General features: G+C 41.1%; 1 long non-coding RNA gene and 1 other non-coding gene across 2 annotated transcripts; both read right to left on the bottom strand.

Moving 5' to 3' along the window:
* Nucleotides 1–16,262: 16,262 nt before the first annotated feature.
* LOC140734080 (uncharacterized) lies at nt 16,263–54,556 on the bottom strand. Its single transcript, XR_012100467.1, has 3 exons — nt 54,248–54,556; nt 31,996–32,092; nt 16,263–16,398 (listed from the first exon to the last, which is right to left on the bottom strand). It is a non-coding gene; the product is annotated as an uncharacterized lncRNA (long non-coding RNA).
* LOC140735054 (U6atac minor spliceosomal RNA) lies at nt 46,506–46,631 on the bottom strand. Its single transcript, XR_012100674.1, has one exon. It is a non-coding gene; the product is annotated as a U6atac minor spliceosomal RNA (small nuclear RNA).
* Nucleotides 54,557–72,089: the final 17,533 nt, after the last annotated feature.

Here is a 72,089-nt window from a genome sequence, read left to right as displayed (position 1 = left end):
GGGACATTGCTTTGTGGACCCAGAACTGATTTGCCCACATAAGGCAAAGAGTGGTTGTAGATGAGTCATATTCTGCATGGAGGTTGGTGATCAGTGGTGTGCCTCAGGGATCTGTTCTGGGACCCCTTCTCTTTGTGATTTTTATAAATGACTTGAATGAGGAAGTGGAGGGATGAGTTAGTAAATTTGCTAATGACACAAAAGTTGAGGATGTTGTGGATAGTGTGGAGGGCTGTCAGAGGTTACAGTGGGACATCGTTAGTATGCAAAACTGGGCTGAGAAGTGGCAGATGGAGTTCAACCCAGATAAGTATGAAGTGGTTCATTTTGGTAGGTCAAATATGATGGCAGAATATAGTATTAATGGTAAGACTCTAGTCAGTATGGAGGATCAGAGGGATCTTGGGGTCCAAGTCCATCGGACACTCAAAGCTGCTGCACAGGTTGACTCTGTGGTTAAGAAGGCATATGGTGCATTGGCCTTCATCAATCGTGGGATTGAGTTTAAGAGCTGAGTGGTAATGCTGAAGCTATATAGGACCCTGGTCAGACCCCACTTGGAGTATTGTGCTCAGTTCTGGTCGCCTCACTACAGGTAGGATGTGGAAACCATAGAAAGGGTGCCAAGGAGATTTTCAAAGATGTTGCCTGGATTGGAGAGCAGGCCTTATGAGAATAGGTTGAGTGAACTTGACCTTTTCTCCTTGGAGCAATGGAGGATGAGAGGGGACCTGATAGAGTTGTAGAAGATGATGCAAGGTATTGATCGTCTGGATAGTTGGAGGCTTTTTCCCAGGGCTGAAATGGCTGACACGAGAGGGCACAGATTTAAGCTGCTTGCAAGTAGGTACAGAGGAGATATCAGGGCTATGTTTTTTACGCAGGGAGTTGTGAGTGTGTGGAATGGGCTGCCGGCGACGGTGGTGGACGCAGATATGATAGGATTTTTTAAGAGACTCCTGGACACGTACATGGAGCTTAGAAAAATAGAGGGCTATGGGTAACCCTAAGTAATTTCTAAGGTATGAGCATGTTCGGCACAGTTTAGTGGGCCAAAGGGCCTGTATTGTGCTGTAGGTTTTCTATGTTTCTATATAGCAAAACCATATTCCATCAGGCTTCTTCACAACCTCTTTTGGACATGCGCAATGATTCCCACTTTGGAGACATTACATCAAGTTCACACCCCTATTAGACTTGTGTAGGCCAGTGGGTTGCTTAGTTATCCAAGTTCCCTCATGGTATTTTCTGGCATTGTGTGATTGTCACCATGTTGGGGAATGTGGAGGAATGCTGCAACATACAGTAGGCTCATCTCATTTTCGCTGCCTCCCAGGACATGGTTAGTCAGAGTGAGGTCTCAAGTGTGTCCCACAGGGGCACCTTCACCCATCTATTCTATTAGCTGGTTGTTTGTCATCTTGTCCGGGATTCTGTGGGCTTCTAACTGCAGAATGCTTGTCCAGACTACAGACAAAAGCCAGCAGCATTTGTGGTATGGACTGCATTTTTGTCACAGGGTGGATGTCATTGTTCATTCTATCAATAATCTCATTAGTTATATCCTTTAATGGCTGCAGGATCTGGATAGCTTCCAGTTCCATTTCTGTCCCCTGATTCCCTATTCTAGCTTGCCCCAAGTCACCATAATTTTGTTTCCAATGCCCTTCAACTTCCGTCAGAGAAACTGATTAACATATTTATTTCTGCCATACCTAAATTAAGACGGTGGAGACCCTCGCTGAATATCCTGCTCCTTACAACTGTATCAGATCTCTTTCCCTTCTCTGCCTTTCTGTCCTAAACTCACTAGGAATAACTTCCCTATGGAGTAAATGCTGAAAAGGCAGTTTGGACATTCACTCAAAAAAAAACTCGGGAGTCTTAAAGCAGTCAGGTTAAAGACTATGTGCACATGTCTGTAGTCTGCTACTAGAGTAACCCTTTCACCCATATCTTCCAGTACTAACCCTATATCTCCCACCACCCATGTCTCTCAGGCCCTCGCTACACTGCAGTGCTTTTGTGGTAACAGAGGCTCACAGTGACTGATTCCAGAATGGAGCAGCCCTGTTGTGTCGTTACCATACAAGTTTCATTACCACACTTAAGTACCAAGAGCTCATTAGTCCAGTGCCTCAGGATGACAAATATAAAAGTGGGATCCCTTTCCCATGCATTCCCCCTCCCCACCAGATATCCACTGAGCACTGTGCAGTTTTCAAATGTCCAGTTCACAGCACCACATGTCATCGCATCCCCCATGCCAAATTGCATACCATTGGTACACCCCACAGCTGCATGCTCTACACTATTCTCTCAGCTTACAGTCTGCATTTTGCCTGCTCTCAAGAGATAGCTTAAAAGAATGGCACATTCAATTATCCAAAATCTTCTGAGCGTAGTCTATTGGGTGCCATGTTTACCGTTCTTGTGGAAATATGATTGTATGGTTAAATTATTCCTACCCAAGGTATCTTTTCAGGTGGGATCACTTTGGTCCTTCCTTAGTTTCCACTAGGGCACATGTTACTTCAGTCAAGATTATGATAAATAGTCTCTTCCATCTGGGTTATAGTCCCAGTTTTGCTGTTATAAATTTAACCAGTCCATTACCTCCTGCTGGTAGGTCCCCCTTCACTTCGACATTCTCGTGCTCCCAGTCCTGCACTCTCTGTCTATCAATGACTTTCCCTGCAAACGAGGGCTAACACTCATACAAACTGGGCAATCCTGTCCTTACCATTGCAACTCTCCGGTCCACCTGTGATCACATCCTTTGGTAGTTGCATAGCCCATCCTGTCACTAATTCAAAAGAAGAAAATCCTGCCCCACAAGCAGGGCTCACCTGCAGTTTCATCAGACTGCTAGTAAGACCCTGGACCAATTTTCCCCACCCTCCAGTAGGTCCTCCATACAAGGGTGTGGTTCATTCTCTCAGCCATGCCAGAGGTCTGAGATCAATATGGAACGTAAAACCTCTGTTTGACGCCCAGCACCATGCAACCTGTCTTGACTACATTCCTAGCAAAGTGGGTCCACTGATCTGAATCAAGTCTGGCCAGTAATCCTCAACTGGGTACTTCGTCCTCAGCTAACACAGGGGCTACCGTCTTGGTGGAGTACCTCCACCCAGCTGGTGAAGCTATCAGCGATCACTAAACAATGCTGTTTACCTCTAGACTAGTACAATGGCCCTGTGAAACCCATCTGAAGTTGCTCCCTCAGAGCTTTAAGCTGTGGCCAGTGTCCTAGTCGGAACTAAACTGCTTTCCCTGTATCACACTGGGCTCATGTTTATCCTGCTGGCAGAATTTAACAATACCTCTCCCCTTCCCCGACCACTGCCAGCATCCTGTTAGCTGGGTCCTGATCTTATCCCACCATATGTGACCTAAACCATGATAGGTTTTTAGCAATGTAAATTTGTTGTACCCTGGGGTTACCACACAACCACCTTCTCACCACATCCCATCTTCTTTTTGTACTGCTCTTACCTGTTCCCAAATTTGCTTTCCCCTCTGAAGCCATCCCCTCTTATATCACTTTAAATCTTCCTCCTTAACCTCACTAATTGACACTATCTTTACTGGGACTGGACTAGATTCCTCCACAATGGCCTTAGTTGTCTGACAAGTGAAAGTATTTCCTTTTCCTCAGGAGTGTCCATCCTTCTGTGCATCTTAATCCTTATGATACCACTGCAGCTTCCTGGGGCAGTTTAGCAGTTTCAACTAACTCCTTCACCCTTTCTTCATGATGTATATCCTGATGAGGTCACATGCCATCTCCCTGCCCAGGCTGCCATGTAATTAAATTCCAAGTGTGTATATGTTGTCTGTGAAAGTGTTGACCTCTGTCCCTCACCAAATTTAAGGGCCTCTGTTAGTCCTACTGCATCTGCTGACCTGTGGTCTGAGAATTTTCCTCTTGCTATTAAGTTCTCTCCTTTATCTACAACAGCTCATCCTGTTTGTAGACTACTGTCATGGTAGTTGTTTGACCCATCTACAAAAAAGGTCAACACTTCACTCCTCTCTAAGAGTATTTCTCCTCCAATTGACTTGTCAGGTCATTGCAACAGCTCATAGGCTCATGAGGGAGATCCGTTCTCCCGCCATTGAAGTGTCTGGGTTAATGAATCTATCCCTCATTATCTGTACCTGTTTGTCAGCACATAACAATACAGCCTCCCATTTCGCTCGCCTGCTGTTATATATTGCCCATAGTTTCCTGCCTCTACGAGAGTGAGTTGTGTTCCAGACTATCTGACCCATCAGAGTAATAGATTGCGACACTTCAACAGCCCGAGTCACACAGTTTATTGCTTACGTACACCGGTAGATTCCTGCCTCAGGATCCCATGACAGAATAATATGCTGCAGGCCATAACTTGTCATATGTTCTTGACCTGCAATAGTTGTATAAAACTCCCTCTGGTTGTCACAAAAAAGATGGTGTGTTCATGTCCAGTGCTGCAGCTAGGGTTTGCTTTGCGAAAAGGCCTGATCTGACTCTGGTGTCCATTCCACCTGTTCTTTACCCTGTTTTCCTCCTCTACTGAGAACTTGTAGAGGTTCTGCGAACTCAGAATAATTTTCCACAAAACTGTGGCATTAATTTCGGAGTCCTAAACTCTGGCAGATTCCTTTCACTGTGTATGGGCAGGGGAGTTTAAGAATTGCTTCTTTACATTCCTCTGGCATTACTTTCTCACCCTTTCTAATTTTGTGTCCCAATTACACCACTTCATACTGTCCACATTGTACCTGGGGTGGGGGGTTGCCTTCAGTCCCTCATTTTCAATCACCTGTAAAGCCCTCAAAACCACCTAAGTATGCTTTTTCTCTCCCAGAGGTGCAATTAGAATGCCATCCACAAATTGCAGAATACCGTTACTGGCATCTGCCCAGGGAATAGGGGTGATTATTTTAGCCACACATCGATGGAAAGTGATGGGACTATTATGGAAACCCAGAGGCAGCCTTGTCCAAGTATACTGCTGTCCTTGGAGGATAAAAGCTAACTTCTCCTGTCTATTGGGTTGTGCTGGAATTGCCCAAAAAACATTCACAATATCGACGACAGTAAAAATATCCTATTCCAGCCTCAGCCCATTCGATTTGACAGAGGGTTCACTACTATCAGATATTCTCGAGTGGTGTATTTTTTCAGATAGGAATAATCAATGGTTATCCGGTCGGACTCATCTGGCTCCTGTACCAGCCGTAACGGGGAATTCATATAGAAAATGGTTTCTCAGATCACTCCTTGTTCCTGTAGTTCTGCGATTATCTTTACCACTGCAGCCTCTGCTTTGAGTTTAATGGGGTCTTGTCTGTCATGTGGGTGTGATGGGCCTTATATCTGAACAGGTATCACCTCAACAAGGCCACAGTCTTGTTTGTGAGTGGCCCACACCCAGGGATATGTTTTTGCAATAATACTGTTACCATCAAGGTTGGCCATTAAGGTCCTGACTCATGGTATATACAAATCATCACCGTTTCCCTTCTGCCACCAAGGGTGAGTCTTGACTCCTTCTGTCACATATGTCGCTTGATTTCATTTTGCATTCAAGCCCTCCCACAGCTGTCAAGCATCCTTGAGTGATTCAGCCTTGATCTGGAATTGCCACATTGCATGTGAGATGGCTTTCCAGAGGTCGTACCTCTTCTATTTTACTTGGTCACAAGACTTGAACGCCACTAATCTGGCCCTCAGCAAATTATGAATCTCTCGGTTCATCCAGGGTTTCTGGTTGGGGAAGACTCTGAATGATTTTGTGGGGACACACTTGTCTACAACTGTTTTTATAAAGTTTGTGACAACCATGGCATATCATTCAGCACTCCCACAGCTGCTCCTCTACTTCCCCTGACCACCCCTCTGTTGTCCTTGTCTTTGGAGCCATGCTCTTTAGCATCTGCCTGGAGGTAGGAGGTCAGCCAGATGATCAGATTTTGCAGTATATAGTCTGGGGATTGAAGGTTAGGCATTCCTAATCCTAGTGGTGGAGTGTGTTGGGATCCCTGGTGCTGCAGGTGATACCCTAAAAGCTGATCTGCGCAGGAACTAAGGGCTTGTCCGGGGAGACCATCCAGAGTAGATGCTTTCTGTGGGTCTGCTCAATATGAGGTTGGACTAGGACAGGCCCCTGTTGACGTTTACCATCACAAACCAGAAGCTGTTAACCATCTTGACCTCAGCTACTGTAGACAAGAGTGTGAGTACTGCCTTGCTTCCTGAAGTAGATGACCAGCGATCAGCAATGAGCAGCTTTTTTATTTCAATTATATTGAGGGAATTGTTTTTGTCATGACACCATACAACCCAAATGCTTCTCAATTCAATGGATGGACATCATGGTGTTCACAGACATTGAAGTCATTATTATGTTGGTGGGCTGTGGCAATTGGAGCAATACAGTGATTGTCCTTGAGATCCCAGTTTTTCACAATTAAATTTTAATAATTTGGTTGAGCAGGGAAGTGTAGTGTATAATGATGTAGTGGTGGGTGTCTGTGTGGGTTGTAAGGAGAATGTAGAGAGGCCCCAGGGCAATAAAGGCAGCTGAGTGAATGGGTAAGGATGTGGTAGATCGCATACAAATGTGGAAAAATATGAACTCATGTACAATGGCAGGGGAAAAAACAAACAGAAAAATAGTTTTTAATTTGTGAAATACTTTGGTGTTCAGGTGAACTAGGATATTGTATAAGAAATCTTGGAATTTAACCTGCAGCAAGCAATCATCAGGTTAACCAATATAGTATGCTGGTCTTTATAGAGTCATAGAGCACAGCACAGAAACAGGCCCTTTGGCCCATCTAATTCATGCCAAAACTATATCAACTGCCTAGTCCCATTGACCTCCATACACCCACCATCCATGTACCTATCCAAACTTCACTGAAATGTTGAAATCGAGGTTACATGCATCACGTGTGCTGGAAGCTCATTCCACACTCTCATGACCCTCTGAGTGAAGAGGTTTCTCCTCATGTTCACCTTAAACTTTTCACCTTTCACCCTTACCCCTTGACCTCTAGTTGTAGTCCCACCCAACCTCAGGGTAAATGCAAGCTGGCTTTTTCATTATCTCCAGCCCTCATAATTTTGTATACCTCTGCCAAATCTCCCCTCAATCCTGTACATTCTAAGGAATTAAATCTTAACCTATCCAATCTTTCCTTATAACTTAGGTTCTCCAGTAGGCTGATCCAGATCCCTCTACAAGCCATAACAACCTTCCTTGCTGTCCACTACGCCTGCAATCTTGGAGTCATCTGCAAATTTGCTGATCCAGTTAACCACATTATCAGCCTGATCGCTGATATTGATGACAAACAATAATGGACCCTGCACCAATCCCTGTGGCACTCCACTAGTCACAGGCCTCCAGTTAGAGAGGCCTACTCTACTACCACTCTCTGGCTTTGCCCACAAAGCCAATATCTAATCCAATTTACTACCTCATCTTGAATGCCAAGTGACTGAACCTTCTTGAACAACATCCTATGCCTTGCTGAAGTCCATCTAGACAACATCCACTGCCTTGCCTTCATCTACTTTCCTGGTATCTTACTTGAAAAACTATAAGATTGGTTAAACGTGACCTATCACACACAAAGCTATGCTGAATATCTTTAACTAGTCCATGTCTATCCAAATGTTTATATATCTCTCCCCTTAGAATACCTTCCAATAGCGATCCCACAACTGATGTCAGAATCACTGGCCTTTAACTTCCTGGTTATGTTTAGAGCCTTTCTTAAGCAATGGGACAACATTAGCTATCCTCCAATCCTCTGGTACCTTTCCTGTTGCTAAGGATGCTTTTAATATCTGTACTAGGGTGCCACCAATTTCTACACTTGCCTCCCATAGGGTCTGAGTGAACACTTTGTCAGCCCTGGGGATTTATCCACCTTGATTTGCTTCAGGAGAGCAAACACTTCTTACTCTGTAATCTGTACAGGATTCATGAAGTTGATGCTGCTTTGTTTCACTTCTGTAGATACTGTATTCTCCTCCAGAGTAAATACAGATGCAAAAAATATATATATTTAAGATCTGCTCCATCTGTTTTGTCTCCATACATGGACTACCATTCCAGTCTCCCTGAGGATCAATTTTGTCCGTTCCAATCCTTTTGTTCTTAACACACCTGTAGAATTCCTTAGGATTCTCCTTCACATTGCCTACTAGGGAATTCCATGCCTTCTTTCAGCCCTCCTGATTTATTTCTTGTAGTCTCTTGCATTTCTTATACTCCACAAGCACCTCATTTGTTCCTACTTGCCTATAACTGCTCTGCAATTCCTTTTTCCTTAAATTTGGCCTCAATATCCCTTGAAAACCAAGGTTCCTTATGCTTGTTTACCTTTTATTTTGAAAGACCTATACAAGCTTTGCACTCTTAAAATATCACTTTTGAAGGCCTCCCACTTACCAAGTACCGTAGATTCCGTACTACAGAGCGCACCTGATTAAAAGCCGCTGGCTCTAATTTTAGAAAGAAAATCAATTTTGTACTTGTACAAGCCGCACCGGATTTTAAGCCGCAGGTATCCCACGTTGTAATATGAGATATTTACACAGAAAGATATTACACGTGAGGATTTTTTAACTTTTAATTAAATCCGTATGGTAACATAAACAAATACATATTGCAAATGCTTTTTTTCGAACCGTGCCTGTAACACGGCTACTTTTAAATATACATACGTATCGGTAACACACAAATTACGTTGCGTATACTTTTTTACTGAACAGTGCACGAACAACATTCCAATATCTCCTAACGACTGGTAAAAAAAATATACTGCAGCCTACCAGGAAAAGTTATTGATCGCCTTTAACTTAAAAGCAGCGTTCTCGCGTGGGTCTAATGCGCTCGCCCCCCTCCTTTCCGTTTATCGCAAACCGGTATCTTCCCACAAGACGCGGCGAAACCGGATGTGATGTCATAGCATCCCGGGATGTAGTACAGAAAACAAATATACTTAAAACACTTCTAACTTTAACTAGAAAATACTAACAAATGAATTACTAAGCGAAAATATTATAAACTAAATAACTGCCATAAAGGCAGCACAATGCTTTTCTTCGAGTGTTTTCCATGTTGATGAGGGTGAGTACAAATGACTGATTTACAATAATTTAATTGTGAAAGTGCGCTTGATTTATCGTACAATTTCATTGGACCTCTGTGAACTACTCATCAATTTTATTGGTCTACTGTTACGAGGCAAAATGTTTTGGCGGCATGAAAAAAAAACATGCATTAGCCGCACCGTAGTAAAGGCCGCAGTGTTCAAAGCTGTTCAAAGCGTGGGAAAAAAGTAGCGGCTTATAATCCGGCATCTACGGTACATCTTTGCCAGAGAACAGCCTGTCCCAACCCACACTTGCCAGATCACTTCTGGTCAAAACTGGCCTTTCTCCAAGTTAAAATCTCAACCCAGAAACAAGTCCTGTCTTTTTCTGTATTTACTTTGAAACTTATGGTGTTATGATAACTGGATGCAAAGTGCTCTCCTACTCAAACTTTTGTCACCTGCCCTGTCTCATTCCATAATACGAGGCAAACAATTGCACACTCTCGTGTTGGGACCCACACGCACTGATTAAGGAAACTCTCCCGAACATATTCAGATTCAGATTCAGTTTATTGTCGTTTAGAAACCACAAATGCAATGCAGTTAAAAAATGAGACAACGTTCCCCCAGAATGATATCACAAAAGCATATGACAAAACAGACTACTCAGAAAATCCACGTAGCGTTTGGCAACCCCCAATTCAGAGTCCGGAGAGGCTGCTGCGTATTAATATCGCGCTACTGTCTTAGCGCGTTCCCAGGAAAGGCGCTCCAAATCAACCAGACAAAAACAAGAGCAAAAGCTAAAGTTACAAGACCTGCACAAAACCACATAATTACAACATATAGTTACAACAGTGAAAACAATAGAATAATTGATAAAAAAAACAGACTATGGGCACAGTAAAAATAGTCCAAGATGTTAAAGGACTGTAAGCTCAAAAGAAAAAACAAGTCCCCAGGGTCCCAACAGACTCGCCATCCCACGCCGGCAGCAGAAGGGAGTACCCCCGCTATGGACTTCCACGGCACCGCCCGACTCAGCCTCGCAGATGCAGCACACAATGGAAGCTCTGTCAAAACCAGCCTCACAGATGCAGCACACACCGAAAGCGACCTGAGTCCGTCGAACCTCCGAGCCGACGACCATCCCCTCTGGCACAGCTTCTCCAAGCACCACCCTCTGCCGAGCGTATTAAGACGCCCCCACCAACGGCCATCGGTAACGCGACCCCGAGGACTGGGGGCCTGTTCTTCCCAGCAGAGTCCCAGACCTCACAGCAGCAGCAGCAACAAAGAAGGTCTTCCTGGAATTTCCCGATGTTTCTCCGTGCTTCCACGTCTGTTTTCAATCGATTATGATTGTGCACGGCACCTCACTTCACAAATAACAGATAATCAGTTCCGGAGAGGCCACTGCAAGCTGCGTCACGCCACCATCTTGGATTTATATTTGACAAACTCTATCCCATTTAGTTCTTTTACAGAATGGTAGTCCCAGTCAACATATGGAACGTTAAATTTGCCTAGCATAGCAACATAATGTTTCTTGTAACAGTCGGTGAACTCTTTAATAATTTACTTCTCTAAATCCCACAGATTGTTGGGTGGTCTGTAGTATAGTCCCATTAACATGATCATAGATTTCTATTCCTCAGTTCCACGCTAGATGAGTTCTCCATTCTGTTGTGATGGACACTGCCCTGACATTTTCCCTGACTAGTAACACTACCCCTCCTCCTTTATTCCCTCCAGCCCAAAACAAGGGAACCTCGGAATATGGAACTGCCAGTCCTGCTCCTCCTGCAGCCAAGTCTCACTAATGGCTACGATATCATAATTCTAGGTACTTATCCATCCATCCGCTGAGCTCATCCGCCTTTCCTACAATACTCCTTGCATTGAAATATACACAGCTCAGGACACTAGTCGCACCAGGCTCAACCTTTTGATTCCTGACTGTCTGAGGTCTTAGCGACATCTGTCTCCACAACCTCTCCATTAACTGCTCTGGCATTTTGGTTCCCATTCGTTGCAACTCTAGTTTAAACCCCACCATGCAGCATTAACAAATCTTCCTGCTAGATATTAATCCCCCTCTAGTTCTGGTGCAAACTGTTCTTTCTGTACAGGTCCCACTTTCCCTGGAAGAGAGCCCAATGATCCAAATATCCTGTGCCCTCCCTCTCACACCAACTCCTTTGCCATGTATTAAACTGTATAACCTACCTAGTTCTGGTCTCACTAGCACATAACACAGGTAGCGATCCTGAGATCACAACCCTGGAGGTCCTGCCCTTGAAATCAGTGCCTAACTCCCTGAACTCCCTTTGCAGAACCTCATCATTCTTCCTACCTATGTCATTGGTACCACAACCTCTGGCTATTCACCGTCCCATTTAAGATTGCTGAGCAGACATGGACCCTGGCACCAGGGTGGCAACATACCATTCATGAATCTTGTTTTCAACCAAAAAAGCCTCCTTTCTTTTCCCCTAACTAACAAATCCCCTAACACCACAGTTTGTCTCTTCTTTCCTCTTCCCTTCTGAATTGCAAAGTCAGACTCAGTGCCAGAGACCCAGCCACTGTGACTTTCCTCTTCTAAGTCATACTCCCAACAGTATCCAATGTGAGGGGAATGGACACAAGAGTACTTTGCACAGGCTGTTTAACCCTTTTTCTCTTCCTGACTGTCATCCAGTTTCTGGTGTACAGTTTTACTATTATTAAAAAGAAAAGAATTTTCCACTCAGGAGCAATGATGTCCTATCTATCACCACCTCAGCCTCTCGAATAATCTGGAGTTTATCCAGTTCCAGCTTCAATTTCCTAACACAAATTGGTAGAAGCTGCAGCTGGATGTACTTCTCGCAGTTGTAGTCGTCCAGGACACTTGAGGTCTCCCTGCCTTCCCATATCCTGCAAGAGGAGCATTCCACTATCCTGCCTGGCATCTCGACTGTTCCAACTGAGCAAGTGTAAAAGGAGTTGAACACAGAAGGAAAGATCTTTCACTGGAATTAATTGCCCTGGTAAGCTGCAATGTTGCTTCCCTGCTTCAGAAAATATATACAGTTGATTCCGGTTAATTGGGACACAATGGCACCAGTACATTTTGCCCTAATTGGGTGTCCCAATTAGCCAAAATTTCATAGAAATAGTTAAAATGAAAAAAAAGACAAATTACTGCTTAACTGAGTAACAATTAATGTATTTAAATGAAATACAGAGCAAATTAGAACACTGGGGAATAAGAAAGGTATGACCACGCTAATGGGTCTATATCAAAGTCCGCAGAATTTAATGGAACAGATTTGGAGAGAGATCACAGACCATTGCAAGAAACATAAATTTGATATAGTAGGTAATATTAATTTTCCATATTTTGACTGTAAATCTCATACTGTAAAGGCACTAGATGGGATAGAGTTTGTCAAATGTATTCAGCAATGTTTACTTAATCGTTGTATAGAAATTCCAATGAGAGAGTGTACGATACTTGATCTGCGATTAGGGAATGAGATAGGGCAGGTGATAGAAGTTTGTGTCGGGAAACACTGCATCTAGTGATCATAATGCCATTTCCTTCAAAGTAAAATGGAAAAAGATAGGTTTGGTCTGCAGGTTGAGATTTTAAGTTGTAGAGAGGCCAATTTTGATGATATCACAATTAATCTAGCAACTATGGTTTGGGACAGGCTGTTTTCTGGAAAATATGTGCTATACTTGGTAACTGAGATGCCTTCAAAAGTGAAATTTTGAGAGTAGAAGGCTTGCATGTGCCTGTCAGAATAAAAGGTAAAGGTAACAGATGTAGGGAACCTCAGTTTCCAAGAGATATTAAGGCCCTGATTAAGAAAAAAAAAGTGCAAAATAGTTGTAGCAGGTATACATAGATAGGAACAAAAGAGAATAAAAATTGCAATAGAACAGTTCTGGTTGCCCCACTACAGGAAGGATGTTGAGGTTTTGGTGAGAGTGCAGAAGAGGTTTACCAGGATACTGCCTGGTTTAGAGGGCACATGCTACCACGAGAGTCTGGATACACATGAATTGTTTTCTCTAGAGTGGCAGAGACTGAGGGGAGATCTGATAGAGGTTTACAAAATTATCAGAGGTACAGATAGAGTGGACAGGAAGTTTCTGTTTCCTTGGATTGAAATGCCTAATACGAGAGGGAATGCATTGAAGGTGAGTGGGGTAGGTTCAAGTGGGATCTGAGGGGTAACATTTTGATATGAGAATCATGGATGCCTGGAATGTGCTGCCTGGTATGCTGGTAGAGGAAAATACTTCAGAGGTTTTTAAAAAGATGCTCAGATAGGCTCATGGATGTAAGGAGGATGGAGGGATATGGAAATTATATAGGCAGGAGCAATTAGTGTTTGAGGTATTTTTGATTTGCTTCATAGCTGGTTTGGAGCAACATTGAGGACTGAATGGCCTCTTCCTGTGCTGTACTGTTCTGTGTTCTGTCCTAAAGAAATCAGGAGGGCTAAAAGAAGTCATGGTGAAGGAGAATCCTAAGGGATTCTACAGATATGTTTAGAGCAAAAGGATTACAAGGGACAAAATAGGTCCTCTGGAAGATCAGAATGGGAACCAATGCGTGGAGCCAAATGAGATGGAGGGGATCTGAAATGGATTTCCTACGTCTGTATTTACTGAGGAGATGGACACGGCATCTATAGAAATGAGGTAAAGCAGCAGCAAGGTCATGGACCCTATACAGATGACAGAGGACGAGGTATTTGCTGTCTTGAGGCAAATAAATGAGTTTGGATGAATTGCTAGGACCTGACAAGGAATTTCTTCAGACACTTTGGGAGGCAAGTGCAGAAATTGTAGGGGCTAGCAGAGATATTTAAATCATCCTTAGTGACAGCTGAGACACTGGAGGATTGGATGATAGCCAAAGTTGTTCTGGTGTTTAAAAAAGTCTCTGAAATAAACCAGAGAAAGATAGGCCTGTGACCCTGACACCAGTAGAAATGTTATTTGAAATTATTGTAAGGGACTGGATATAGGAGTATTTGGACAGGTACTGTTTAGAGTTTGTCAGCATGGTTTTGTGTGTGATAGATGGTGGCTAACTAATATTGTAGAGATTTTCAAGGAAGTTATCAGGAAAGTTGATGAAGGCAAGGTAGTGTATTTGTCTACATGAACTTTAGCAAGACATTTGACAAGGTACTGCATGGGAAGTTGGTCAAGAAATTTCAGTCTCTTGGCATTCAAGATGAGGTAGTAAATTGGATTAGACATTGGTTTTGTGGGGAAAACCGGAGAGTGGTATTGGATGGTTGCCTTTTTGGAGGCCTATGACTAGTGGAGTGCCACAGGGATTAGTGTTGGGTCCTTTGTTATTTGTCATCTATATCAATGATTTGCATGATTGTGTTGTTAACTGGATGAGCAAGTTTGTCGATGACACCAAATTGGGGGTGTAGCGAACAGCGAGAAAGGCTATTAGAGCTTGCAGAGGATCTGGACCAGCTGGAAAAATAGCCTGAAAAATGGCAGCTGGAATTTAATGCAGACAAGTGTGAGATGTTGTACTTCACAGTTAATGGTAGGGCACTGTGGCACAGGTAGATAGGATTGTAAAGAAAGCTTTTGGCACATTGGCTTTCATAAATCAAAATACTGAGTACAGGAGATGGATTGTGATGTTGAAGTTGTGTAAGACGTTGGTGAGGCCTCATTTGGAGTATTGTGTGCAGATTTGGTCACCTACCTACAGGAAAGATGTAAGTAAAGTTGTAAGTGTACGAAGAAAATTTACAAGGATATTGCGGGGACTGGAGGACCTGTGCAATAGGGAAGGACTGAATAGTTTTGGACTTTATTTCTGGAATATAGAAGATGTAAGGGAAATTTGACAGAGGAATACAAAATTATGAGAGGTATAGATAGGGTAAATGCAAGCAGCCTTTTTCCACAAAGGTTGGGTGAAGGGTGAAAGGTGAAAAGTTTAAGAGGAATATGAGGGGAATTTTCTTCACTCAGAGGGTCGTTAGAGTGTGGAGTGAGCTGCCAGTACAAGTGGTGCATGGGTGTTTCATTTCAATGTTTAAGAGAAGTTTGGATAGGTACATGGATGGTAGGGGTATGGAGCTATAGTCCAGGTGCAGGTCGATGGGACTAGGCAGCTTAAATAGTTTGGTATGGACTAGATGGGCTGAAGAGACTGTTACTGTGATGTAGTTTTCTATGACCCTATGACTACCAATATCTCAACTAAAAAACTGTGTATTAGTTCGTAAAAGTTATTGACAGAGGTATTCATCTCCAGTGTACCTTTGATTGACTGGAGATGAACCATGTCAGCACAAACGCCTAGTGCAGATAATGGACTGCCTTCATACAATGTTTTAGATGACTGCATCCTCCAAATCATTTTCATTGTAACATTCAAGAAGATTGTTGAAAACCTTCATAACTCCTAACTTGTTGAAGTAGTGAAATCATTTTACTTTAACTCCCTGTCGTTACTGGCATCCCCATGCCTGAATGATTGAAACTGCAGTGAGTGAAACAGCTCTGAATTGTCTTACTGCTTATTTCTCACCAACCATCACTGACAAAAATCAGTACTTTTTGAACACAAACACACACAGTTGTTGCTATTTAAAAACTGATCGCCCTAAGCATAGATTAGTGTCTAACAGCCATACAAGTGCATGCGACTGATGCTAGTTCGAGACTGTTCAACAGCAGCCTCCTGCTCCAATGAAGCAGCATAGTGTCCCAAATAAATGAAAGGAATCCCAGCTGTTCTCTTGATTTAGTTTTTGTTCTTTATGAATTGTCCCAAATTAACGTCTGCCCCAACTAACTGATGGCCCAATTAACTGGACTCAAAGGTACTTGCAATCGATGGAGTGCAAAGAAACTATGCCAAGTTTATTCCTAGGATGATGGCTTTGTGTTGTGATGGGAAATTAAGCAGATTGAAGAGTGAAAGGTGAAGCCCAGGATTAAATACTATTGTATTTGGAGGAAGGAAAGGTGATTGTATTGAAATATACAAAATTCTAATGTGCTGGACAGGAAAGATGGAGTGTGCCTGGAATCAAGAATCACACTAGGAATAGAAATTAGCCATGCAGGACAAAAATGAGAAGAGATTGTGGAATTTTTGGAATTCCTTCCTCGTAGCCCAGCAACAATTTTATTGAATTCTGAAGTGCACATGTGGTCTGAATGATCTATTCCTGCTCCTGCTCTAGGTGTTCCTTCTCCATTTCTTCTGGTAGCCTCCAGAACAATCTTGAAATCAGCACAATTCTGAAAATAAACAGCAATTCTTTCAGAACAGTCATTTGAATAAAGTAGTGACATATTTAGTATTCTTTACGTAAATATGTTTCAACAACAACCATACACTCAAAAGCAGCAAAGCCAAAGAGCTGATTATCAACAGCAGGAAGGTAAAACTGGAGGTCCATGAGCCAGTTTTCATTAGAGCAGGGGTTCCTAACTTATTTTATGCCATGGAGTATTGCCATTAAGTAAGGAGTCTGTAGACCACATGTTGGGAACCCCTGCATTAGAGGAACAGAGATGGAAAGGATCAATAATTTTAAATTCTTTGACTTTAAGAAATCAGAGGATCTGTTCTGGGACCAGCATACAAGCACCATCACAAGGAATTCCCAACAGCATCTCTGCTTTCTTAGAAATTTGTGTAGAGTTGTCATGGCAACAAAATCTTCTATAGATGCACATCTGCTCTTATAACAGCCTGGTATGGAAACACCAATGTCCAGGAATGGAAATGGCTACTGAAAATGGTGAATGTGGCCTAGTTCTCAGAAGCAAAGCCCTACCCAACATTGAGTCACTGACAACGCACACAAAATGCTGGTGGAACACAGCAGGCCAGGCAGCATCTATAAGGAGGAGGAAGCAACCTCCATCATCAATGACTCCCACCATCCAGACCATCTTCTCTCTGCTACTATTGTAGCCTTAGGTCCGACACCACCAGGTTCGGGAACAGTTATTACCCTGCAACCAACAGCCTCCTGAACCAACTTGGACAACTTCAATCATCACAACTCTGAACTGATTCTAAATCCAACAGACTTATTTTCAAGAACTCTTTACAACTCTTGTTCTCAGTATTTTTTTATTTGCACAGTCTGTCTTCTTCTGAACATTGACTATTTGTCAGTCAGTGTCCATGTACATTTTGTTCTGTGAAGTTCTATTGTATATCTCTTGTTTCCTATAAATACCTATAGAAAATTTACCTTAAGATAGGAACATATACATGCATTACAATAAATTTACTTTAAATATTTAACATTGAAATGTATAATATTCCCTATCACTATAGGAGATGAAGTAACAAATTAAGAAATGTTGATTATGTTACTGAACTGTATCCATTTGTGAGCGATATACTTTCATATTACCGCTTTGCTGTGTGCAATTGGACAGTTGAAACTTCAATTTTATTTTCATTCAAAGGTCTTACTACAGGCTGAAGGCTTCCTTCTGATAGTCAAAGGTATATGTAATACTAAATGTGGATTTGATGTCATTTACACAAAATGATCTAATCACAAAATTATTTATATGACAAAATATCATAAATTACGTCAGTGGCAGACGGTCTGGCTATCTGGTTGCAGACTTCTCTGCCAATTACTGGAAACACAGTGCAGTGCTCTCATTCTTTATAACAAGGGTGACTGGTCAGGTTGATTGTATATTATTAACTGTTGTAATTCTTTTTTCCTCACCAAGTTAGAGAGATGATGGAATAAAAAATGAATCAAGATTATGTAAGGCTTTTAAATCAAGATTCTGGAGCTGGTTAACACTTCAAAATCCTTAAAGTGGAATTGAGGAGTGTGAGATCTTCACAGTCACCACCCTGTGAAGAGAATTAGAACAGTGTCATGCTTCTAGATTTTAAAATTGGCAATGGTGGAAGAAGACAATGGAAGGATAGGAAAACACCATTGTTGAAATTTATTTAAAGAACTCACAAATAACTTAGAAAGGATCAAAGATGTGGATGGATGTTGGGGCAGAAATGTGATTGTGTAATATATTAAAAAGATCAGCATTACAGTTTTGAAAATACACCTTGGAGGGAAACATGCTGCCTACTATCTTTAAGCCATACTGAATTTTTGTGGCGTACAGCCAGATACTTTCTGCTCTGTGAACTGCTGTTACAATTTGGCATGATTTGAGTATTAAACGTGCCTAGCGACATCATACTGGAGCATAAAAAAGAAATAAATAAGCATCATCAAGCACATACGACCCAGGTCAAAGGTGGCTACATAACACTGCATCAGTCTGGAGTCTATGGTAGAAACAAGTCTGAGCCACCTGTCATAGCATCTGACATGACTGATGAGGCCAATGTTGGATCTGTAGAATGTGCTACTGCTAGGCTGGGCATCAGCTGCCCAAGTTTAATGGTGTGTTTGGGATATTATGCGCTTCTGCTGTTTGTACATGGTCTCTGTGTAGTAGAGGCTTGAAGTAGTCAGTACCTTCCTGGAGGCTCCTTCTGCATTCAGAGCAGTTACAAGACCGGGATTTCCATGAATTGGTGAGGACATTACACTTTTCAATGAGATTTTGAAAATGTTCTTGAAAGTATGCTTTTAGCATGCATCTGAAACTTTCGTGCTGAGGTAGAAAAGATTGCTTGTTTCAAGAGTGTTGGTGTCAGGTATGTAGACAATAAGACATCCCCTGGGAGCTGTCTAAGCTATAGCAGAGTCTTGAAGCTGGATTTGTTGTTCTGTGAGTGGGCACTAAAACTAACCCTTCAGCCGATGGGGTGCTTACTGTGGGCTATCCAAGTCTCAACAAGATGCCAGCTGTTTTATAAATCAGTTTTTGTCAGATTTGAGGTCTTGGTCTTCAAACACTCTCCCCCTTGATCATCATGTGGCAGATCACAGGAAGGCTGTTTCATCATACCTGCTTTTGAACTTATCTTCATTCTGGAAGATGGTCACTTTACAACATATCTGAGATGAGTGAAGTGAAGACATGAATTCTCACCAGACATACTTTTTTCAACAATTGCCTTGGAAATAGGTATGCTCCAGGGGCCTTTTTTTTTGCTTTCAACTTCTGTATGAACTTTCTTTCCTATTACTGGCCTGGGGCTAGATTCAGCAGATAACGTCCTATGCAATGAGTAAGGGATACAGAAGGGCAGAAGTTCACTTTAAGAAGATCTTTGGAGTGTTCTCTCCTGCAAATAATGAGGTCTTGTCCAGTCTTCACACTCTGAGGGTTGGGTTGTTGGGTGCTTAGACTGTAGATGGTCTTGACAGCACAGTGGAATCTTCACATTTAAAAGAAAAATATTTTAAAGATACAGTGCAGAACAGGCTATTCCAGCTCACTTTGTTTAGTCACCTTCCTATTTAACCCCAGGACAATATCCAATGACCAATTAACCTACTAACCAGTATGTCTTTGGAAGAAACCAGAGCTCTCAAAAAACCCCCACAAGCTCACGGGAATAACGTACAAACTTTCTTACAGATAATGCCAGAATTGAACTCTGACACCCTGTGCTGTAGTAGCATCATGCTAACCACTGTCCTACCATGGCACCAGCTGTCCTAATTGTAGACATTGACTAATTGTTAGATCTCCTGCTATCATTCTAGCTCTTGAGCTCAGGAGATTATTTTTGGGCAGCAGCCTTCAGATACCTGCTGTCCCAGAACAGCTTGTGTTCATGATAAATTAAGTGCTGGATTTCATTAGCATTCTCACTACGCAAGCCAGGAAAAGCCAGGAGTCTTTTTTCACAGGTGAGATTTCAGGGCTGACCAGGCACTGGGAACAATTTGCAGCTCTAGTTGGATGTCTGTGAGCTACTGATTTATCATTTTTGCAGGGTTTCTAAGTCTTTTGCCATTCCTCCTGTTTTCTCTTGCTGTTTCAGTTACATAGAAGGGTGATCGAGATGTCTGAAAGGAATTGTCGGTGGTCAGACAGCGGATATTGAAACCTGTGATGGTCATTCTGACTTGGACAATAATGACATCAAACAAGTACCAGTGCCTGCCATATGCCAAGTAACAACAGTGGGGAGAAAAGTGTGAGACCAATTAGAGAATTTAAAGAGCTGGTACAGCCAAAGCTGAAAACCTAATTGTAATTTTTATCTTCATTCTAAAGAAAGGATGTATACTTGCTTGTTAGCTTGTTGCTTGTTAAATAAGTTGATTTATTGAGCAAGAAGGAGACGTGAAAGAACATATGGGGGTAGTGGGAAAATCAAGGTCATTTTCACTGTGGCAAACTATGACTAGTGGATTCCACAGGGATTGTTCCTAGGCCTTCAGCTTTTCATAATTTATATTACTTACTTAGATTAAATTAATTACCTAATTAATTACTTGGATGAAAAGATATAGCCAAGTGTGCTGAGGATACAAAGATAGGTGAGAATGTGAGTTGTGAGGAGATAAAGAGGCTGCAGACATGTGGAAAGATTAAACTGACATGCAAGGAAGTGTCAATTTGACTCTATTGAGGAAAAATGTGAGGTCAGATGATTTGATAGGAAGAATAAAAAATCAGATATTTTTCAGTGGCAAGAAAAAAAGTAAAGATTTTCGTATGGAACAATCTAAAATGTTGTTTCAAGAGATGCAGCAGGTAAGAAAGGAGGATGGCTAATAGTATTCTAATCTTATTGAAAGAGCATTCAATTGTATAAGTGAGGAAGTTGGGCTGAGGTTGTTCTGGGATTTTGCCTTTATTCCTGAAGGAAGATGTGCTTACATTGGAGTCACTGCAACTTAGCTTTACTTGGATGATTCCTGAGTTGAGGACTTGTCCTATGAGAAGAGGTTGAATTAATTCAGCTGGACTTTAGAAAAATGAGAGGCCATCTCATTGAGACGCAAGATTCTAAGAAGGATTAATGGGGCAAATGAATGGTTGGAGGCCGGATTGTCTGAAATAGGGCATAATGTATTGATGGGAGAGAGGGGTAAAAGACCATTTAGGGGCTGAGATGAGAAGATTTTTCACACATCATGTTACAAATGTTCAGAATGCTTTGGGAGATTAGTCACAGTATATCCAGACCTAAGTTTGATTTTTTGATTCTGTATGAAGTACTGAATATAGAGAATGGATGATGGACTGACTGAGTCACAGGATCAGTTGTGGTCTTGCTGCACATTGAAGGATCCCTTTTGTTGTAACGTGAGTATTATTAAAAGTAAGTTAATACTAATCGGGAAGCTGTTGGTAGCAAGAGGCGGGATCTGGGATTGGCGGGGTCTTTACTTCCGCTCTTTTCACTCCCAGTATGCATTGTATATAGTTCCTCCACCCAGGCCGCACGAAGTACTTGGAAGCCTCTGTATTGTAAATATCATTTGTCATCCCAGATAAAGATGCTCTTTTGGCCATCAAGTTGTCGAGTGGTCTTTTTGTAAAGTAGAAGTTACCACATATTTTTGGCGATGAGGTAAACTGGTTTTGTGGATGGGTCGGCCCCGTTTTCGATCAGGAGCTGTGAGTGGGCAAGGAGCCTTGTATTCGGATGGCTACGTTTGGAACGGTCGGTGTGTTCAACGAGCAAATCGAGGAGTGGCTGGAGTACAAGGAAAGGTTGGGCCACTTTTTCTGTACTAATGGAATTACTGAGGAGGCTAAGAAGCACTCTATTCTCCTGAGTGTGTGTGGGGCAAAGACGTTCAAGCTGATATGGAACTTAGCTACACCACGGAAACTGGGAGAAATTTCATACGACGAACTGGTCAAGCTTGTGGGGAACCACCACAATCCGAAGCCTTTGGTGATAGTTCAACGGTTCAAGTTTCTCAGCCATGTCCGGAAGCCAGGTCAGTCTGTGAGCGATTTTGTGGCTGAGCTTCGGCAGCTATCAGAGCATTACAATTTTGGAGCTGTGTTGGATGACATGCTGTGTGATAGGTTAGTATGCAGCATTAATAATGACGCCATACAACATCACTTGTTGGGGGAAACCCCACCATTGACTTTCAAGACAGTCCTAGATATTGCTCAAGGCATGGAGAGGGCTGCTAATAATGCTAAGGATATACAGATAGGATATGGGGGGTCGCAGTCGGTGGCAGTGCTCCAAGTCAGGAGGGAGACTGGTAGACAGGAAAAGCAGGTGGAATGTTTTCGGTGTGGAGGAATGCACTATGCAAATGTTTGTAAATTCAACTGTTTACCATGCTTGTAGCAAGAAGGGACATTTAGTTAAACAGTGCAGGAACATAAAGGGTAAGGTTAAGCCTGGGCAGGGGAAAGCTCAACAGACTCAGGCAGCCACACATCACCGAGGAGAAGCAGACGAAGAGGCAGCGTGTGCCTACAACATGTTTGGAGTAGAAACGGATGAGGGACCACCTGAACCATATTATGCCAAAGTCACTGTCAAGGGAAAGGACATTAAGTTCGAGATTGATTCAGGGGCTACTGCATCGGTCATTAGTGAAGAGACCTACAGGAGGACATGGGGATCCAACCTGCCTCCCATCAGACCATCTAAGCTCCCACTCAGGACCTATACGGGGCAGCCCACACCTCATTTAGGGATGTTATATGTGGATATTTCACACAGCCAGAAGGCTGAAGCCAGGTTGGTGATAGCTAAGGGCAGTGGGCCCAGTCTTCTGGGCCGCAATTGGCTTCGCAAAATCCAGCTCAACTGGCATGAATTTAAATATGCACACATGACGGAAGAGCATGAGGTGCAGCGTGTAGATGAAGTCGCCGATGGCAATGTGAGTGACAGACATAGTCCGGACACATTTGAGAGTGAGCTCGCAGCACAGCTTGCGGCTCTTCAGCCTATTACAGGAGCAATTGAAGTCACCCCCTCGGCACTGAAAGCCAGTGCGGCACTTCTAGTACGGCGAAGCAGTGACCCAGCTCTTGTACCACCTGCCTAGTTACAGCAAGGTGCATCTCAGCCTGATGATCCCGCTAACAGGAACCTGCATGTGAAGCCATTCGTAACAGTAGCAAACGGGGCACCCGCAGACGATATAAGAACAGAGCCTCCAGGACCACCAGACAAGCATTCAGAAAGCACTCTAAGTGATTTGACAAAGAAAGTAGAATTTTCTGGAGGCGGTGGCCCCCTGGGAATCCATGTGGTGCCTTTTAACTCTACGCTGAGTGGAAGATTCCTTGGCCTGAGTATTCATGGTATTGAAGAGAACAGCCATTCAAGAAAAGAGAACCTGCTCCAGGAGAATGAATGTATCATCAAAATCAATGACTGTGATTTAACAGACAAGACCTTTGTTCAAGCACACGAGGTTTTCCGAAATGCATTGCGATTTCCTGCTGTTGAATTTCAGATAGTTCCAAGTTATAACAAGGAACTCTATGAAAAATTTGCAATTGGGTCTATTCTGAGCCACGGTTCACAAACCAAAGTTCCTTCTTCAGTGTGTTCCAAGCTAGGTGGCAAACCTGCAGATGCCGTTTATCCCAATAATGCAGAGAATAGCTTGCCACCAATTTCAAAGAAGCTCAGTAGTCCAAAACAGCTAAGGAGCAATGACCACTTAATGCATACCAGGAAAGCATGTCCACCAGTGATATTGCCAGAGGGAGAGACACTGGCAGAGGGGGCAGAGTCCCCTGAAGAGGATGGACATTCTCACGCAGACACACAGAACCCTCTCATGTCCCCAACAGTAGATCCACCCAACACATCTTCCCCAGCGGTGCCTGCTGGGTCACCGGGGGTAGTACGTAGATCGCAGCGCCCTCACAAACCTCTTGACAGACTGAATCTTTGATTGGATAGTTTCTTTTGTTGTTGGATTGAATGTTGAATTTGCCATGTTTTTTTAGGTGTCTTTGTATTGGTAATCTGTTGCTAATGATACCACTGCTTTTATTTTCCAGTTCTTCTATATTTGGGGAATGTTGGATTTTAAAGGGGGAGAGGTGTTGTAATGTGAGTATTATTAAAAGTAAGTTAATACTAATCAGGAAGCTGTTGGTAGCAAGAGGCGGGATCTGGGGTTGGTGGGGTCTTTACTTCCGCTCTTTTCACTCCCAGTATGCATTGTATATAGTTCCTCCACCCAGGCCGCATGAGGTACCTGGAAGCCTCTGTATTGTAAATATCATTTGCCGTCCCAGATAAAGATGCTCTTTTGGCCATCAAGTTGTCAAGTGGTCTTTTTGTAAAGTAGAAGTTAACACATCTTTTATTATGATGTCAAGGCCGGCTTGTTGGAGAGTAGAAGGTTGACGCAGATACAGGCTCTTCAGACCAATACATCCATGCCAACACAGTTAGTCTCAATTTCCTGCATTCAGTCCATGTTCTTCTAAGATCTGCTTCTCCACAGTACCTAAACAAATGCTTCGTATGAGCACATGATCGATTCTGTTTCTCACCAATTAAAACATTGAGGAAGGTTGAAAATCACTGAAGACAAGAGCAGAAGGTGAGCGGGTGTGTCGTATCTGCCAGTCATTTGTTTGCTGTTGCCAGAGAAAAGTGTTCATTTGTGACAATCTGTCTCCCTCTTGCTCGCTACTTCCAAAGGAAAGACCCTGTGTTCAAATAGTCTCTCTTCCTTGTTGCTGTCGGGGAAGGGTGGGGGGGGGGGGGTGGTGGGTTTAATCAACATGGTTTGTGGATTGGACTCTGTAGTTCATGTTATGATGTGTTTCTGGTTTCTGGTTGTGTTCTTTTTGGTTGCTATTTTGGCCGATTTTGAATCGAGGCAGCCTGCAGATACTGGACTGAACTGAATATGCCTGGACTTCTTCTCTTTTGATTTTTGGGTTTAATATTCTGTGTTTTCTGCTCTTTTTCTGTTGCTGTTGTCAAAATTTGTTTTTATTTCACATGTGGTGGGGGGGGCGGGGGGAGTGGATGTTTTTCTTTGAACAGATTCCATGTGTTTTTTTTGTTTTTGTGGCTGTCTGTGGGAAGATGAGTCTCAGGGTTGTGTACTGCATACATACATAGATAATAAATACACTTTGGAGCTTTGAATCTTTAAATCTTTCCCCTCTCAACCAGAATCTATGCCACCTAGTTTTAAACTCCCTTACTCCAGAGAAAAGGTTTTTACTATCCACTGTATCTATGTCCATCATAATTTTAGACATTTCTCTAAGGTCACCCATCATTCTCCTATGTTCCAAGGGGAAAAAAAGGCCTAGTTAAGCCAACCTCTCTCTATAACTGAGGTCCTCTAGTCCTGTAAACATCCTTATATTCCTATTTTGCACTTTTTCCAGTTGAGGCACTGTTTTCTGATAACAGGTGACCAAAACTGTATATTGTACTCCAGGAGTGGTCTCACCAATTGATTTATATATCTGCGACAAAATGTCTAACATTAGTCTCATTGTCTATATGCCTGACAGTGTCTTGGTTGATTAAGGCCAGTGCTTTCTTTACCACTCTGCCTGTGACCTTAAATCGATGCATTGGTACTGCTAGATCACTCAGTTACTGACACTGCCTAGTGCCCCAGCACTCTTAGGTTAAGTCCTCGGCTGGTTTGACTTTCCAATGAAGCCTCATGCATTCACATCCATATCGCTTTTATAAATAATGAACAAGGATCCCAACATCAACCTCTGCATGACACCACTTGTTATCATCCTCCATTCTAAGAAATAATCTTTGACCACCACCCTAGTGGGGTCCTACGCCCGAGCCAATTGTAAATCCACTGAACTATCTCTTCTTGGATTCCATGGGACCTTCTAGACCAGCCTACCATCTGGGACCTTAATAAAGTCAAAATATACAATATCTACTGCCTTAGCCTCATCTACCTTTTTTGATTAACTCTTCAAAATAACAATAAAAAGGTTTGACAAGCATAAAACCATGCTAACTTCTTCTAATCAAACTCTGTCTAGCCAAATGATGGTGGATCCTGTCCCTCAGTATCCCCTCCAGGAATTTCCCTGCTACTGATGTCAGGCTGACTGTCTTATAGTTCCCTGCCTTGTCTTTGTTAGCCTTCCTAAACACCGGAAAGAAAAACATTAGCTATTTCCCAATCTCAAGGAACTTCACCAGCAGCTGATGATGAAGGAAGGGCCTCTTCAATTTCTTCTCCAGCCCTCCCACAAAGTCCGTATATGCACTTGTCTGTCTTATCCACCTCAAAACTCTGTAAAACAGAAAATTCCTCCTCCCTGATAATGCAAATGTCTTCACCACTTGTTGCCATTATTTCTTGAGAAACAATGATTTTCTTCTCAGTAAACACTTCAGAAAATGTCACCCTTCAACAGCCAATTTGTTGAAAATCTTACCTATTACCCGCACCTTGAGCGATAGGAAGCCTTGCTGATTTCTAAGGCGGCCTGCTTTCTCCCTAACTATCCTTTTACTATTAAAATATCTATAGAAACTTTCAGAATTGTTCCTAGCCATTGCTGCCAGATCCTTTATGTATCATTTCTTTGCCCTCCTGATTTCTCTCTAAAGAGTATTTTTAATCCTTTTATAGACATCAGACACAAGTTTCAGTAAGACATTGGTAGGGGCAGTACTGAGAAGCTGTTTTCATGCTGGTGAATCTAAATTTTGAAGTATAGTCACTGTGAACATAGGATCTAATCTATTCTGAGAATATACTTTTCTCAGAATATTGTGAATCTTTGGATTCTGCCCCCAGGTCATTGACTGAGCTGCTGTTGAGTATACTCAAGTTGAGAACTATAAATTTATGAATACCAAGGAAACTTAATGGATTTTGGAGTAGATAGAAAAGAGATTATGGTGAAGGATCAGCTGTGTTGGTACTGAAAGGCACAGGAGGCTTGAAGATCCATATGGACTACCTTTGTTGGTGTTTACGTAAAATGAACCAAAGATTCTCTTCTGCTCTGTATTTCATTTATTACTACCTCAGTCTTCAAACAGCGCATTAGGAGTTGGATGTCAGAAGGTGCATATAAAGTAAGTGTAGCTTAACGTAAGGATATTCTGTGCAGCACCTTTTCAATCTAAGGGAAGCCATGCCAAGCAGTGACGATCAGCCAACAAATCTAGCTGCTGGTCTGCCTTTAACAAACTAAATTTTAAGTGCAGAAGGGAGAGTGTCTTGCAATTGTTACGTACCCATGACACGTGACAGTGGTACCCTTGTCACGTGACTGGGGTTGAAGCTATACTGGACTTGAGGTAATGGTCTTGTGATGATGGAGTGACATCATTTTTCCGCCAGTAGAGATCATGTGACAGGTATTTTTTACAGGGTATAAGAGGAGGACCCCTCCCTGTGAGGAGGGACAGTTCGTGACTGGATTTGCCATGTTGACTTCATGCTACTGCGTGATTTAATGTTATGACGTAGTTTAGTTGAAAGATGAAGTTTTATCTAATGCCTAAAGTTTAAAAGGTCATTGCCAGCAGTTTCTTACAATACTGCTAGTTGAGAATCAGTGGAGAGTGAAGATCAGAGTTTGGGAGTTAAAGATCGAGGAGAATCGTTTTCGACGGTGAAACAGGTTCGACCTTGTTTGATCCTCATTCGAAAGGATTTCGTTGACTGTTCTCGTGTTAATCCCTGGGAAATACCAAAAAGGATTGAGAATGGTGTCGTGAAGGAAAGGTCAGTGCCTTTAAGCCATTTCGTTTCGTAAATTCTTCGTGGGAAAAAGTTCAATCTTGGGAACTGAAGCAACACGACATGAAAGAGAATATAAATCATCTTAAAAAGTCTCTCCCTTAAATGGACTGTGAGCATTTTGAACTTTTGGCAATACTACTTTGAAGAACTGTTTTTGCAACATCGCTTTAAGGACTGTCAGCTTCATTGCTTTAAGAACTGTTTTTGCTGCCGCACAGCAGCTGATTTCCGGTTACATTAGTATTTTGTTTACTTTTGGGGGGTTTGTTTTCAGTGTTTAATAAACGTGTTATTTGTTATAAAGACCCCTGCCTAACTCATATATTTGTTGTTGCCTGAATCCGTAACACAATAAATAGTTATTTCTATTATTAATTTACTCAAAATTTTCAGTTGCAGTTTGGCTGACATTACAGATAGCAATATTAGGAATGAAACAGTATTTTATGTTTCTGGTAGTTGCAGTCCTAATAGCAGTGGCATGTCAGTGTAATAGCAATACACAATAAATAGCATCATCTCTGATTAATAACATTCGCAACACTAGAATTCAAACTGACTTTATTTGCTTATGATAAATGATATTATGTGAACCTTCACACTCTGACAAATTAACTCTAGGCATGGAGAATTTATTTTATTGCTTTGAAGTTCTTTACTCATTTGGAAGAGAAGAAATCCAAACAAGGAAAATTCATCAAAAGACTAACAGAAAGCCTCATGTGCCAGATTGTTAAAAGATGGCTGAAGGTAGGGTCAAGGTCGGATGAGGTTATGCAGAAGTTTCATGTTAAAGTAAGGACATAGGGGTTAAACTCTTGCCGGAAATTGAGATTGGCACGCTGCCTTCAGATTGGATGACAGGATAACTCTAAGGTCAACAAAAGCCATGCTCTCACATGCCATCAAGAAGGCAAAGTGAGACCACTCACAGAAATTCAAGACACATTTGTGACACCAGGGACATGTGGCACATGTGGCAAGGTATACAGACTGTAACAGATTACAGGTCTACCCGGCATGTCAACGACAGCGACACCTACCTTCCTGATGGGCTGAATGTCTTTTATATATGATTTGACACAAGGAATAATATGGCATCGAGGAAAGCTCCTTCTCCTTTGAGGAAAAGGCACCCTGTCTGGTTGCAGCTGAGGTGAGCAGGCTAGCCAGGGTAAACCCACGCAAAATTGAATGCTGAGGGATTGTGCAGCCCAGCTAACAGAGGTCTCAATGGACATCTTTAATATCTCTTTGCAACAGTCCACTCTTCTTGTGGGCTTCAAGTTAGCTGCGATCCTTCTGGTGCCAAGAGAGCGACGGTAACTGGCCTAAATGATTAGCGCCTAGTGGTGCTGTTCTCAGCAAACGTGAAGTGCCTTGAGCTGCTGGTAATGGATCATATAAACTACCATATTTCAGCTATAAAATATAAGGTCCAACCAAGCAGAGTCCACTGCCAAGAAGGCCCACCAGCGTCTTTACTTCCTGAGAAAGCTGAAGAAATTTGCCCTGTCCCCTAAAACTCTCACTAATTTTTATAGATGCACCATAGAAAGCATTCTTCTAGGGTGCATCACAACCTGGTATGGAAGTTGTCCTGTCCAAGATCGGAAAAAGCTGCAGAAGATCGTGAACATAGCCCAGCACATCACACAAACCAATCTTCCATCCTTGGACTGACTTTACACTGCACGCTGTTGGAGCAGTGCTGCCAGGATAATCAAGGACGAGACCTACACAGCCAACACACTTTTTGTCCCACTTCCCTCCGGGAGAAGGTTCAGGAGCTTGAAGATTCATACGGCCAGATTTGGGATCAGCTTTCCAACTGTGATAAGACTGCTGAATAGATCCTGACCCGGATCTGGGCCGTACCTTCCAAATATCTGGACCAGGCTTGCACTACCTTACTTTCCCTTTTCTATTTTCTAATTATGATTTATAATTTAAATTTTTATTATATTTACTTTGATTTGTACTTCAGGGAGCGCAAAGCGCAGAAACAAATATCTCTGTGATGATTGTACGCTCTAGTATCAATTGTTTGGTGACAATAAAGTAAAGTATCTAGTATATTGGTTCCTTTTCAGTTTGGCTACCACTCAATCTGGTAAACTGATGATTCAATCTCCTTGGCCCTTCTCTCCGCTTTGTCCCATCTAGAAAATAGTGCCTCATACTCTAGGCTGTTGTTCATCGACTTCAACTCAGCACTTAACACAATCATCCTTCAGTGGCAGGTGTGTAAATTACCCTCGTTGGGACTCTCTGTAAGTGGATCCTGGACTTCTTGATAGAAAGATCTCAGTCAGTCTGAGCTGGCAGCAGTATCTCAAGCCCCGTCATACTGAGCACTAGTGCTCCCCAGGTCTATGGACTCAGCCTGCTGCTGTTCACACTGCTGATTCATACCTGTACTACCAGATCCATCTCAAACTGCATCAAGTTCAAAGTTCAAAGTAAAATTGATCGGCTGAGTGCATACATGTCAACACTTACAACACTGAGATCCTCTGAGTCTCTTACAACACTGAGTCTCCCCACCTCCATTCTAACAACTTCCAACAGGAACACCATTGAGACTGTCCTGTCTGGCTGCACCACCGTGTGGGATAGAAGCTGTAAGGCATTGGACTGCTAGGCGATACAGACGATAATAAAAATTATGGAGAGGATGACCAGGGTCTCGCTTCCCACTACTTGAGACAGTTACTGGGAGCATTGTATAAGAAGCATTGTTGAGGATCCCTCACACCCATCCCATAATGTCTTTGACCCACTACCTTCAGGAAGGAGGTACAGGAGCATCAGGACTAGGACTGCTAGACTGCATAACAGCTTCTTCCCTCAGGCTGTGAGACTAATGAATACCCTGCCACCACTGAGGTCTCCTCACTGGGACAGCAAGCTGTTCACTGCTTACAGTTTACCTGTGCTATATGGGTACATGTATTTTGAATTATATTTTATTAACTTATTTGTGGTAGATTTTTGATTTTTGTGGTGTGTACTTTATATGTTTTGTTTTATAAATATACAGAACATGCATAGTCTGATGATAATAAACTTGAACTTGTACTTTCAATCTTTGAACTTGTATGCTGCTTGGACTGACTCGTCACCTCAGTAAATCTGTCTTATTTCCCCCTCTGGGCAATTCCTCGATTATACAGTAATCTCTTGCATTTAAAAAAATAATAATGCACCTATGTTTCCTAAGACAACTATCTTAAATCAGACTTTTATAATTGGAAATAGTTTCTATTCACTTACTATATCAAAATACTTCATAATTATGAATTTATTTCGATCAATTTCTCTCTCTACTACATTCAGTTATTCATGAAGCCTTTTAGGGCACATCTGTGAGAAACTTGGTGAGTTGCTATTTACATGAAAGCTTTTCTTTCATCATTCACAACAGATATAGTTATACAGAATGACAAGTGTTTCCACTTTGCCACTGATGAACTAGGCACGGCTATTTTTGCCCCTGGTTTCAGTCTTGATGGGGATATTAATTGAAAAACTTCAAAATGCAGGGACAGTATTAGTTACAGAAATATGCGCTTCAATGCCCATTCATTCAAAGCACCTAAATTGTCATTGATTCTTCAGTGAGTTAACAAATTTTCTTCTTCAGATAGCCATTAAATACAGGAAAAATCCATGGGAGTTGTTGAAAACCAACACTCCCCCTCCCAACATGTAAAAATAGAAACGTAACTCGCAAACCCCAAAACCCCCTCCCTCACAAAAAACAGTGATGATAACATCAAATCCCGAGGTCCCTCACCTGCAGGAAAAAAATATAGCAATGATATCATCAAATCTGCAGTCTCCTCCTTGCAGAAAAAACTACAACAGTAACATCCAATTCCCTGCCCCCTCCTTGTAGAGAAGGACAGTGACAATAGCATCTAAACTCCCAAACCCCTCTCCACACACAAAAACTAATAGATTTGCCCACACTGACAAACACCAACAAGAATATCAAACATTGGACCCCAAATCCCCAACAACTCCCTCTCATAAAAAGTAACATACCGCCAACCTAATTTGAAAAATAACTTGAAAGATGGCTGGGTAGATGTGACTGCAATAAAAAACAGAAAGGTGCTTAGTATGATATCCAGTAGCCCAGAAGAGGGAAACAGAGTTAATCTTTCTGGTTTATAATCTTTTATCAGAACACTAAACTCAGTTGATCTCTGCACAGATACTGTACCAAATCATTATCTCCAACACTTTTTGCACTTACTTCAATTTTGCAGTACCTGCTGTTGTTTTCAGGTGTGATCGTATTTCTTCATCCATTGCTCAAGGCTGTTGAGTGCAGCTTCTATATTTGAGGCCGTCTGAAGATACAAAAAGACAATCCATTGCTCATCAAATCTTTGAGCTTTTAAATCTGAGTATCCGAAGATAAAATTGGTCTGGGAAAAGAAGTCTTGCATTAGTTGCCCATGAAAGGGAACGTTATAATAACTCTTGGCATTTTGCAGGCTCTTGGAAGGATTAAGGATGTTTTAAAATTTGAAGATTGGCAAGTATAGCCAATAGTTAAAAGGGATTAGTTCAAAAATAGAAGAGTTTATCATTAGCCTAATTGTGTGCACAGGTGTCAATGTGTATTCTTGAATGCACTTCTGTAATCTTTTCAGCAAATGGATCCAGTTCGTAGTCATATATCGATTTCAACACTTGGCCTCTTGTCCAAGTGCACTATGTGGAGGAAAAAGTTGAATTATTTTTGTTCTCTACATCCAGAACATACGGCAACAATTCTGGGTGGTAAACAGCTGTACATTTCTATTGATTTGGGACTCAGTGGTGGCAGAACCAAAGCATTCCCTTGTAACATAGAAGGAGGTTATTCAAATCATCTGGTCTATTCTGGCTCATAGAGCAATCTCCAATCTCAATAGAAATTGACTGTGAGCATTTAACCCACTTTCCCATCAGCTCCCCTCAGACTTAACCATGTGCCAACACAGTAGAGTCAATTTATGGCGACCAATTAATCTACCAACCTATAAATCTTAGGGGAATGGAAGGAAATTGGAGCATTTAGGAAAAACCCACTTGAAGAATGTGTAAACTCCACACAGACTGCCCCAGAGGTTAGGATTGAATCCAGATCACTGGAGCTATGAGTTAGCAACCCTAATATGAACCAAAGGTCTTGCTCTGTCTTTGCCAATGGCATCAGATTCCTTCATTTCATGACCATCTTCTTAGATTTTCTTTTCTTACTTTATATGAAAAGTACTTCCAAGACAGTGAGGATCACTACAGATACAGTCTAACTGTCTGGCTCCTGGGGCAAAAGAGGTGCTGTAACTAGGGCAAACCAACAATTGGAAAGACCTCAGATTAATACAACCAGAACAGAGAGTCAAGAACAAAACATGCAAATTGAAGAGACATATGCATTTACAAAACATGGAAACTGAAAAGACATACTGTATATACATTTATATGCTTTTCATGAGATCAGTGTTCCAAAAAGCTCCATAGGCAATTGCAGACAACATTGTAATTTAGGATCTTGGCAGCCATTTTAGGCACAACATGGCCCGCACAAAATTTATTCTTAAAGGATATTTAGGGAAGGTTCCTTGTTGACCAGGACATTCCCACCTTTTTCTTTCTAGCTTGTGATATGGGATCTTTTATATCTATCTGACAGAGTACAGGGTCCTCATCTGAAAGGTAACCTTTTCAACAGTCCACCTTACCTCAATACTAGTCAGGGTGTTGTTCTGGTCCCTAGAATGGTCTTTGCCACCAAGGACTACACAGATATATACCCCTTACAAGATACACACAATGGGTAAAATCTTGCTGCCTTGTTCCCCAATGTAGAATTGCTGCTGAAATCCGTCTATACTCTGGATATGAGAACCAATTCTGTGATCCAGCAGTATAGTTGCTTAAGGACAAAGCCTCCAGCAATGCAGTTAGGAGACTCCTCTACTGAAATCCCCTCAACAGACAACAAAGGTGATATGCTGCATCTAAAAGCAAAAAATTATTTTTGAAAATTCTTTTTAAGTTAAACAAAATAATATGTTAATAAAAGTAACTTAGTTTGACCTTTTCCCTCATAATCCTTGAGTTTAATTTAAAATCATTGTGGTCTCAAATCTCGTGCAAGGTCTTAACTGGAGTGAGAGGAAGCTTCTCACTGAGGGATCTCTGCAAAGTTCAGCTCTGCTATTGGATTGTGTTGGGTATCCAGAGTTGAGGCACTTTGACAAGTTAATCCTTTTGGCTCTTTTAAAACATTCTGGACTTCTGCTGTAAAGTGTTCTTAATAATTTAAACCATGATGCAGAGTTTCAGTACAAAGCAATGACAAGTCCTTTCCTCTCACAAATGCTGCTCAACCCACTGATTTCCTGTTCTCTTTCCAATGATTTTGTCCAATTTTGTGAGTATTTGCAGCACGTTCTCTTTCATTCTCAATGTGTGTCGAAGTCCAGGGCTCATTTCGTTAAAACGATGAATACAGGTGATCATGAATGGAACAGCTATCAGCAGCCAGCAAGATGTAGTCCATGACAACATTAAATAGCTCCATAAACTGCAGTGCACAAGAAGACATTTTAGATCTTACACTTGTAAATATGAAAATGAGGAGCCATGAATAACTCCATCCATTTCTGAATTAACATATAGCTATAATTGCTTACTTATTTTATTTCCTATCTTTTGTCCTTCCCTTGTTATTATAAATAGTATGGGAGGAAAAGGCAAATGAAAAGGAAAAAGTAAAGACACACTTGCTTATATTGATATTTATAACGGAGTCTGCTTCATTCAGCCCTTGACAGTCTGTGACTTTATTGCTCATAAACTGCATGTAGAACATCTAAGGTGATTGCTGCCGCAGTGTTTCTCATTCCACACACGGAGTCCAGGGTCTGGCATCTAGCTCTGATTTGAATCCTATTTGATTCACGGCTGGCAGAATGCAGAATTCCTGATCTCTTTTTTGCGTAAGTTTGATATTTTACTGAGGTAGGAATAAGAAAGTAGGTGGTGGTAAAATCATCTTTAAAAAAAATGATGATACCATAGCCATTGTGGTCTAATTAGCTTACATTTTTAAGCAGTAGAATATTTTATACATGGCTCAGTGCACTCAAATAATGTAAATGAAAGTTCCTTTGCATTCTGCAGTACATCATGTGGATACCAGGTGGAGCCTAATCCTCACTGCTGTTCTGTTATAAATTTATGTATTTCTTTTCCCAGAGCTTCTACCATGTGATATCATAAAAGACTTGTGGCAGTGCTGTCTTGTAGCCATCAGGCTGCCTGTCTTTCTCCACAGAAAAGAGTATTTTAACAGGGAATTTTTCATCAAAGCAAATCATTTGCACTTTGAATGAGACTCCCCAGAAACCAGGTCCCATAGTGTGGATATATAAAAAAAAACAGATGAAACAGAGTGGTAACTGTTGAATTCCATCTCCCAATAGGTGACCAATATCTGCAGCTTTCTCTGCAGTAAAATGGCAGATATTGATAATGAAAAATGAACACTTTTCAGAGCAATTAAAAAATGAAAGAACTGAGATAGCTGATAAAATGTTCATTATGGCATTGAAACTCAAGAGCATTTTTAAATGGTGTGCAAATATTACATTGGTCTTGTTATTAAGAAAAATATATGCATTTTGCATTATGCATTTTAATAATATAGTCCAATAACATAATGAGATGTGAGCCAATTAAATTTGACACATTGTTATAGGGCAAGAAAGCAAAATTACTGTAACTGTGTAATTGATATGTCGTGTTATAGATAGGGTTAATTCCCTCTGGAGTATTTACATCTGATAGTAATCTGATCAACTTCCAATGTTCCTTTCAAACAGAGATATTACTAGGGCTGCTAATTGGTTATGAGTGATGCACAAAGGAATTATTTCTTCAATGAAAATAGAATAGTATGATAGCACTGTTCGTTATTATCAGGCTACTTAATCACCGAATCAATGCAAACCAACAGTTCCTATTTATGTGATGCCTTTAATATTGTTAGATATTCTGTTGGACTTCAGAGAAACAAGTTATGAAATTTGTCACTATTCTTTCAGGTAATTTGTTCCAGATCATAACAATTCCAGATATAAAAATACTTCTTATCTCCCTCTACTTCTTTTGCTAATTGCTTCTAACCTTGTCATTACTCACCCTCTGTCAGCAGAAATAGTTGTTCTCAATACTAAATCCCTCATAATTTTGAACACCTCCATCAAATCTGCCTGTGAACCTCAATGGAATTTCCTTACATCCTTGTTTCCCCATGAAGAAAATTTTCATCCCTGAATTCTTCTTTTTGGTAAATAACTCCAGTTCTTTTAATCTTAACATCTTTCTTTATGTGTGATATCCAGAACTAACCTCTGTCCAAACAATGTTTTATACATTTTTAACATATCATTCATGTTCATATACTTTACCTTTCTTTTATGAAAGATGATTTTTAATTCATCTTTAAAAACTTACCAACCCGTCCTGCAATTTTCCACAAATCTACAGATTTTATTAGTTCTGCTCCCACTTTAAGTTTTTCTATCAGTTTGTATTGACTTCTCTAATTACTCCCAAAATGCATCCCTTTACCTATCTTACAACATTTCTTAATCCATGTGAATATTGGGCTTTAAAACTATATTGTATTCTCAAGTCCAGGGCAATAATATTCCTCTGAATGTCACCACTGTAGAAACCTTTCAAGTCTGAAAAAATAATTGTTCATCACTGCCCTTCGCTCTGACTGTTTGTCAAAGAATTATTTGTACCTCCACTGCCCTCTTATTCCCATAGGAGTTCATTTTGCTAACAAGTTTTTATAGTAAACTTTATCAAAAGCCTTTTAACACCACTTTCACACCTTCTATTCCAGTACCTATGCAACTGTCTCACTTACTAGGAATTCAAATAGTCAATCCCAAATTACCTTAAACATACTGGAAATCATTTATTGACCTATATTTTTCAATGTTACAATTAATATTATTTTAGATTGACACCTCTAGAAGTTTCCCCTCTTAACTGTTAAGTTGGAAGCACATGGTTGTTCAGTTCAATTTCCCTTTTTGAATTTACTACCTCTATAGCTCTCTAAAGCCACTCACAAACTAAAGGAGGATACAAGGATATGAGTAGAGCAATGGTTTTCAAAACATTTTGGGCTATCGTCCCTTGGCTCCCAGATCACATCTCTAGTGCCGTCTTCTCCATTTCCAGTCATTTCAGAAAAAACTAACAAGAATTTTAATTTACAATGCACCACAAAAGAAAATGAGAACTGCAGATTCAAAGTAGTGACATATAATTTCTGAACCTAGGCTTCAGCTCACAATCATTTTGTAGTGAGTTAAGTTCTTCCTCCATCATTTCTGTTTATTCCTCATTCTGGAATTTTGGATGGAGAGAAGACCCTGAAGATTCTCGGACATGTGCTTACGCAGATCCCCAAGATGGGCACAGTATACTTAAAGACCATCATCTGATATTCTTTTTCTTCCAACTCAGAGTGGCTCAGAAATTAGAAAAGGTCGCGATGGCCAATGTTGTATTTAAATAGTGTTAACTTGGACAGAAATACGGAGACAACTGATTTGACTTTGACAAGTCAATTGAAGATTGATTCCATTAGACTTTGTGAATAATTCTGAGAATTAAGCAATGCCATGCATAATATCCTTGAGTTGATTACTGAATGAAGTATTTAACTCTTCAAAAGATTTTATTACAGTTTCAAAAAACACATAAAAGCATCTCAGGCAGTTTGCTTTTGAGAGCCATCTGACTTCTGTGAGCAACAGCAAGCATTCAAACTGGTCATCATTCTCAATACAAAGCTCTTGAAAAGTCAAATTTGAGAGCATGGGGCTTGATTTTACTTACCCCTGTGATAATATGATTTAATGATTTCTACAGCTGATTGCTTAATTTTTTAATGACAAGATGTTGTCTGTGAATAGTAAATATGTTAGGTATAGCTTTTTTCAAGAAGGTAATAACCCCACAGTGGTGTCTTGTCATTGATAATGCCTCAATTGTTACACAAACAAGACATTTAGTGAGTGCAATGTCCTTTGCTTTGAAAAATTCCTCTACAGTCTGAAATAGTGACTTCCCTTTCCTATTGTTCATACCAGTTCTCATAGTTCTCTTGAAAATATAATTTTTTGAACCATTCTTTCAACCTTTATGAAGCAAACATACCGAAGAAGTAAAAGTTCTTCTGAGTGTGAAATGGCACATGGAGTTTAACCTAGCCAAATGTGAAGTGTTGCATCTTGGTAGGTCAAATACAAAGAGACAGTGCATTGTTAAAGACAAAATGGTCAGCAGTGTTGATCAACAGAGGGATCTTGGAGTCCAAGTTCATAGCTCTTTGAAAGTGGCTGCACAGGTTGATAGGGAGGTTAAGAAGGCATATGATGCTTGCCTTTCTTAGTTGAGGTATTGAGTTCAAAAGTCTGAAATTATGCCGCAATTTTTGAGGCTTTGGAGAGGGTGCAGAAGAGGTTCACCAGGATTTTGCCTGGATTGGAGGGCATGTGCTATAACAGGAAGTTGGACAAACTTAGGTTGCTTTCTCTAGAGCGCTGAAGGCTGAGGGGCGATTTGATAGAGGTTCATATTTTTATGAGAGGTATAGATAGAGTAGACAGACAATATCTTTTTCCCAGGGTTGACATGTCTAATACCATGCATTTAAGGTGAGGGGATAATTTCAAAGAAGATTTGAAGGACATGTTTATCTACACAGGGAATGGTGGGTGTAAGGAATGCACTGCCTGGGATGATGGTAGAGGCAGAAACACTAAAAACTTTTAAGAGATATTTAGATGGGCACATGGAATTGTGGAGAATGTAAGGATATGGACAGAGTGTAGGCAAAAAAGATCAGTTTAGTTAGCCATTTAATTACTAAGTTAATTGGTCTGGTACAAAGTTGTGGCCAATGGGTCTGTTCTCTGTTCTATGTTCTACTTGTTGTCTGGCAAAGTTGACTCATCCAAATGTAGAGAAAATTCTGCTGTCCTTAGTACGTTACACAAAGTGTCTTCTAAATTTGCAGACACTTAATTTATTTGTCTTTGAACAGAGTTGTCACAGAGTGGAATCACTTTAATTATTTAGTATGGAGATGTATACTAACCTGTACTCAGAACTGCCCGTACTGCTGGCAGAATCAGTTCTCCAATTGTCTGTGGCTTTCCCAATTTAGCAATGAACAATGAGATGTATGAAATATGCAAACTATTACTGTTTTGTTGTGAAGTGTTAGCAAACAGGTTTTGAAGCGTTTGCCATTTCTGAAATTTTTCACTAAGTGAAAAAGCCAAGTTCTTGTTTACTTTATCAGAGAGCATTCTCTTCAAATGTTCAAGGAGTCCTGACCATTTCATTGCCTTACAAAAAAAACTTTTTCACACAACAGGCACATTGGCTGCTGTTGGTTGCCTGCTGCTGTATAAATCCATATGACAGATACTATGCACTAAATTGTCTACACTTCTTTTTTGATGGTCTTCTTCTGTCATTTTCATTATGGATTAACGACCATGGTGAATCATCTATTGTTTAAGTCCAACCTTAAGTGCCGTGATCAATAAAGGGGAAAGCTTTGACATCATAGTAGCTCAGGCAAAATCTGACTCTGCCTGCAGGCACATAGAGTGGAGCAGTGATATCTAGGTTGGGCCACAGGCTAGAGAAATGCGGTCAAGATCATTTCAAAGGGCAGATTCTGAACTTTACCCCTTTGAAAAAAATATGCTAATTCACGGGAAATGCACAACTGCAAGATTAGAGTGTAAGAATCGTACTAGGTAACACTGTACTAAAGTAGTCAATGGTAATAATGCATGGGCCAGGCCCGGAAATATTTTATTCAGTCCAGATTTCTCATGATCTGCCAACTACAGGTGTCACTTTGCATTTCAACAACTAAATTGCATGTTGAGCAAAGTCTAAATTGGGTTAGTAAGTGATGGAGTGACTGTGTGATTGTAATCAATTATGAGGCTTTGAGGATCAAATCCTTAAAATAAAGTAATTCAATTCATAAATTAAGCTTGTAATCACTCAGAGGACCTGCTTGCTACTGAGTGCTTTCCCCACTGTCCCCTCTATCTCTATCGTCCCCACCCCTTAGAAATTCCTATCACCCCTGTGGGGAGACTATATCCCACCCTGGGCTGGTGCCCACCACTTCTGCCCTTGTTTCCCTCTGTAATTTCTGATAGGTCCCATCTGAACTAGGTAACAATTCCACTTTGAGTTTTGCCAACATGCTCTTTTTCTTTACTTATATTCTATCAATTTTCTCTCCCTATTTTTTCATGAAGGGATCAAGGGCAACCTTGCCTTTCATGATGATATAAAGTATTCATTTGCTATCTCAGTCTTTCATAAAAAGATCTCTTTCTTGGTTCTCAAACAGCACAGCCTTTACTTTGACTTTATATTTTCACAAAGAAAATCTTTTATATTCTCTTTTGGTTTCTTTGTTACCTATTCTCATAGAATATTGTCTATTCTTTTATATACATGTTGCATTCTGCTTTCTTCCCTACAGAGCCTAACATTTATCAAAAACTGTCTTTATTTCATTTTAATCTTTGTAGTTTTGATCATGCAATGACCTGAAGCTTTGGACGCAATTCCTTTTTGCCTGGGTTTTTCATCCACTCCGAGAAGAACCTATCTCCACTTTGAAATCTGTCCTTTGCTCAAGTCCTTTATATTTCATCTACCATTCTTAAATTACTATCCATATTGGTCAGATATTTATTATTCCACTTACTGAAATCAGCTTTCTTATATTTGATCATTTTCTCATTATTATCCATTACTAAATGGGTTTGGCATTTGAAATAATTAATCTGATTTCTCCACTTCCCTGCAGAGGGTTGTGAACTGAATTACACTGATATTTTTCCTGAATTTGAGGATAGGAATGATGAATCAAAAATTTCTAAAGGAGGTGCATGTATCTTCATTCTTGTTATAGCATTGAATCATATTTACCGCAGGTAGCCAACTATACAGTATAGCTCTGTAGGGTTTTGGCTTTAAAATGAAAATTAGTCAGCTTTATCATGAGCACTTCATCCAGGCCATCTTCAAGGAGCGATGCTTTAAAAAGGTGGTGTCCAACTTTAAGAACCCCCATCACCCCAGTCTGTTTTTATTGCTATCATCAGGAAAGAGGTACAGAAGCCTGAAGATACACAGTCAGTGACTCAGGAAAACCTTTTTCCCATCTACCATCTGATTTCTGAATGGACGTTGAAACCATGAATATTGCCTGCATTTACTCTAATTTATATTTTTCTTTTCTCTCCATTATTATGTATCGCATTGTTATGCTGCCGCAAAGTCAACAAATTTCATGACAAATGCCGATGATATTAAAACCTGATTTTGATCTGATGTTGGTTCATATACAGTGAATATTAATGTCAAAGAGACATACAGCACTTTAACTCTCTGGGCCTGCACCAGTCATCAACCACACATTACATTACACTAATCCTACAGGAACACTATTATTTTACACAGACACACAAAAAAGGGAATATCTGTTACATTAAAGCTCCATGGAATAAGAAACTCCACATACTGGATTAAAGCAAAATGCCAATTTTGTCTCTTTAGATGGAATATCTGCTAATTGTGTCCTCATCCATGTAATTGGAGTCATAGAATTATGTACCACAGACAGAGGTCATTTTGCTAATTTTGTATGTGTTGGCCTTTGATGAAGTTATCCAATTAGCCCCACTCATTTGCTCTTCTCCATAGCCATAAAACATTTCTTCCATTCAAGTACATATTCAGTTCCCACAGAAGAATTATTATTTATTTACTTATCTATTTATTTATTGAGAAACCGTGTTAAATAGGCCCTTCCAGCCCTTTGAAACTTGCTATGCAGCAATGCCAGATTTAACCCTAGCCTAATCACTGGACAATTCTCAATGACTAATTAACCTACCAACCAATATGTCTTTGGATTGTGGAAGGAAACTGGAGCACCTCGAGGAATCCTATGCAGTCATGGGGAGAAAGTACAAAATCATTACAGACAGCAGTGGGATTTGAACTCAGGTTGCTGATGCTGTAAAGCATCATGCTGTCATCCCCCCACCCCACAGTATTTGAAAGCAAATTTACAGGACCGTAAAATGCTGCTCTACTTGCACACTCTGTTCCTTTGTAGGTAAAACTGGTGACCCACTGATGCAGCTAATTAAAATAAACCATGAAAGGAATATGCAAAAGCATTGGAGAGTGGGCCCAAATCTCTGGCCGTTATCTCATTTCATTATAGCTCACACAAAATTATAATTATAGACAGAAAACTATAATTACCAAATGCATGAGCAAAAATATTGGCACAACACAAAACTTCTGGTGCATGAATCAATGATAATGATCTAATCCACAGTAATTCAGGATTAGTTTTGCAAATACTAATGAAGATATTTGTTTCTGGGAATTTCATTTGTGAAGGAGAAATGATGTCAGTCGGATTTGCATGTACTTTTGTGACCAATCTATAATTCAGTAACCTTGTGTTGGCCATTCTGTTGACAATTGCTCTTGCAAATTAAGGGTCTCTGCACTCCTAAGAGACAAGTGTACACATATTGATTGTTGTTTTAGCAATTTTAATTTTGGACAGGCTAAACTGACTTTACAAATTAAATAAGAGTAACAATTAATAAAAACAGAAAGAAACTTTGTTGTATCTGTAAAAACTCTTTGAAAAATTATTTCTCGAAGTAACTAGGCATCTAAGTTAGTTAGATTGTTAATTAGAATTTATCACATTAGCATTTATGGGATCTAGCTACGCACAAAAATAAGCTGTCACATATCCTTGTTTGCAACAATTTCTGCCCTTCAAAACTCCCCAATAGCTTGTAAAATCCTTAGAGGCATTCTGCAGATGTGAAAGGCACAATGTAAATGCAACTCATCGATTCTTTGAGCAGTCATTACTCATTTACTGCTCTCCAATGTTTGGATGTAATTGACCGCAAAGATATATAAACAGAAAGCAGACCACTCAGTCCTTTGAACCTGTTCTGTTTTCAACAAGATTTCACCTGCTCTAATTTTAACTCTTTCGACCTCAGCCCTAATCTGATGAAAATCTACAAGTCTCAAATGATACAACTGATTCATTCAGCCAGAACACATTTCTGAGGAAGTGTTTAGTGGTCTCTGCATGCTTATAACCCTAGACGTGTAGTAAGGGTATGGCTATTTCCCACAGAAAAAAAAGAGGCATAAGGTTGGTGGCTAACCTTTTCACAATTGCATGAACACAGATCCACACTGAAATAGATGGCTTCTTTCTTTGTCTATGGTGCACTGATTCTAATAAGTTCAAACTGCACAGCAGACTGTCATAGATAGAAGAGAGGTTGAATTTCTGCTGCCATTATATATTTCATTGAGCTGCCAATGTAACAGCAAGGGAGTGGAATCCCCACAGAGATCAGCACAACCTGAACAATCGACTTCAACATCTTGCCAATGATTGAGGTCAGACTAACTGCCCTATACTTTCCTTCTCTCCTTTCTTGAAGAGTGGAGTGACATTTTCAATATTCCGGTCCTCTGGAATCATCCCAAAAAGTATTGATTCTTGAAAGACACCTCCACAATCTCTTCACCCACCACTTTCAAAACTACTGGGTGTGGACCATAAGGTCCAGATGATGTATCTAATTTCAGACCTTTCAGTTTCCCAAGCACCTTCTCCCTAGTAGTGGCAACTTCATTCACTTGTCTCTGCTGACACCATACTGCTAGTGTCTTCTACAGGGAAGACTGATGTAAAACACTTTTTCACTTCATCTGCCATTTCCTTGTTCCCTATTACTATCTCTCCTGCATCATTTTCCAGCGGTCTGATATCTACTCTCACCTCTCTTTTACTCTTAAGCTATCCTCAGAAAGTTTTGGTATCCTCTTTAATATTATTGGTCAGCTTATCTTCATAGTCCATCTTTTCCCTCCTTATGACTTTCTAGTTGTCTTATGTTAGCTTTTATAAGCTTCCCAATCCTCTAACTTCCCACTATTTTTTGCTCTATTACATGCACTCTCTTTAACTTTTTTGTTGACTTTGACTTCCCTTGTCAGCCTCGGTTGTGTTATCCTGACTTTAGAATACTTCTTCCTCTTTGGGATGTATCTACCCTGTGCCTTCCAAATTGCTCCCAGAAATTCCATCAATTGCTGCTCTGCTGTCATCCCTGCTAATGTCCCCTTCCAATCAACATTGGCCAGCTCCTCCCTCAATCCTTTGTAATTTCATTTATTCCACTGTGATACTGATACATCTGACCTGAGTTTCTCCTTCTCAAATTGTAGGGTGAAGTCTATGATATTATGATCACTGCATCTTAAGGGTTCCTTTACCTTAAGCTCCCTAATCAATTTTGTTTCATTGCAACACACCCACTCCAGAATAGCTGATCCCCTAGTATGCTCAACCACAAGCTGCTGTAAAAAGCCATCTCATAAGCATTCTACAAATTTTCCCTCTGCAGATCCAGCACCAACCTGATTTTCCCAATGAAATCCCCCATGACTATTGTGACTTTGAGCTTGTGACATGCCCTTTCTATCTCCTGTGGGAGTTTGTAGCATATATCTTTGCAACTGTTCAAAGACCAGTATGTAACTCCCATCAGGATCTTCTTATCGTTGCTGCTTCTTGTCTCTACCCAAAAGGATTCTACACCTTCCGATCCTACATCACCTCTTTCTAAGGATTGGATTTCATCTTTTACCAACAGAGCCACCCACCTCTCTGCCTTTTCTTTTGATACAATGTGTATCCTGGATATTAAGATTTTTATACCACCTAATATTGATAGTATGTTCTCTCCACCAATTTCAGGCTAACCCTGTTTTCTTCTTACATGTGTTTTAATAAATTCTATAATGTTCCTGACTTCTATTTTCCACATGCTGGAAGGATTTGAAACATAATTTACCACAGAATATCCAGCCTCAGATCTGATTTTGTAGCTGTGGTATTCATATGGCATGTGCAGCTGAGTTGCAGGTCGAAGTTGACTCCCAACACGTGACATTTGAAGACACTTGACATCCTCCGTTTTCCTCCTCCTTCCAGCAGCTTGCCTGGATCTGCTTATTCTCCCTGTCATATGCACTCCTAGAGTATGCTAACTCACAAATCCATATTTTAAAGCAATTGGAGAAATCTTCTAGTCTGAAAAAAAATTGTTATATTGCAAGCATATTAATAACTATAGACTTTAGAACCATCAGGAAAAATTAATCTATTGTGGCTGGATGCTAAGTGATTCTAATCAACAACCAATTGACTTTGCTCAGCAACTTGTCTTGAATCTTTACAGAACACTGACTAGACATCCTTCTTGCTGCTTAATCTATATTCATCTGTGTAAGGTTAACATAACTGGAGTGCTGCATTTCACTTTTGTTGCTTAATATCAAATCATCACTACACTCAGACTGGGATCACATCTTTGCAACCCTGTGTGCCTCTGTTGATGTTAGCAGGTTTACGTTACCATCTTTCCTCGCCGCACCTGAACATACTTGTATTACGAGGCTATTATTCTCCATATAGTGACCAATTTGGCCTCCAAAGAATATATACAATGGATGACATGCAACCAAGTTGTGTAGGAAACAAGGATACATCAGCCTTTTAGATTAATTCTAAGGCATATCAGATTTTATATATGGATCCCACAATCTCTCTACTTCTTCATTATTCTTCTGAGAAAGTAATCTGATCTCTGCACTTCAGGACCAAAATGGGCAACCTCATACATGGGAGAAGTTGACACTTCTCTATGTTTATTTTCCTTTTCTGGCATTTAATCTATCAATCTCCCTTTGCTATATTGCTTTTATCTAGATAACTTATTTTGCCAACTGACTTGACATCATCAATAAATGTGAACATATGGCCTCTTATTCCTACATCTGGGATTATAAATATTATTAAAGAAATCTGTCAGAAGTTTTCAGCAAAGGGGTAGAACTGCCAAATCTAGAGCCCCCTAAAAGTCAACATGCATAGATGAAGCCAAAAAAAATGGAAACTCATGGCAGACGTATGACAATCTAAGAAGAGTGTAGAATATATATTATCTTCAAAGTCATCTGTGAAACTGCTTAAATACTTTCTTTAACATCACTTTTTCCCATTTCAAGGTGGCTGGGGTCCTGTCAGAGTCCGTCATCTACAGCTACACTCAAACTGAGGTTCATGGTGGTGGAGAGCTCGCCAACCAGCTGTTTTTAATATCTCCTGGAGCAGCCTGGAAGATGTGTGCCTTTGGGGGGTGGGGGGGGTGCGACCTCAGGAATACCCAGTGGTCTCAATTCCTTACCAATGTTGCCAACAGGAACGTCATGGGAGATCGGAACATTGAGACAGTGGGTGTGGCTATCAGAGGTTCTCTGTCTGTCTGTCTGTCTGTCTGTCTGTGTGGGGGGTGCGAGAGGAGGGGAGGTGGTAGAGATTCTGCTGGTTCTCAACTCAGGTGACTTCAAGTAAGCGTTGCTTCAGATTGTTATATCGAAACAGCAATCTGTTGGTTGCCCTCTCGTTATGGAAAGGGTGACACTTCTCTGTTGTTGGTGAGGAAGAAAGACTGTAGCATGTCAGAGTGATGTGTGGTGGACTGTAGTTCTTTTTTTTAAATTAAATATAAATTTTAGATGCCACTAAGTAGATGGCAATGCCTTGACCATTTGTGTGTTGTAAGGCCACTAGGGCCCCTTCCATCCTTATCAAGGGGAGTGCTAACCTTCTCTCCTTTCATACAACACGGACTGTAGTTCTTGATGGACCTAGACCATGGTCTCTTTGGGGGCTTTAGTATTGCTTGCTTGGTGGGTGGTAGGTGCTGATGCTTCCTGCTGGAACAAGTGGGGGGAGGGTTGATGATTTTCTGCTGCTTGTGTGTGGAAGAGGGGTGGGGGACTTTGGGGTTCTAACAATTTTCTATCATTCATTCTTTGGGGTTTTCTTCTGTTTCATGGATGTCTGCAAAGAGTAGGAATTTCAGGCTGTATACTGTATAAATTCTCTGATATTAAATGAAACCATTGAAAGCACTAGGGGTTAAATTACAAATGGAAATCAAAGTTCAAATTAGATCAAAGTAATTTATTATCAAAGTACATATATGTCACAATATATGAACTTGAGATTTGTTTTCTTGTGGGCATACTCAGTAAATCCAAGAAAGACAATAGGAAGTGATAGATAATGATAGTGATAGAAAGGCTGCAACCAATGTAAAATAGATGAATGAATGAATGAATAAATAAATAAGCAATAACTATTGAGTGCTTGAGATGAAGAGTCCTTGATAGTGAGTCCATAGTTTGCACAAACAGTTCAGTGAAGATGCAAGTGAAGATGATTGAAATTATCCCCACTGGTTCAAGAGCCTAATGGTTGAGGTGAAATAACAGTTCCTGAACATGGTGGTGTGTGTCCGAAGGCTCCTATACCATTTCCCTGATGGCAGCAGTGAGAAGAGAGCATGGCCTGGGTGGTGGGGGTACTTGATGATGAATGGTGCTTTCCTGCAATAGTGCTCCATGTGGATGTGCTCAGAGGTGGGTTGGGACTTACCCATGATGGACTTTTTGTTCAAGGGCATTGGTATTTCCATACCAGACTGTGATGGAAGCAGTTAATATACTCTCCACCACACATCTGTAGAAGTTTGTCAAAACTTTAGATGTCATGCTGAATCTGCAGAGACTTCTAAGGATGTAAAGGTGCTGCTGTGTTTTCACCAAGGAATTTAAAGTCAATGGCCCTCGCCACCTCTGATCTCCTGATGAGGACTGGCTCATGGACTTCCGGTTTCCTCCTCCTAAAGTCAATAATCAGGTCCTTGGTCTTGCTGACATTGAGTGAGAGGTTGTTGTTATGAAACCACTCAGCCACATTTTCAATCTCCCTTCTTTATGCTGATTTCTCACCACATTTGATCTGGCCAATAGCAGTGGTGTCATCAGCAAACTTAAATATGTATTGGAGCTGTGCTTAGCCACACAGTCAGAAGTATAAAGCGAGTAGAGCAGAGGACTAAGCCTTGTGCTGATGGTGATTGTGGAGGAGATGTTGTTGCCAATCTGAACTGATAAGGCCCACAGCGAGGAAACTGAGGATCCAATTACACAGGGAGGTATCGAGGCCAAGGTCTTGAAGGTTAGTGAATATTTTGAGGGGATGATAGGATTGAATGCAGAGCTGTAGTCGATAAAGAGCATCCTGATGTATACACCTTTGCTGGTCATATGTTCCAGGGTTGACTGAAGAGCCGATGAAATGGCATCTGCTGAGGAGCTGTTGTGCCAGTAAGCAAAATGAAGTGTATCCAAGTAGCTTCTCAGACAGGAGCTGATGTAGTTCATCAGCAACCTCTTCATCACAGTGGATGTAAGTGCTACTGGATGATGATCATTGAGACAGGTTACCACGTTCATCTTAGGCCTGCTTGAAGCAGGTAGGTACCTTAGACTACCAAAGTGAGATGTTAGAGATATCAGTGTACAGTTGATCAGCACAGGTATTTAGCAATTGGCCAGGTACCCTATCTGGATTGGATGTTTTCCATGGGTTCACCCTGCTGAAGGATGGTTTCACATTGGCCTCAGAGAATGAAATCACAGGGTCATCAGGGACTGTGGGAGGTCATGAAGTTTCCTCCATGTTGGTCAAAGCAAGCATTGAGCTCATCTGGGAGTGAAGCCTTGTTGTCACCTGTGTTACTTTATTTCACTTTGTAAGATGCAGTAGCATCCATGCCTTGCCACAGCTGTCAAGCATCTTTCATTGATTCAGATTTGGTCCAGAATTGCCAATTCACTTGTGAGATGGCCTTCCGGAATTTGTATCAATACCATTGCCATTCCTCTGCCTCCCACAACAAATTCTTTGTTGTTCTTATCTGTGGAGCCTTGTACTTTAGCCTCTTCATGGATGCAGATAGGAGGACAGCCAAGTGATCAGATTTCCCAAAATGCCATCTGGGTTTGGAACGAAAGGCATTCCTTATCATAGAATGGTAGTGGTCTAGTGTGTTCGGACCCCTGGTGCTGGAGGTTACATGCTGATGATAACCGAGCAGAGATTTCTTCAAACAAGCCTGACTGAAGCCCCTGACTATGATTTGAAATGCACTGGGGTGGACTGTTACTTATTTAGTGAAAGCAGCATTCAATACCCCAAGTGCCTGATTTATGTTGGCTTTTGGTGGTAGATAAACTACAGTCATGATCACGGAGGAGAAAGTCTTGGTAAGTAGAGTGGTTGGCACTTAATCGTTCAATGTTCCAGATGGTGGGGTACAAGAGGACGGCAAAGCCTCCATGTTCAAATCCCACAAAGAATTTATCATGAAACACAGACCCACACCTTTTGCCTTCTCTGAATCAGCAGTTCAGTCCATCCTGTGAATTGAGAAGCACTCATCAGGAAAGCAAAGAGAGAGTATGAAACATATTGGCAAGGAAACAAAAGAAATTACAAAGATTACTTAATAAATATATAGAAATCAAAAGAGCAAGTAGAACGTGTAGGATTTTAGGGACCAGAAAAATAACCTATATGTGGAGACAGAAAGAAGTTTGAAAAGTTCTGGATAAGTGAGAGGATCCTGATGCTGCATTTCAGTATGATGAGTGTGGAATACCAGATGTTTCAAGCATAGTAAGAGAAGTATTAAAGAAGTTAGCAGCTCTGAAAGTAAATGAAGTATTAGACCAAGCTGTTAAACGAAGTAAGAGAGGAAACCACAGAGGCTGACTATCATTTGTCTACTGTCCTGGCTGCAGGAGCACTGCTGATCAGGGAGTGAATAGCTGAATGGATTGCCAGTTGATTTCAGGATACGGAGTCATCCAACTCCCTCCAATGGTAGAATGACCAAAGGAAATCCCTGAGTCTTGCTCATTAACACATGGTAGTCTGGTTCTTATGTGCCAATGAGTTTCCTAGTACTGTGCCCTTGAACAGAACATTTATCGGTCACACTACATGAATGTTTAATGCACTTGCTGAAACAACATGTAATTCCCAGCCTGCTGTGCTTATTTCAAAGATTCAAAGTGTATTTATTATCAAAGAATGTATGCAGTATACAATCCTGAGATTCATCTCCCCACAGACAGCCATGAAACAAAGAAAACCATGGGACGTATTTAAAGGAAAACATCAATGCACAAAAAAAGACACATCGTGCAAGTGGCAAAATAAACAAAAAAAAACCCACAGAATACAAAATACCAAATCACAAAGTCGTTGAAAGGATCCAGGCACATTCAGTTCAGCTCAGTTCAGTTCAATCCAGCGCTGCATCTCTCGTTGTCTGCAGACCAGTGTTAGTCTGCCCTGATCAAAATCACACAAGACTGCAAAAAAAAAATGGCCAGAACCAGAAACACATCACAATGTGAGCTACAGAGTCCAGTGTGTCAATTAAACCTTGCCAAAGACCCATGAACACTGGCTTAATGAGTGACAGGGAGCGAGAGAGACCATTCAAACATAGGCACCTTCCTCTGTGGGGGGGAGGAGGGTAGAGGGAGAGGGGGAAATAGAGAGAGAGAGAGAGAGAGAGAGAGAGAGAGAGAGAGAACATCCACATGGAGGTAGATGGTGATGTTCACCTTATGCTCTCGTCCTCATTGATTTATCTTCCTCAACACTTTAATCAGCGAGATCGATGAGAACTGGGGACAATCCTGGGGTTCACACATTGTTTCTGGCTCCTTGGCCTCCAGGCTGCACGCTTTGCTCAAAACCTTGCCGAACTCCCTTGGAAACACACCACAAAGATGTAGCACACAGGCTCCAACAGTAGCGAACCACATTTGAAATAAAAATATAAGTAAATGAAGTGAAAGATCTAGTTTCATGAACCGTTTGAAGGATAACGCTCTTGGTCACCTTGTTCACTGGCGCAAAGCTTTTCTGGAGTGATGATGATGATGATGATGGCATCCGTTAGTCTCTTGAGACCATGGACCTGTGCCTGGAAAGTCTTGCTTCAGCCTCTCCAGGGTGCAGGCCTGGGCAAGGTTGTATGGAAGACCGGCAGTTGCCCATGCAGCAAGTCTCCCTTCTCCACACCACCGATGTTGTCCAAGGGAAGGACAAGGGCTGATACAGCTTGGCACCAGTGACGTCGCAGGAGTTGCCAGAGCGAGGTTGAAGACAACATCGGACTGCCTTAGGGACTCCAGCTCTGGATTTGTCCTCAGGGTTTACTCCCGAAGCCTTTCCCATGAGTGGGTATGGCCGCAAGGCAGTGGAGGTTTGAAATCAGAGTTTTCCCTCTCTTAGATGGACTGCCTTCCCAGGCTGATGAGATCCATCTACCCAAGTATTATTGACCTAAAAGTAAACTTTGCTACATCTTACTTAGCGCTGCAGATACTTAAAGTTGTCTTTTATAAAGTAGTTGGTGGGTTTACAAACTGTCTAAGATATTATCTCACATTTCGAAGTGCAACAGCCCCACAAGTAAATCTTAACAAACTAAGACCATGTATGCAGATACTATTTAATATTACATCCAAGGGAAGACAAAGTGATCATAATTTCCATGTCCATCCTATCAGTGGGCTTAGAACCAGGTGGCCAAAGAGTTATTGTATTTGAAAATAGTTGGAAAGCACATTGTGCGGAAATTGAACTGAGGTCACCTATGTTAAAAGTACTTGTATGGCGTGCTTGCTTATAAAAATGTTCTTCATTTTCATTATTGTGCATTGTGCAGAGCAAAAGAGGAGAAATTTCAGTCCATTATTTCATATTTCAAGCTAACAATTACGTTTGTATTCAGACTGTCAACCCTCAGATACATGGATAGGGAAGGTTTAGAGAGCCATGGGCTAAAAGTAGACAAATGTGAGTAGCTTAGATAGGCAAATTGGTCAGCATGGATGAGCTGAGCCGATGGGTCGGGTCTGTTTCCTTGCTATGTTATTGTATGAACCTATGAATCAGCAGCCACTCTTAACTACTTCCACCTTGATATGGTGTGCATTTATCAATGACCCCTGGAAGCGTACAGTCCTCATAAAGTCGCCCATGTGAGCGAGTCAAATATATGGTACCAAACTACTGGTAGTTCAACATAATAAGAGATCTCAACAGTGATGCAATGGATGAAGAAAGTAAACTCTTAAGTAGCATCAAGGCAGTTCAAGGCTGCAGTAGTTAAAAAAAAGGCCCCTTTGCCATGGATACAGATTATTTTTCTGTTTAGATCTGTATGCACAGCAGTCCTCCCATTCACATACAAGTCTCCTCTACTGGGATTCTGGATAATCTGGGTTTATTGTTGTTGTATTTAGTACAGTTTAATTAGATGTACCTTAGAACATATTGTGTATAAATTACTCTGATATATGTGAAGAATTGCACATATAACAATTCTTCAATAAAAAAAGCTTCTACTGTGGACCACATATTAGTGAAGGTTATGCACTAGAAATCAACATTATTCTCTAAAAGTTGGCAAAGAACTGGCACTGAATTTGTTGCAGAGTGTATGATGCATCTAAACAGCTACAGTATATTTCACATTTCAAAGTTTCAAAGATTCAAAGAATGTATAAATTATTCATAGACCACCACCACAGAACCCACCTGACCTGGAGCCTGGAGACCCACTCAACATCAATGTAGGTGAAATCACCAAGCAAGAAATTCGAAAAGCCCTGAAAAGCCTGAAGAATGGCAAGGCTGCTGGAGAAGACAACATTCCTGCAGAAGCATTGAAAGAGGGTGGAGAGGTTATATTTGCATATACTGCTGAATTTGATATGGAGATCAGGAGAGATCCCATCAGATTGGAAGAAGGGCCTCCTTGTGAAGCTGCCAAAATCTGGAGATCTTTCACTGTGTGGCAAGTGGAGGGGGATCACCTTGTTGTCCATTCCTAGCAAAGTTCTCACCAGGGTCATCTTGGAGCAGATAAAAGACGCCATTGACCAGAGACTTAGAGATGAGCAGGCAGGGTTCAGGAAAGAGAGATCATGCATTGACCAGATAGCTACACTTAGAGTCATTGTGGAGCAGACAATAGAATGGCAAACTCCACTACATGTGTGTTTTATTGATTTTGAGAAGGCATTTGACAGCCTGGACAGAAAGTCAATGTGTAGCATCTTACGACACTATGGTGTACTGGAAGAGATGGTGAATATCATCAAGCAGCTTTATGATGGCTTCTCATGCAGGGTCATCCATGATGGGAGACTGTCGGAAGAGTTCCTGATCACTACTGGAGTCAGACAGGGATGCCTGCTGTCGCCTCTACTTTTTTTTGTGGTGCTCGACTGGGCTACAAGAACAGCCTATGCTGGCTCAGAGAGAGGCATCCAGTGGATGTTAACAGGGAAATTGGAAGACCTGGCATTTGCAGATGATCTCATTCTTCTCTCACACTGGCTTCAAGATATGCAGAAGAAAGTAGATTCCTTGGGAGAGACCTCACAGCGAGTAGGCCTTAAGATCAGTCAGGAGAAGACCAAAGTTCTACGCATTAATAACAAACAAGAGGAGCCATTACGGATTGAAGGACAAATAGTTGAAGATGTAGACAAATTCACCTACCTCAGAAGCAAAATCAGTAAATCAGGAGGTACAGATGAGGACATCAGAGCAAGGATCGGAAAAGCCCAACATGCCTTCACAACCCTGCGACCTGTTTGGAGATCTACGGCCATCTCTGTCAAAATTAAGCTCTGTATATTCAGCTCCAATGTGAAAGCCATCCTGCTATATGGATCCAAAACATGGAGAATCACTAACACCAGCTGCAACAAGATCCAGAACTTTCTCAACAAATGCCTCCGGCAGATCCTCCACCTCAAGTGGTACGACAGAGTGTCAAACCTAGACCTATGGAAGAGAGCAAACCAAGAGCCCATTGTATTCCAGATAAGGAGGAGGAAGTGGAGATGGGTCGGCCACACCTTGAGGAAGAGCCAGTTGAATGTCATTCGACAATCACTCGAATGGAATCCACAAGGGAAGAGAAGAAGAGGTCGCCCAAAGCAAACCTGGAGACATAGGCTTTTGGATGAACTGAAAGCCGCCGACCAAACTTGGGAGACTGCAAAAACATCTGCTAGAGATCGCAGAAAGTGGAGGACTTTTGTTGAAGCCCTATGCTGCATAAGGAGCGAAAAGGATTAAAGAAGATAATTTATTCACCCTTGAGGTCCATCTGCTTACAGGCAGCGACAAAGCAAGAAACCCAAAAGAACTCAAAATTTAAAAATTAAATAAAGACCAAGCCCCGACACAAAAAAACACCACAAATCATGCAAACAATAGAAGCAAGCAACAAATTCTGAACCAAAATAAATCCTTAGATCTGAACCCCAGAGTAGGCCCAAAGCCTCAGTACCTTTCCATCATAATAGCAGGCATGGAGCAAAGCAGCCAGGGCAGTCCTCATAGCCTCAGCACTATAGAATATAGTGCTCTCTCCTCTGATCCCAGAGCCCTTTCTTTCCAGTTTATCTGGGCCAGCACTTAAATTGTCCAAACAGCATATCGTAACTTCCACTCGAATCCCGGCACCACTGTAGCAAAAGGCTCTGTGCCTAGACTATGCTGCCCAGTGACTCGTTCCAGGCCCAAATTTCACTGCCTGGCCTAAAGCTGCTTTTGTTTTCTCCAAATTCAACCTCAGACCCGGGACAGTTTGCAGGCATCAGAACTCCTCTGTCTCAACTTCTCCTCCCTGAGTGACTCACTCCATCTGTGTCTACTCTGCAATACTGTTCATCTCTCAAAATCATTTCACCTTTGCTCGGCTCTTCATTGTTTGCAGTGATAATTTAGCAAAATTTACTTCAGAAAAGATGTAATTAGTAATGTTTTTAATCATTGCCTTGGAGTTAAAGTTTCACAAATTTTGTATAAAAGTATTTCTAGTCATCATATTAGGGGCCAGGGCAGATTTTCCCAACAGTCATCAAAACAGTTGTATCAAATTAATCCTCTTGTTTACTACTCATGTTACCAGTGACTCTGCTGATAATACTCTCTATAAACAACTGCTATGGGGATTTCAAATGTACCAGTACATACTCTTGTCCAGCCTAAAACTGGAACAAAAAGACCAAGTCTGGAAGACAAAAAAATTGTTACACTTAATACAAAGCCCAGTGCCATTGAAACTTCAGATGTAATGTTTCCAACCTAACATCACTCCATTACACAAAAAAGGAACTGGGTTAATTCCTTATTACATGTATTGACTTGTAAATTGACTTGTGTACACACACACACACACACACACACACACACGCACACGCACACACACACACACACGCACACGCACACACACACACACAAAAAAGAACTGCATGCTGTACAGAAAGAGTGGAAAATTTCTAAAGTCGTTTCAGTATAAAAAGGTTATGAGAGATAAACTAGGAAATGATAGGCCCATTAGTCTAATGTCTGTTGTGGGAATATTACAGAAATCTGTTACTGTGGATAGTGTGACTAAGCATTTGGACAAGTATGAATAAATCAGAAAGAACCTCATGGATTTATGGAGCGCAAGTCATGCTTAACAGAACTCGTTGAATTTTCTGGGAAAGTGGAGGATAAAGGAATGTCTACAGCTATTATTTATATGGAATTGCTGAAGGTATTTGAAAAGGTTCCTAATATGGAATCATGTTGACAAATGGAAGAGTGTGGAACTGAAGGCAAGCTTTGGAGTTGTTGAGCTGAACTGGATAAGATACAGAAAGCAGAACATAAGGACAATGGGTCAGAACTCCAATAGGCAAGATTAAGATTAGTTTCATTTGTCACATGTATATCAAGGCATTGAAACATACAGTGAAATGCTTTGTTTGGATCGTTGACCAACACAGTCCAGAGAAACACATGCTTCCAATGCCAACATAGCATTCCCACAACTTACTATTCCAAACCTGTATGTCTTTGGAATGGGCAAGGAAACCAGAGCACCCAGATGAAACCCACATAGAAATGGGTTGAATGTACAAACTCCTTACCAACAGTGGTGGGAATACAATCCTGATCATTGGCTCCATAAAGCATTGCATTAATCACTGCCTATGCTACTGACAGAACACGTTGTGGTGTCACCCAATCACCTATAGATATATAAAGGTTAGCAACAGAGAAGGAAATCATTCTGTTCCTTGTCTGAGCTTCACAGTTCATCTAACTCACCTTCTAGGGCTAATTCTATACCTCTGTAAGTCATATTTTTTCAAGTGCACATCCAAGTATATTGCAAATGTGTTGCACCTCCTCAAATCTATCACCTCATTCTACTTTGGTCTAATTCCCATTTGTCAATTTTATGTCCAGTTGAATGGATCATCTCTATCTTCCTGCTCTCTAAACCTTTTCTTCTCACTGTCGAATATTTGGGCCATTTTTATAATGTTAGAAAGTTCAGTTATCAAGCCTCTTACATTTAAGTCACCATCGATAGAAAGTCAAAAGACCCCATGAAACCCATAGGTAACAGTTTTCTAGTTGCAACAACTCCTGTCAACTTTGCTGTCTGCCACTGATCAAATCACAGACCTAATATATGACTCCCTGTTGAGGCTACTGGCTTAGACTGTTATAGGGTACTGCATGAAAGCATTTCTGGAGACCCTTCATTGTTCTGTTCTGAAAAGAACCCAAGTAATCAGAAGTTCATTGTTTGCAGCATTATTGACTCCAACTGCTGTTCCCCCATTTCCCTGTACTCACTGGATGTCACATATTTGGAGGTCAGTTTTAACATCCACAATATTTGTTCTACATCCACAATTCTCCATGATTCTGCCCTTTCCTATCTCTCTAATCTCCTTCAGCCCAACAAATCTATGTTATATCTATATTACTTCAGTTCAGGATCCCTCCTTAGGATTCCTGATTCTGGTTTTTTACCATTTGTGGGCCATGCTGTTGGCTGCCAAGTCCCTACTCTGGAGTTCTAACATAATCCTTTCTTGCCTCTCCACCTTTCTTACTTCCCTTAAGATCATTGATAAAGTTTAGCTTTCACTGTTATTAGTCATCAGTCCTAATTTCATGTTATGCCATGTTGTGACAAATTTTCCTTTTAGCATTCTATGAAGTACCCTGAGAAATTTTATCACATTATAAGTTCTGTTGAAAACCTGATGGAGAAAAGGAAGTTGGAGATCAAATGTGTTGAATACAAACTAGTCAGCTTATGCTTCAGATAAGTTGCTGTTTATCAACTACAGCTCAGCATTCAACACAATCATCCAGTCATTACTATTCAACTAGCCTCAAAAATGGGCTGCTCTACCTCACTCTGCAACTGGATGCTTAATTTCCTTATTAGGAGATCACATTCAATGCAGATCAGTAATAACATCTCTTTGATTAACACAGGCTTACTTCACAGAAGGTGCTTAGCCCACTGCACTACTCTCCGTACACTTATGAATGTGTGGCTAGGAACAGCTCAAATGGCAGCTATAAATTTGCAGATGACATCACTGTTGTTGGCAGAATCACAGATAGTGACAAGGAGGTGTACAGGAGTGAGATAGATCAGCTAGTTGAACGGTGTCACAACAACAGCCTCTCACTCAACGTCAGTAAGACCAAAAGCAACATTCACAAAATGCTGGAGGAAGTCAACGAGTCAGGAGCATCGAAAGAGAGGAATAATCCGTCGATGTTTCATGCCGAGACCATTCACCAGGATCAAGAATTGATTGTGGACTTCATTTTTGAATCTTCTCTGTATTTCAGATATATTTAAATCAAAGTAAAAGCCTTTAAGCCTTCTTAGAGCCAGTGAGATTTCAAAGACAGCCAACACAACACAAGTGCATGAATTTAGCACTTGCTGCCTATGAGGAACTCAAGGAAGACATTTTTACAGGGTCAGAGTTTAAACCTCCTTGTGGAATAAGCACTGGTTGGTGGGGAAATTGCCGTGCAAGTTCAGGCAGCAGGTGAATAGCGATCATTTTACCCCATAGTAACAGTGAGATATCGGGATATTCTTCTATCAAAAGTGCCATGCCAACTATGGCTCTGCATAAAACAGGATGCAGAGTGCCCTCCAGAACACTGCTCCATAGGAGTGAACAACACCAAACACATTGCAACTTTTGAGTAAATGAGTGGCAGAGATACCACATAGAAACAGGTCCCTGTCTCCACCAAAGCCATTTTGCACCCATATTTGCACTAATCTTACCCTAACCCATTTTGTTTTCACTTTAACTGCACCCAGATACCTACATATCAGGAGCAAAGTACAATGGCTAATTGACCAATATGTCTTTGATTGTGCAATGAAACTAGAGCATGTGGAAGCTAATCACCTGCTCACAGAGTGAATGCACAAGCTTAAACACCTGAGGCCAGGATTGAATCCAGGTCATTGGAGCTGTCAGGCAGCTGTTTCACTGGCTGCATCACTGTGTCTGGAGATAGAAGCACATACATCTAAATCACACAGAAATCTCGTTTTGAAAGATGACCTCAAAAAAATCAAAAACTGGAGTCACTCTAATGTGACAGTAAAAATGCTGACACGCCATGTAACATGAACTTCAACTCATCACCTACTGTCTTATCATTAGCTGTTACCTATATTGTGTTCTTTAGTATTCTTTGCTTCTCACTGTCTAAATATTTCATGGTGCATGTCTCTGGACAGGCAATTGCGTGGTTGGAGATGCTGCTGAGTGAATAGTTTCTCATCTTTTTGACAGGACTCCCCACTGGGTCCCAATTCTTCCAAAATAAGAAAAAAAAAATCTGGGTTTCATTGTTAACTATCTTTCTGCAGCATTCAAATAACATATAACCAAATGTTGAAGCTACAGTGACTGTTTTGAGTTCAGCTTTCAATCAATTCTACCAGCAAATGCTGTTGTGGTCACCAAAAGAGGCCAACCTCATGAATGAGATCTCTCAGTGAAGTCTGTCTTTAAAATAGGATCTAAAACCAATATTCTGAATGTGGTTCTAATTACTATAGGCTAATAACAATTGGGATTGATATTGGTTTATTATCACCATGTACCAAAATAAGGTGAAATAAACTTAATTTTGCAAGCTATTCACACAGATCATTTTAAAACATAAAACATAGTTAAAGGAAATAGCAATAAATGAATGTAAAATATTGTGTTATAATTAGAGAAAAGTGCAGTGCAGGTAGACCATCAGATACAAGGTAGATTGTGAAAATAAGAGCATATCTTGAATTTTATAGAGGTCCATTCCAGTGGAATGATGAATGAAGAGAAGTTGTCTTTGAATGTGTGGTGGGCTTTCAAACTTTTGCATCTTCTTCTTCCCAGTGGAAGGGGGAGAAGAGAGAGTGACTGGAGAAGGAGGTATATTTGTTAATGCTTGCTACTTTTCTGAAAGAGTGAACAGACAGAGTCCGTGGAGGTGAGGCAGGTTTCTGTAAAGGACGAGCTATGCCCACATCTCTGTAATTACTTTCAGCCTTGGGCAGAGCAGTTGCCATTTGAAGCTGTGATACATCCAGATAGGATGCTTTCGATGGTGCATGTATAAAAGTTGTTGAAGTCCAATGGGAACATGCCAAATAATTTTAAAGGACTGGTTATGTTATAGTATTATATCAGAGGAATAAAGGCCATTTGATTATTTTGACTTACCCAGTCAGTTGCAAATCTCCAGACAGCTCCTATACATTTTACTCACCCTTTTCAAGTATTAGCAGAATTCAAGGATTGAGCCTCGCTAATCATTTCTGGCAACACCTTCACACTTAATCCTTTCCCTCTGCTTTGAAACTTCCCACTATAACTAAAAGATCCTACTTAGGCACCATGAAAAATAATGAGGGGCTTGGTCCAATTTGCCATTCTGATCTAATTCTGTGGGTCCAATGAACACTGAGGAACATTCCACCAGCAACTACATCTGATTTAAATGGTGGTTCACTCAAGCCCTGTTCTGCCCATTGGGGGTTGTGACAGGAGATAATAATTGCTTTGCAGCTGTAAAATGTACTGCTGCATTGTTCTGGGCAAAAAGGTCAAGATGCACATGGTGGTTCAAAGAGCCCATTTCTATGCTGTACAACTCTATGACTCTGTTTTCTTGCGATTGGATTGGCTGGATCAAATAACATTTGTGTTTTATGTCAACAGCACCATCTGATCACAGTTGGAGTTCAACATTTTTCTGAATACTGTATCTCAATAGGCATTTATAAAATTGCAACAAAGTACAACACAACATTTAAAGGGAAATTTTGCTCCTGACCTGTTGAGTTTCTCCAGCATTTTGTGGAGTCCTGGTGGAGAATCTCGGCCTGAAACATTGACTATTTATTCCTTTCCATAGACGCTGCATGACCTGCTGAGTTTCTCCAGAATTTTGTACGTGTTGCTTTGGTACTTTGTATAAAAAGCAATTGTGATTTGTGACTGGCTGATAATTTTGGTTTCATGTTGCCTTAAACACAATTGTGGCCCAGACAATACTCCTCACTTTTAATAATCCTTTAAATGGAACTCCTTAGGAAAGCTGCAGAAATATAATTAATATTGTACTATTGTTCCAGATTAAACTGGAAGTCATAGTCTTTAGACACAAGAGAAAATATTATTTTACAACTGATTATTTGATTTGTCGCATAGTTTTGATTCAGTCACAATGAAGGACGGGTTAAAACAAATCAAAATAGTACCTGTCTTGAGAATTTGAAACTATTGGTTTTCTTCTGTGCTTTCTGTCTATGTACTCCAGGTGGAGCGGTTTCAGGATTTAGAGATGACTTTAATGAGTTGCTATATTATATAGAATCACTGTATGTTTTCAGAGGCAATGGAGAGTGCTTCCCAAAGTGTTTTGAAAATGTGGAAATGCTCCAGGGTATTCTATCTCTCTGATATATCCTCTTTCACCACTAACTTGTTCTTGCGGCCTCAGTATTTACAAATACGCAAAAAGCTGCAGATGCTGGAGATCCGAGCAACACACACAAACTGCTGGAGGAGCTCAGCAGGCCCAGCAGCATCTATGGAAAATAGTACAGGCGACGTTTTGGGCTGCGACCCTTCATCAGGACTGGAGAAAAAGATGAGGAGTCAGAGTAAGAAAGTGGCTGGAGGGGAGGGAGAAGCACAAGGTGTTAAATTAAAATGGGAGGGGGAGGGGTGAAGTAAAGAGCTGGGAAGTTGATTGGCGAAAGTGATAGAGGGCTGGAGAAGGGGGAATCCGATAGGAGAGGACAGAAGGCCATGGAAAAGAGGGAGGAGCACCAGAGGGAGGTGATAGGCAGGTAAGGAGATTAGGTGAGAGAGGGAACTGGAAACAGGGTATGGTGAAAGTAGGGGGCATTACCAGAAGTTCAAACAACTGATCTTCATGCCATCAGGTTGGAGGCTACCCAGAAGGAATATAAGTTGTTACTCCTCTAACCTGTGTGTGGCCTCATTGCGACAGTAGAGGAGGCCTTGGACTGACTCGTAGGAATGGGAATGGGAAGTGGCATTAAAATGGGTGGCCACTGGGAGATCCTGCTCTTTCTGGTGGCCGGAGTGTAGGTCTCCAGTATATAAAGGAGTGTGGCCTCCTGCATATCAGTGAGACCCATCACAGATTGGGAGAGCACACCTACGTTCTATTGGCCAGTAAAAGCAGCTTGATGGATGAACATCAATTTTTTGAACTACTGGTAACTCCCCTCACCTCCTCCACCATTCCCCATCCCATGTTCCTTCTCTCACCCTCTCTCTCACCTACTGCCTCCTTGTTTTCCCCTTTTCTTTCTTCCATGGCTTTTTGTCCTCTCCTACAAATTCCCCTTTTTCCAGCCCAGATCTCTTTCACCAGTTAACTTTCCAGCTACTTACTTCCCCTCCCCCTCCCTGTTTCACCCATCACCTTGTGGTTCTCCATCCCCTCCCCCACTTTCTTACTCTGACTCCTCATCTTTTTCTTTCCAGTCCTAATGAAGGGTCTTAGCCCAAAATATCGACTGTACTGTTTTCCATAAATGGTGCCTGGCCAGACCCAGTATTTATACAGCACTTCACTTACCAGTGCTAAAAGGTAATAACAAGTGGATGCACTTGGACTCTCTTGTTTGAAGTGGTTATTGACAGATGTGCAGTACAGATGTTCCATGTTCTTTAGCAGTCCATATCTGAATCTTATCTGAGCATAACGGATAACATTGTAGTTGAAGGTGAGCAAAACAGGTAGGTCAGGTAAGTCTACTGGAGAAAATGTTAAGTGTCTTCCCAAGCATAAAGGAAGATGGACGTCAATCATCCCAGCCTAACAATATCACAACAGGAGTTCCTCAGGCAGAGTCCTAGGCTGACCATCTTAAGCTTCTGCATCAATGACATTCCTTCCATCATAAGGTCATAAATAACGATGTTCATCGATGGCACAATATTAATTTTCATTCACAGTTCTTGAACTAATGAGGCAGTCTGGAGTTTTATTAGACAAGGCCTGAAATCCAGTCATAAGTTAGTACTGGCTGGTGGTATAAAGGAGCACCACCACCATTGACTTCCAATTGATTAACACACAGAATCCCACCATCAACAACTGCAGGTTTCCATTCACCAGCAACTACTTTGGACAAGCCACAAAAAAAAAGTCACTATATGAGCTAGGCATCTTGTGCTGAATGTCCTTTCTCCTGATCCTCCACCATCTTCACGTCACAGGTTAAAAGTGGGAAGGAATAGTCTCCACTTGCCTGGATGATTGAACCTCCAACGACATTCAAGTAGTTTGATTGTATCACGTCAAATCAGCCTACTTCATTAGCAACCCTTCAACCACTCTCCACCAACAACTTTGCGCAGTCCATAGTGGATGAAAATCAAAGCAAAACTGCAGATGTTGGAAATTTTAAATAAAAAACCAAAAAAGTTGTCAAAATTCAGCAGGCCTGCCAGCATCTGTACAAAGAGAAATAGAGTTAATGTTTCCAGTCAAATTTCCCTCATCAGTACTGCGGCTGAGAGAGAGAAAGGCTAGTTTTAAGTTGCAGTGAGGGTGAGGGAAAGGTTGAGCAGGGCAACACAAATATTAGTCTAAAGATGGGGTCAGAGTTTTGTGGAAGTGACCTGTTCAAGGTCAGAAAAGAGTTTGATATGTTTCACCAGATGTAGGGTAGCTGGGGATTGTGGTTTGACTGTACTGGATATCCCCACCCAATTGACAGAACATACAGAAACCTGAGAACATATACCACCAGGATTAAGGACAACTTCTATCCTGCTGTTACAAGACAATTGAATGGTCCCCTAGTATGATAGATGGACTCTCACCATCATTATCTACTTCACTATGACCTTATGGTCAACCTGCACTACACTTATACTCACACTATAACATCTTACTCTGTGTTCTGTTATCGTTCTACCTCAATGCACTGTTCTAATGAATTGATCGCATGAATGGTATGCAAGACAAATATTCACTCTAGCCAGTGGATATGTCAATAATAATCCAAGTTAACAAATTAAATTGCTGCCAGATTGGGCTCCAGAGGGACACATGAGGGTAAAACCTACTAAAATTCATCCTGCCTAACTTACAGCTGTAGGTGAATGCATCCATGAATATCACTGGTAGAAATAATCACCATGCAGTTCTTTTGGAGACAAACTCCGATTGTGTTGGGTGGCAATAATATTGACGGCATAAATCTGGAAGTTCAAAACTGACCATACATCCACCCCCATGAGACATCATCGGCAGCAGAATTATATCCCAGAACAATCGAGACTATCAAAGCCCAGCATTATCCTTCAATTAGTCTTCAGCATCAGGCCAGGGGAGCAACCCTGGGAAATGAGTGAAGTAAGAACCAGGTGTATATGAACTGAGGTTCGAGGCTAGTGAAGCCACAACACAGAACCATGTGTGAAGAAGTAGGAAAAGCAGCAGGAATGGGCTATTGCATAGTCCAAACAACATAACAATGCTTTGAATTCTTGCCACACCAAATCATGAATTATGGTGACAGCTTATCAGAGTAGAACATTTTAACTCAAAGTTCAAAGTACATTTATTATCAAAGTATGCATGCATTATACAAATTAGAAATTGGTCTCCTAACAAGTAGCCACAAAACAAAGAAACCCAAAAGAACCCATTTTTAAAAAAAGACCGTCAAAGACCCAATGTGCAGGAAAAAAAAAGAATCATGCTAACAATAATCACAAATAAATAGCATGCTGAACTGAAGTCCACAAAGAGAGACACTTAATTCAGTGCAGAACCGAGTAAACATCACGGAACAGTGAGCTGAATCAGCCCATCACTTGTCTCGGTCCCCGAAACCCTGACCTTTTCAAACTGGCCCAGCGTCTAAATCGTCATCCAAACATCAAGTTTGGTCCTCTTCTCTTTCTGCTTTGGATCGCCAGTACCTTTATTTTATTTTACATTTGGTGATGTTATTGACAATGTACCTGATAAGGGAAAGATTTAGTGGCTATCTTCAGTAAGAGCCAAGGCTATCTTCAACAACCACACTTTTCTCCAATGCAATATTAAAAACAAATAATTAGCAGCTTGCTTCCTTAATCTTCAGTGACAGTTACAACTGAATGCAAATATTTAAATGGATGCAGACATTTGGCATTTAGCTCTTGTCTCCACGGCAGGATCTATTTGATCAATGAGCAGTGTTAGGCGTTTGATCCAAATGGTGACCCTGCCATTTTAAACATCTCTCCCTCGTCCAATAGGTGCCTGTATGGTTTGAAGCTAGACTTCTTTTGTGTGTGTGGTTAGCTGAATTTCAGCATGTCATGCAAATTGATTTTAAAAAAGTATTGGTTAGGGTCAGTTGGTAATTACCTTTTCTCCAAGTCAGGAAGTTGTAAGTTGGTTTTCATACTAGGGATTTAAATAATTGACAGGAATTCCAGCAGAAAACTGGGGAGGTGGTGCATTGTTGGAAAGGTTAAGTGACAGCTGAAATATTGAATATTTTTAACACTCTCTCCAGGATGTTAAAAGCCCAGAGTTTAGATTTTAAAAATGTGGAGTTTATCCATTTTCTCCTGGGAGACTTACATCATTGCTATCCGCAGCACCCAAAGCTGCACACAATGGCTTTCTTTTGTTCCTTGCTTCTTGTGGTAATGAAGATCGCTGATGATGCAGGCATTTATTGTCTATCCCCTATTTCTCTTGAAATAAAGATACAGTTAAAAATCAACACTTTGGAGGGTGCAGAGTCACGTATAGGCTGGATCAGCAAGGAAGATGGGTTTCCTTCCCTGAAGGATGATTAGTGAATCAGATGGATTCTTAATGACAATCTAATGGTTTCATAATTGCTATCCTCTAGATAAGATTTCTTTTTTATATTTCAGATTTAGTTAATTACTTGAATTTGAATTCCCCAGCTGCCACAGGAGGATTCAAACTCATGTTTTTGGATCAATGGTCCAGAATATTGTCAATTTGACCCAAAGGTACTTCAGCACTTAAGAGCCTTTCAAGTTATATCTGAAATATTTAGAGATATCTTCATGTGATGTGGTAAAGTGATGTATCAACTTTTGAAAGTACCAACTCCAATATAACATATAAGCCAGAAATATTGGCCCGTGTTTTCTATCAGCATCCGATTTTAATGCTAGTTTACTCCTCATTCTGATTTAATGCCCTTGACACATAATAAATAGGGAGTTAAAAGATGCTCACCTTATAAAGAAAGTACCAAACCCAAACATGGTAAATAAGCAGATAAAAGCAGAAACAGGAGGTGACAAGCAATAGATTAACAAGGCATGTTGAACATAGAATTACAAATTAGAGCATTCATGGAGGAAGAAAGCATTTGGATCCAGTGTAGGGAGCCAGCAGGTCTTTAAGTGTGGAGATCATTGGATGGCATATCATAGAAACAACTCACATTGATCAAAGAAACTTGAATCGAAACAGCAAAATGTAATTAAACAGTTGTAAGATTCGAAGGCACCAATGTGATAATTGCAGGATACAGTATTGGGTGTTAATTAAATAAAACCGACATAAGGATCATGACTAGCATAGACCACAGTGTAGTCAGGATGCTAGGTTAGTGCTGTTTGAGCATTTCCATGATGTGTGCAGCCATTGCTATCTGTGATGTTCATTGACTTTCTGTGCTTTAAGAAGACTTTCCATTGATTGCAAATGACCTTGATGATCGAAGGCTCTGAGAGACAGAAGTAGTAGAATTGTTTATTTCAAAAAAGTGCAGGCTATTGAAAGGTTGTAAAGAATATATATTAGTTTACTAAATTTTAAATTCAAATAATTAATTGCAGGCATAAGAAAGACCTGGTTGAGAGTGGTCAGGAAAGATTGCTTAGTGTTCCAAGGTATTTATACTTCAGAAATGTTAGAGAAGGAGGTAAGGGGATTGCATTTTCACTCAAAATAATGGATGGTTCATCCATGGGAGCTACATGGATAGAACTCAAAAATAAGAAGGTACAATCACTCTAATGTGATTATTCTACAGCCACCCCTTTAGCCACCAGAACATCGAGGAAGAGATATTCAGGTAGATCAGGGAAAGGTGTAAAAACAAATTTGTTGTAATGGATGACTTCACTTCCATACTATAGACTAGACCTCCATAGTGCAAGAGGTTTAGATGGGGCAGAAATTGTTAGGTGCATTTGAAAGCGTTCTTAAAACAATATGTAGATAGCCCAACAAGAGGAGGTGCCATACTGTATCTGATATTGGGAATGAGACTTTTCAGATGACTGGTCTTTTGGGGGAGAATAGTTAGGGAATCAGGACCATAATTTTTAAGTCTTAAGATAGATATAGATAAGGGAAGGCATGGATCTTGCAGGAGAATATTATCTTGGAGCAGGGCAAATTATCAGAGTATTAGGTGGATATCACAGAGAGTTAATTGATAACATCTGTTTATGGGCAAGTCTGCATCTGACATTTAGAGGGTGCTTAAAGACCAAAGTAATACAAATCAAAATCATACAGGGTAGGTGTATTCCAGTTAGAAGGAAACACAAGGATGGTAAGGTCAGAGAACCTTGGATGTCGAGAGAGATGGTGAATTTAGTCAAGGTAACATGTAACCATATTTTCTAAAACTTTAATTCTCTAACCCACTACCAGGAAGTTACCTTTTTCTTTAGTTGCCTATATTGCTCTAGCGAGGTCCAACATAAGTTTAACAAACCACTCAGCATTTTCTGAATATATATTCTTCTGAATAGGTAGATTGTGGGTAGTGAATTAATTTAAACTTAAATTGATTTTATTGAGATACAGTGAGGAGTAAGCTATTCTGTCCCTTCAAACTGCTTCAGTCAGCAGCCTCCAATTTAATGTAGCTTAATCACGGGACAATTTACAATGACCAGTTATTTTACCAACTGGTACATCTTTGGACATCTCGAGGAAACTGGAGCAGCTGGAGGAAACTCACATGGTTATGTGAAGAACATTCATAATCCTTACAGGCAGCAGCGGGGAACTGAACCTGAGTTGCTGGTATTGTAAAATGTTGTGCTGTATTGAATTTAATGATTGCATGTAAACCACCTTTTGTTTTACTCTAGAGTGATGTTTTTATGCATTTGTTTCATTGCTATCTTTTTTGTTTCCAGCTGCAGGTATTTATGACAATTGTTATAATTAACTCTCTATGGTTTGTCTTGAAGGCAATCTTTCCAATCTTCTCTCCAATCTTTCACCTTTCTGCAGCTTAGAATGTTCTAGTCTTCTCACTTTTCTGGTTCTGATGAAAAATCCTTGATCTAAAATACTGAAATTATTCCTCTCCTTACTGACACTCCCTGACCTGCTGAATACTTTCAGCATTTTACATTTCAAATATTAATCTAGTAAACTTTCTCTGATCTGCTTCCAAAACATTAACATCCTCCTTGAAGTAAAATGTCAGTACTGTAGATAGATGTACCAGATATGGTCTCTACAAGTATCTGGGAGTACAGTTAGATGAGAAGCTAGACTGGACTGGACTGCCAACACAGATGCCTTGTGCAGGAAGGCACAGAGGCGACTGTACTTCCTTAGAAGGTTGGCGTCATTCAATGTCTGTAGTGAGATGCTGAAGATGTTCTATAGGTCAGTTGTGGAGAGCGCCCTCTTCTTTGTAGTGGCGTGTTGGGGAGGAAGCATTAAGAAGAGGGACGCCTCACATCTTAATAAGCTGGTAAGGAAGGCGGGCTTTGTCGTGGGCAAAGTACTGGAGAGTTTAACATCGGTAGCTGAGCGAAGGGCGCTGAGTAGGCTACGGTCAATTATGGAAAACTCTGAACATCCTCTACATAGCACCATCCAGAGACAGAGAAGCAGTTTCAGCGACAGGTTACTATCGATGCAATGCTCCTCAGACAGGATGAAGAGGTCAATACTCCCCAATGCCATTCGGCTTTACAATTCAACCACCAGGACTTAAGAACTTTTTAAAAGCTATTATTAATGCTTTTTGAGATAGTGATTTAGATGCATATCATATTTTTTACTGAGTTAAGTATTGTATGTAATTAGTTTTGCTACAACAAGTGTATGGGACATTGGAAAAAAGTTGAATTTCCCCATGGGGATGAATAAAGTATCTATCTATCTATCTATCTATCTAATGCTTCTATAACTGAAGCACAGCCTCCTTACTTCTAAATTCCTTAATTCCTCAATTCCCATAAGAAAATAACAATAATCGAACTTTATCAATTACTTTTAGGTATCTGCATACCAACATTTTGTGAATGATGCACTGTGGCACCTCAGAGCCTTGCAATCTCTTCAAGTTTAGAATAATAGACTGTTTTTAAAATCTTCATTTTTAAATGGACAATTTCACACTTCCCACGCTGTATATTCCAGTTGCCGTGTCTCTATCCATTCAGCTAACCTGTCACAAACAAGAGAAAGTTTGCAGGCGCTGGAAGTTCAAGCAACACACACAAAATGTTGGAGGAACTCAGCAGGCCAGGCAGCATCAAAGGAAAAAAGTACAGTTGACGTTTTGGGCCTGGCCTGGCCTGGCCTGCTGAGTTCCTCCAGCATTTTCTGTGTGTTGCTTGGATTCCCAGCACCTGCAGATTTTTTATTATTTGTGAGTCCTGCCAAAAAGCCTGGGCCCAAAACATCGACGACTTTTTTCCACTGCTGCTGCCTGACCTGCTGAGTTCCTCCAGCATTCTGTGGTGTCTATAGTATGCTCCTCATTACATTTTCTCATGTTACCATAGTACCTATCCTTTTGTCACCAGCAATGATTTTAATTTATTTAATGTGATACAGCGCAGAATAGGTCCTTCTGGCCTTTCGAGCCTTGCTGCCTAGTAAACCCCAATTAATCCTAGCCTAATCATGGGATAATTTACGATGACCAATTAACTTACCAAAAGGTACTTCTTTGGACTGTGGGAGGAAAGCAGAGCACCCCGAGGAAATCCACTGGGTCACGAGGAGAAGGTACAAACTCCTTATGAGAATAGAATCCGGATGACTGGTACTGTAAAGCATTGTGCTAATCACTACACTACCATGCTCCCCCTTGGTTGCCTTAATCCTATTAGTTCACTGAACTGCAAAAAGCTGAGATACCAACACCAATCTTCCGACACATCATGTTTCCTCAAGAAGAGAAAGTACACATTAATGCTTACTTTTTTTATTTTCTGTAGCCAGCTAATATATTTGCCCACATGAATATGAATAGTGTTAATGAGTGCTTGTGGGCTGGCTTGGACTTGATCAGCTGATGGGGTTGTTCTTGTGACTCTGTATCCCTGCATTTGTGAAGGGAGCCAGATAAAAAAACAAATGGCTGAGACGCTCACCCACTAAAGCTGTCAGTGCAGTTCTTGAAGCTGTGTCTGGAGATAGAATACAGAACAGAGTGCCGTATGGCACAAGAACAGGCCCTTCGATGTTGTGTCGAACCAATTGATCTAATGATGCCTAATTACACTAATCCTTTCTGCCTGCAGATGATCCTTATCCTTCCATTCTCTGCAGATTCTAGTGTCTAAGAGCTTTTTAAAAGCTTCTATAATATCTGCCTCCACCACCACCACCCTGCCAGTGAATTCTCTGCGTAAAACAGAAGTTGTCTTTCACTCATCCTTTGAACTTTTCCTCCTCTCACGATAAATGCTCACCCTCAAGTATTAGACATTTCAACACCCTGCAGCAAGTTACTGGTTGTCAAATCCAGTTAATGACTCTCAGAATTTTATAGATTTCTATCAGGTATCCTTTCATTCCCTGCCACTCCAGAGAAAACAGCCCTAGTTTGTTCAGCCTAGCATAGCATATGCCCTCTAATCTATGCAGTATCCTGGTAAATCTATTCTGTACCTTATCCAAAACTTTGACACCCTTTATGTAATGGGGTGACCAGAATTAAATGGAATGCTCCATATGCAGCCTAACAGTGCTTTCTAAAGCTGCAACATAACTTCCTGACCATTGAGCTCAGTGGTTCGAACAATAAAGGCAATCATGTCATACACACGTCTTTACCACATATCAACCTATACGGGTACTTTTGGGGAGCTATTGACTTGGACCTCAAGAACCTTCTGTAAATGAATGCTGTTAAAGACCCTTCCACTAACTGTGTATATTCCCTGGGAATTCTCAAGATTTACTCCAGTATGAAGCATTTTAGCATCAGGTGATATGTGTGTGTGTCTGAAAGATTTCCATGCCCATGCCATTGCCCTGTAACCCCAACCTGAGCCTTTCTCAACTTCAGTTCCTTCTCAGACTCGCTATCATTTTCCACCCCCCATCTCTACCCCTCTCTCTCTCTACTCTTCTCCCTCCCTTTACCACCTTTCTTTCTACCTATTCCATTCTCTCCCCTCTCCCTCTACCCCTTCCCTCTAGCCCTTCCCTCTCTCTCTACCCCCTCTATCTCTCTCTCTAACCCGTCCCTTTCTCTCGATCCCCTTCCTCTCTCTTTCTTTCCTACCCCTCTCTCTCCCCCTACCTCACTCTCCTCCTTCTTACCCCACACTCTCTCTACTATTGCCCTCTCTCTCTTGCCCCACTCTCTCCCCTTCCCTCTTAACCCATCCTTCTTCTCCTCTCTCCCTCTTCTCTTCCACCCTCTCTTCACCCCTCCTCTCTTCACCTCCCCTTCCTTCCTCTCTCTCTTTCTCTTCACCCCCTCTACCTTCCCCTCTGCCTCTCACGCTTCCTCTCTCTCTCTCACTCTCTCTCTCCCTCACTCTCTCTCCATCTCCCTGTCCCAACCTACTCTCAGCCCCCTGTCCCCCACTCTACCCTACTCTCAAAGCTCTCTCCCTCACTCTTCCCCCTCCTCTCCTCTCAACTCTCTTTTCCCTTTCCCTCTCTCTCTTTCTCCCTTCATCTATTTCTTCCTCTCCCACTTTCTGTCTCTCCATTAGTCCCTCTCCCCCACTCTTCCCTTACTCTCCAACCCCTCCTACTCTCAAGCCCCTCTTCTCCCTCTCTTCCCCATTCCCCCCTTTTCCCACTGACCCCCTCCCACCCCACTCCCTCCTCTCCCCATCCCCATTTCTCCCTCTCCTTCTCGCCTCTCTCCTTCTCTGTTTCTCCTTCCGTTTCTCTCTCCCTCTCTCCCTCCCTCTCCCTTCCTCACAAGCCTCTGTCACCTTCAGTCCTGAAACCCACAGACCTTTGGGTGCACACTGCCCTTCATACCATCACTACACACCAAGTAGATTCAGAATTAGTTCAGAAAGTTAACTCTCTGCATCCATTAGCCACTCTTTTCCAATTATTTGGCAAGCACTGGTTTATATGCCACAGTCATCTGAAAGTCCATGACCTGTATTACCTTACATTTAACATCAGTCTTTGGTATAACTCGAGGTCTGTGAGGAATATTAAAAAGCCTTTTAGGGAAATTACTAGGTGTTCCAATGAAACTGGAGTCAGCATGGTCAAGCTACAGAGCAGGAGAACATAGATGGTAAATTTCAAGGCACTGTGTTTTACAATCCAACAACCATCAGAACAAGTCCATGTGCATCAGTTCTGTCAGGTCCAAGCATGGGACGAGTCAGTGCCAATATGCCCCAATCATGAAGGTGGCTGTGCCCAACACCTGACTGTAAAAGGTGAGACTGGTGCATTCACATCTATCCTAACCCAAAAGTGCTGCATTGATCTGTCTCATTGCCCCCAAAAGTCCCCCATCAGCATGGAAGCAGATTTTCAGCCAAGTTAGTTAACTCCACAAGATG

Source organism: Hemitrygon akajei, chromosome 10 (genome assembly GCF_048418815.1).
Source record: "Hemitrygon akajei chromosome 10, sHemAka1.3, whole genome shotgun sequence".
NCBI classification, from domain to species: domain Eukaryota; kingdom Metazoa; phylum Chordata; class Chondrichthyes; order Myliobatiformes; family Dasyatidae; genus Hemitrygon; species Hemitrygon akajei.
This window is presented reverse-complemented; position numbering and strand designations above follow the sequence as displayed.